Genomic DNA, 72,089 nt, shown 5'->3' on the forward strand with positions numbered 1-72,089 from the left:
ACCCCCCACCTCAGAGGACGATTGCACACAGCTGATGAAGGGCCCGCCTCCAAGGGAGAGGTAAGCAGAGGACGCAGCCAGCTGCCCAGCGGAGCCAGAGGCAGTGACGTGTGCTCGGCTGAGGGGCCGAGTCATCCGCTTCGCTCCTTCCTGCCCTCGCCTCCCCGCAGGCAGTCTCCCACCGGCATTCAGACCTTGCAGAGGGAACGCAGGGATGCAGGTGGCTGGCCAGGCATGATGATGACCTGCTATGCCAGCAGTGCCTTGTTGCTGCATCCTGAGGTCGCCTCCCTGACCTGCCCTGTCCCCCACAGGCCAGCCCCAGAGGCTATTCCTACTCCAGGCATTTCTCATGCTTCCACACCTCTCACCCACTCTTTCTCTAGCTCTGATGCTTCGCTTGGCCATCAAAGCCCTGTAAGTTCTGCAGTGAAAATCAATTTTATTCCTCCCGTGGGAACTAGTCCCCGTGTTCCCAAAACATATGGCAAAATTATAAAGGGGTGTGACAGTCCTCAGATGCTTTGGCACGACTTGAAGTTCTTTGCACGTGTCGTGCGTGTGTGTCTCACTCAGTAGCTCCACCTCTTTGAGAGCAGTGACCGTGAGTGACCGTGAGTGACCTTCACCTCCCCAGAGACCAGCACGGACCCATCAGTGAAGCTTGTCTCAACAAGTGCCTGTAAACGACTCACTCCCACTGGGGCCTGGAAGTGAGATGGATCCTGGGTTAAGCTGCTTAACGCCTCACGTGCCAAATTCTGCCTGTATTTTGGTGGTTCTTCCTTAGAACAAATCTGAAGATCAGAAGTAGGGCTGGTCAGAAGTAGGTTCAGATAGAACCACAGGCTTCTAGGACAAGTGTGTCCTTCCCATAATATCCCATAATGTAACCCAAAGTAAAGCTAGCATCAGACGAGACCTCACGGGCTCTAGGGGAAGATAACATGAGTCTCCGCCAGCAGCAGGTGATCTGGGAACCCCGTTCGCTCCTCCATCACGGCCTGCCAAAGATGCCGGTTCCCAAGCGCCCTTAACTTTCCTGATGGGAAATTTCTATTCCCTGCAAGATCCACTGCAGATATAGGCTCTTCTCTGCAGCCATCCCCAGCTTTCTCAGAAAGAGTTCATTGTTTCTTCCTTGGCGTTCCCGTAATACCTCCCTCTCGTCTCTATTAAGCTGCTTGGCACATTTATTAAAATGATCTCCTTGCCTATGTGGCTTTTTCCACTATGCCAGACACTCACGGTAGTTAATTCTGGGAGCAATGATTTAAAAGGAGACAGACTACAAAACATCCAGAAGAGAGTAGCCGGGGCGAGGAAGGATCTGGAAACCTGTGTTCCATGAGGTGACCGTACAGAGCAGTCAGCCTGGGACGCGCCTGGTTAAGCCTGATGTCTCTGTGTCATTATTACTGGCACCCACTCTCACCCCCAGAACCGTACTAGTGTGGTCCGTAAAATATATATTCACTCTATTTGAGGAAGAAGTAAAGAAACCACAGGTGTTCAATCTGAGGGAGACTTGGGGGAACGCACCGCTGTCCTCAGCTCTCTGAAGGGCCACCTTCGGGGTGGGCCAGGGTGTTCTGTGTGGCCCCAGGGGGAACCTGGGACCCATGGGCAGGGATGATGTCATGTCAGCCTTCCCACCATCTGTTTTGTTTACTGCTGGGCACTCAGGACTTGGCAATGCTCCTGGACTGTAGGAATCCCTTGATAAATATTTGTGGGAGACAGGGAGGAGAGGGAAATTTCCAGCAAGAGCGCTTACTGCGTTGAGGGCCGTGCACCTCCGTCAGTGGGAGTGACCATCAGAGGCTGAAAGGCCCTTTGTTAGGGTGGCGTGGAGGGTGTTATAGGCTGCATTTGCCTCCTCCCCGCAAAAAAGGGTCTGTTGAAGTTCTAACCCTCAGAGTGCGACCTTACTTGGAGTTGGGGTCATTGCAGATGTCACAAGTTAAGACAAGGTTATGCTGGAGTAGCTGGGCCCCAATCCAATAGGACTGGTGTCCTTCTAAGAAGACAGCCATGTGAAGACAGAGCCACACGAGAATGTCATGTGACGTCAAAGGCAAAGGTTGGATTATGTGGCTGCAAGCCAAGGAATCCCCAAAGTTGCCAGAAAAGCACCAGAAGCTAGAAGAGGCAAGAAGTCTTCTCCCCTACCGCTTTCAGAGGGAGCGAGACCCTGCCAACATCGTGATGTCAGACTTCTAGACTCCGGAACGGCAAAACTATCAATTGCTATCGTTTAAAGCCACCTGGTTTGTGGTACTTTGTGATGGCAGCCCTAGGAAACTAAGACAGAAGGAACTGTGCCTTGGGTGGGAAGATGAGTGTGCCCGATGGTCCCCAGGGTCTCCCTCAGAGCGGACTAGCTGCACTTCCTTCCATCTCTGAGCCAGGCTGGCAGTGATGGGTTTGCCTGATGCCACCCAGAGTCCCACAGTGCGTCCATCTGGTTCTGGACAGGTGGCCTGCGCTGGGGAGCAGGGTACAGGCTCCTCTGAGCTGACTGCAGCATCCGTGTCCTCACGCCTCCCCTCTCTGTCCAGCAGGCCACGGGCTCAGGGATCTTTGATCCCTAGAAGGTCAGAGCCTGAGGAAGTTCATAAAGGCAGTCAAGTTCACCCCCTCACGGGCAACCCAGGTTCCAGGCCCAGCAAGCGGTGGGGGCACCTGGACCCCTATTCCCTTCTCTCTGCTCACAGGCCAAGTTTAGTCCCACTAGAGTTTTGCACTTGAGTTCCTCCCAACCCGATGCCCCGCACTCCCATCTCGCACTTCCGTCCGGACTCTGCTCCGAGGCATGTAATCCTGTGTCATCGTATCTGAAACGGCCCCTGGCCACGCTCGATTCTTTGCCCTGTTCTCTCCTGTTCGTCTTAGCAGTTTTCAGTAACAGCAATTCTGTACACGTGTGCTTGTTTCTTCACTGTCTCCCCACTGGAATGTCACAGCACACTGTTTAGGGTGTAGGGAGCATTCAGTCAGCACTGAATGAATGAATGAAGTGACATTCCAGGTGAGTCAGCCAGATGGAGAGCGGTCCTGGCAGAGGGAAGAGCCTTGAAAATGCTCAGAGATAGGACTGCACAGCCAAGACAACGTTGGAGGGAAAAGGAGGGAAAGAGTGAGGAAGGGTCCTGGAGGGAAAAGCAGGGCTCCTGTAGGCCAGGCACAGCTTTATCCTCAGCCTGGGACGGTGGTGCCTGTTAAAGGAACGCCTTGTACTTCTATTTCCTGCATCTTCGGGATGACATACCCAACGTCCACTGACACTTGGAGATCAAGATTAAGGGGGACAAACTCCTTCTGCTTTGGGCTTACGGTTGCAATAGCTGCCTCAAATTATTCTTTGAATAAGACAGGTAAATATAAATGTATAATAATAAGCACACATCCGTGTAGGAATAATTGTACATCTTCGAGAAGGGGAAAAGAGATGTAAGTTTTATTTCAACAGCAAGGGCCAGCTTCTTTATAGCTGAGATAGCCTTTAATCCTCAGAACAATCTCTCTGATGCAAGGATTACTCGCTCCATTTTACAGATGGGAAAACCAAGGCCAGGAGGAGCCAAGTAACTCCCCCCAAGATCACCCAGTTAGTGACCCAGGATTCAAACTCAGGTCTTCTGACTCCAAAGCTTGTCTTCTTCCTACAAGAATACACTGCCCCCTCCCAGATTTCTGGCTCCGACGACGCCATGGGGATGGGGGACAAAAAGAGCAATGAACTTGAAGGAAATCTTCACTTTGGTGCTTGAGGGTGATCCTGGGCAAGTCAGGTAGCTTTTCTGAGTCTCACTTCTTTTATCTAAGATGGGACTGGTGATCCCAGCCCTGCCAACTTCACTGGGAGGAAAAATGCCTCTGAAAATCTTTGAAGACTAAGCGAATCCAGGATCTGACATCAAACTATGCCCCAAATAAAGATGGTGTTTATTCCCTGCACTTCTTTGTATGTTTTGAGATCCTGTGATGCAGGTGGCTCTAGGACCCTCCCTTCTGCCCCCATCCTATCCTATCCTTGGCTCCCTTCCAGCCCTAAAGGAAATCCCCTGAGGCAGGGCTGGAGGAACTCAGGGCTGCTTCTGAGAGAATGGGAAACCGCCAGCCGCACACAGCTTCCCTGGAGCAGAGAACAGAAGGCTCAGGGCCAGGAGGCAGCCCCTTTCTGGGCTTGAACTCCCTGTCCTGCCTGTAGAGGTTCTGCCTGCATCTGGACTGCTGTGGCAGCTCTAGAGAGTTCTAGAGTTCTCGGAGAGTGCCAGGACCTGCCTGAGAAGCTGATCTGGGTGTCACACTGTAGAACGGCTGACTCCACTCCACCCTGTTGTTCTCCTAGTGACTCAGTCATTTCTTCCACATGCATGTGCCAAGTTTCTTCGCTTTGCTAGACTGCATGATAGATGGAAAGCCCTTGAACGTGAACATTGAAGGCCCATATCTCTGGCTTGGCTCCACCTCTGACTTGGTAAAGTGGCTTAATCTAGTTGAGCCTCCATCTCCCCGTCTAGACAACCGGGATGACTTTAGCATCCTACCCCCTGCAGACATAACAAGTGTGTAATGTCTGCACAGTGCCTGGCCCCTAATAGGCAGTGAAAGACGGTCATTACCATTCATAGCTACCACCCCACTGGCCACACAGTAGACGCTCAATAAAAATGTAAGGAATGAAAAAGAGACACCCAAATACTCCCTTCAATTCCCATCTGAATTCCACCCAGAGCCAGGGGTGGGGAGAAATCCAACATATCTGGTGTTTAGAAACGTGACATCCAAAAAATGTCTGTTTGCAAGTCACATTTCTTTCTTTCCTGCAGCTGTCAGAGGCTAGAATTACTTAGGAACCATGGCCAGCTTTTGGGGAGGTGGGTCTGTCGGGGAGAGCTCTGCTCAGATGAAAAAGATAACACACCACACAAGTGGCCCCAGCCAGGGATTATGTCATCTGGCCCGGCAGCCTAAGTGAGGAGGAATTTCCCTTGTACCTGACAATAACATTTTTTTCAAAATAAAGTATGTTGAGGTTGAGAAGTTTATCTTGGCGGAGCATTGTACCATTAGCTCAAGATTAAATGCATCCTGTCCAAATTCTTTTGCTACTTGTAAGGGGCCTCAGACTCTCAGCCTCCAGATGTTGATTCCACGGAGGCCTCAGGAAAGGAAGCTAATTGTTCTTTGCATTAGATGTGTCCAAACTGGGCTGGTGTGGCTGTCCCCACATACTCCCCAGAACCCAAGCCCTCATCCCCCCAGCTACCGGCAGTGTTGCCTCTACTGATGGCTCCCAGCTGGGTCCCTCCTGGACGCTCCCCTTGGCTGAAGGCCATTGCCACTCGCAAAGTTATGGCCCCCTCCCACGAGGCAGCTCAGTCAGATTGGCTGATGGGACGGTGCAAACTGCCAGCCCCCTGCTTCAATGTGGGACAACCCTGAAGAGTCACCCCAGCTCCAGATCTCCCTGTGAGATTGGCTGAGGTTTGTTGCCAAGACACTAGAGTTCAACTCCTTCTTGTTCATTGTATTTCCCTCACTGCCCCACAGGGGTTGATTCAGAGAACAGCCACCAACATACTTACTGCACACAAGTCTCCCGCTCAGAGATGCTGGTACCAGGAATGGTTTGAGGAAACCAATTCTCCTTGGGATTTTGGAGTGTGATCACTCACCGGCCAGCTGGCCACGAGGACTCCATCACTTGCAGTGGAGCCCTGATTGCCTCAGGCATGCTGTGAACTTTGTTAAGAGTTCCATTATGAACTTGGATGGAATATCCATGGAGAGGAATGCACTGGGGCGGAATGTATCAGATATTTGAGAGGCTGGCAGGTGGGTAGAACAATGGAGTAGGGTGGCTGTTACTGAGAACTGCTGATGCGTTTGACAAGGACATTGGAAAGCGGAGGGTGATTGATCAATAAGGTCAAGTATGAAAGCCAGAGAACCTTTCTGGTAGCATATGCAGAGACAACCTGCAACCTGCAGGCAGAAGAGGCTGAGTATCAGGTCCGGAACTTAACTAGCAGAGTAGTGGAGCTCCAGAGATGGTTGAATTCTCAACCCTAGCGCTCCGCTACGCCAAGGTCAGATTGCGCAGAGTGACTTGAGGCTGCAACACAGTTTAATTCCTCCCTCTGCCCAGTCCCTCTGCTTTCACGTTTCGCACGAGCAGTTCTCAAGAGCCCTCCCCAATAATCTTCCTGGGCTTTAATCTCACTTTCAGAGTCAGCTTCCGAGGGAAGCCCACACCAGACAGGGCATATCAATAAGGAGTGTTCACTAGGGTCAAGACAGGAATAAAGACAAAGACGTAGAGAATGGACCTGAGGACACGGGGAGGAGAAGGGTAAGCTGGGACGAAGTGAGAGAGTGGCATGGACATATATACACTACCAAGTGTAAAATAGATAGCTAGTGGGAATCAGCCGCATAGCACAGGGAGATCAGCTTGGTGCTTTGTGACCACCTAGAGGGGTGGGATAGGGAGAGTGGGAGGGAGGGAGATGCAAGAGGGAGGAGATATGGGGATATATGTATACGTAGAGCTGATTCACTCTGTTATAAAGCAGAAACTAACACACCATTGTAAAGCAATTATACTCCAATAAAGATGTTTAAAAAAATAAATAGGGACTTCCCTGGTGGCACAGTGGTTAAGAATCCACCTGCGAAATGCAGGGGACACGGGTTCGAGCCCTGGTCCGGGAAGATCCAACATGCCACAGAGCAACTAAGCCCGTGTGCCACAACTACTGCTTGTGCTCTAGAGCCCGTGAGCCACAACTACTGAGCCCATGTGCTGCAACGACTGAAGCCTGCGTGCCTAGAGCCTGTGCTCTGCAACAAAAGAAGCCCGCACACCACAACGAAGAGTAGCCCCTGCTCGCCGCAACTAGAGAAAGCCCGCGCACAGCAGCAAAGACCCAATGCAGCCAAAAATAAATAAATAAACTTATTAATAAATAAATAAATTAATTAATTAATAAGGAGTGTTCAGATCCCCGCCAGTGGGGTTCGCCGTGGTATTTGGAGTTGATGACTGTTTTTCACTTTCATCTCATGGTCTTTGCCCTTCCTTTTCTCTGAACCTGAAACACTCTGCTCCTAGGTCTTTCCACAGCCTGTTATTCAGGGCTCGGCCCAAACACTGCTTCCTCAGAGGCCTTCCCTAACCACTTTGATGCACCCACACCTGCCGTCACCCAGTTACTATTACTTCACCATGTTTTATTTGTGTCACAGCCCTAACAAGTATCTGAAATGGCTCCATTCATTTATTTATTCCAGATCTCCCACTAGAGTGTAAGTTCCATGAAGACCCAGACCCGTGTGTAGTGTCATGCCTGGGTGCCGTATAAATATTTTTGGAAGGAAAAAAAAAAATGATGAAGGAAGGATGGAAAGGAGAAATGGGGCAAGAAAGAATGGAGGCGTCTGCATTCGAATTCTGACTTGGGTGAACTTGGAAAGATTCTTTGACTTCTCTCAGCTTTTGATTCCTTTCCTGTCAAAAGGGGATATGAATTATTTTTTGGAATTCAGTGAGATCATTTGTGCAAAGGACCCATTTTTGTAGCTTTTTCCCCTGGAAACTTTAGGAAGTTCTCTTTAGAATAGCAGTCAACTGCTTCTCACTTCCTTGCTCACTCACGTCCCACTCTAACCTCTCAGTTCCCTTCTAAAGGAGAGAGGTCTGGTCATTGAAGTTCCAAATGCGAGATGTTGTTGAAGTTAAGTTGCAGGTACGGGAAGGCAGCCCGTTAGTGATGGCAGGAATCTTATATCAACCTTTGATGGTGCGTGTGTGTGGTGTGTGGGGTGTGTGTGTGTGTGTGTGTGTGGTACATGTGTATGTGTTGGTGGTGGTGGTGTGTATGTGTGTATGTGTTGGTGGTGGTGTGTGTGTGTGCGTGGTGGAGTGTGTGAGCATCCGGCTCTCAGGAAGCCTGGCTTGCATCCTGGAATGATCCCATGGTGATTTCCCCGGGAAGGCTGCTCCTGGGCACTGCCAATCAGGAGTATTGCCAGCTGCTCTGATTCTGGGATTTTCCATCTCGGTTTCTACTTTCTTTTCAAAGTCTTTTCCTTTACCTATTGAGCATTGTAAACAGGATGGACTTTTTGTTCACTTGCATTTATTGACTCATTTGTTTTATTCTTTTATGACAGTAATGAATAGACTTGGAAAAACTCTGGGCAAGTACAAATAAGCAGGGAGAAATAGAGTCAAACCCACTGTGTTCACTGTTCTCATGTTCTCCCAGCGATCTTCCCATACGCTTTCTTGAATTTTATTTGGTCCCAGAGATATTTATATATAGCTTAAAAAGATAGAGAATATTGGGTTTTGGTGACAACCAGCAGTCTACTGCCTCAGTCTTCTTCCCTACGCTGATTCCCATTCCCTAGAGGCAATTATTTTTATTTTCCCCAGCTAGGTCTCTGCTATCTACCCCCATGTGTCTACATAATATGCTTATATTACTATTTCTTTTCTTTCCAGCTTTACTGAGATAGAATTCACATACAACATTGTGTAAGGTTAAGGTGTACAATGTGATGATTTCATCACGTATGTACTGCAAACGATTACCACAAAGATAGGCACCTTCATCATCTCACTGAGTTACATTCTTTGTTGGTGCTTCTAGATTTTTTGTCTTTTGACTTCTTGGTATGGGAGTTGGGATTCTAGCCCTCCTACTGTCTCCGCCACCACTCAGCTATACACCAATTCTTACCCCTCTGCCTCCACTTTTCCCAATATAGTATATGAATTTAGCTCAAGGAATAATCTTTACGTCCACGTTTATGCCACTGTAAATATGTTTGGGACACAGATATTTTTGTGTACTGTCAATACATTTCCTGTCTTGTATGACTTTTTCCCATTCTTTGGAATTCATAATTGCCCCATTTTGTGTACTTAGCTTTCTATGTATCTATCTCTAGCGCATTCCAAACTCTCCAATAGAACTGTATTTCCTTAGTATTTTAACTGATGCATTCAAACGCACAAAGTAAGCTAGGTCTTTCATTTTCGTTCCTTGGAAACATCCTTTCTGGAGCTTTCCTTCTTCCTGCTCCAAGCTGGACGGATAGTTCTTTCATGTTCAACTGTGGCCTAGGTCTTCTCTTACCAAATGCATGGTCATTCCCATCCCCTATCTCTTGTGTTGGATCCTTAAGTCCTGTATGTCTTTCTTTTAAAAAAATTTTAACAGCTTTATGAGGTGTAATTAACAAACAGTAAACTTCACATGTTAAAATGTACAATTTGATACATTTTTTCATATGCATGCATTTACGAAACCATCATCACCATCACGATAATGAACATATCACATCTCCATCACCCCCTAAAATGTCCTTGTGTCTCTTGGTAATCCTTCTCTTCTGTCCCTACGCCATCCCCAGGCAACCACTGATCTGCTTTCTGTCACTACAGGGTGGTTGGCATTTTCTAGAATTTTATATAGTTGGATTCATCTAGTATGTACTTGTTTTTATCTGGCTTCCTTGGCTCAGCATAATTATTTTGAGATTTACCTCTGCTGTTGTCTGTATCAATAGTTCATTACTTTTTTCTTTTTCTTTCTTCTCTTTTTTTTTTTTTTTGCTGAGTAGTATTCCATTATATAGATGTCCCCATATTGCTTATCCATTCTCCTGTCGAGGACATTTGGGTTGTTTTTGTTCTTCGGTTATTAAAAATAAAACTCTGTGAACATTCATGTACAAATCACTGTATGGATATGAGCTCTCTTTTCTCTTGGGTAAATAGCTAGGAGAGGAATGACTGGGTCCTAAGAGAGGAGTGTTTCTTGCTGTTATTGTTGCCAAACTATTTTCTAAAATGTTGGTACCACATTACCTTCCCATCAGCTGTGTATGAGCGTTCTGATTGCTCCACATTCTGGCCAGTACCTGGTAGAATCAGTCTTTTAAATTGTAGACATTCTAGTGGATGTTTAGTGGTATCTCATTGTGGTTTTAATTTCTTGTAGACAACCTATAAGTGGGTCTTTTTGTTTTTTTTAATTCACTCTGACAATCTCTGTCTTTAATTGGTACATTTAGACCATTGCTGTTCAAAGTGATTATTGATATAGTTGGATTAATACCTTGGATATACAAGATATAATACAGCTGGAGCCATATTTGCTACTATTTTCTATTTGTTACCCATCTTCTTTGTTCCTTTTTTTTGTCTTCCACTGTTTTTCTGTCTTTTGTGGTTTTAATCAAGCATTTTATATGATTGCATTTTCTCTCCTTTTATAGGATATCTGTTATACTTCTTTTTACTTTTTTAAGTCATTGCCCTAGAATTTTCAGTACACAGTTACAACTAATCCAAGTCTACTTTCAAATAACACTAGACTACTTCATAGGTAGTGTTATTATTTTATAATAATCAAATAATCTTAATTCCTCTCTCCAGTCCTTGTATCATTGCTGTCACTCATTCCATTTATATATAAGCATGCATAAGCATATGTATATACATAAGCAAACATAATCAAATACATTGTTGCTATTATTATTATGAATAAACTGTTATCTGCTATATCAATTAATAATAAGAAAAATAACATTTTTATTTTACCTTCACTTATTACTTCTTTGATAATACTCTTTCTTTCTTTTTGTAGATCTGGGTTTTGATCCTTTTCATTTCCATACCAATTTTAGAATCTGCACATCAATTTTTACATAAAAACCTTGCTGGGATTTTTATTGGAAGTGTGTTGAGTCTGGAGAGATTTAGTGAGGTTTAGTGACAAATTTAGTGGAGAGTCTTAAGAGGTCTCTCAGGAATATAGAGTCATTGGATCCATGAACCTATGTATCTCTCCACACATTTAGGTCTTTAATTTTTCTCAGCAGTGTTTTGTATTTTCAGTTTAAAGGTCTTGTACACCTTTTGTCAGGTTTGTCCCTAAGTAGTTAATATTTCCGATGCTACTGTAAATTTTATACACACACACACACACACACACACTTATTTATTTGTTTGTTTGTTTTTTTGTTTATTTTGGCCATGCTGCATGGCTTGTGGGGATCTTAGTTCCCCAACCAGGGATCAAACCCGTGCCCCTTGCAGTGGGAGCATGGAGTCTTAACCACTGGACTGCCAGGGAAGTCCCTGTAAATTATAATTTAAATTTCTGATTCTTTGTTGCTAGTCTATAGAAATACAATTGATTTTTGTATATTAATCTTGTGTCCTGCAACTTTGCTAGTCTCATTTAATAGTTGTAGTAACTTTTTTGTGTATTCGAAATAATTTTCTATGTAGAAAGAATTTTCATGTCATCCATAAATGGAGACAGTTTTACTTCTTCCTTTCAATCCACATGCCCTTTAATTCTTTTTCTTGCCTTTATGAAGTAGCTACCGCCTCCAGTGCAATGCTGTATAGAAATGGTGAGAGACTGCATCATTGCCTTGAACCTGATCTTAGGAAGGAAGCATTCAGGCACTGTACGATGTTACTTTTAGGAGTTTGTAGATGCCCCTTATCTGACTGAAGAAGTTCCCCTCTGTTGCTAGTTTGCTGAGAGTTCTTATCAGGAATAGATGTTGGGTTTTGTCAAATGCTTTTTTTTTTTTTTTTTTTTTTTTGCCATCTATTAGAGATGATCATATCCCTTTTTTGGTCTCATTTTGGATTTAGTCTGTTAATATGGTAAGTAATATTACTTGATTTTCCAGTGTAAAACCAACTTTGCATTTCTGGGATAAACTACACTGAGTCTTGATATATTATTCTTTTTTACACATTGTTGAATTCAATTTGCCAAAATTTTACTAACAATTGTTGCATTTATGCTAATGAGGGATATGGGTCTAGTTTTCTTGCAACACCTTTGGTTTAGATATCAGTATAATACTAGTCTCATAGACTCTGTTTAGAAATACTATTTCCTCTTCAGCATAGAATCAGAGTAGTTTCTTCCTTAAATGTGTATTAGAATTCATCATTAAAGCCATCTGGGCCCGGAATTTCCTTTGTGGGAAAGTTTGTCATTTATTTAAAAGACATAGGGTTATTCAGGTTATCTACTTCTTCTGGAGGAAACTCTGGTAGTTTGTCTTTCTAGGAATTTGTGCATTCATCAATTTGTCAAATTTATTGTCTAAGGTTGTTCATAATATTTATTGTCCCTCTCATAGCTAGAGAATCTGAAATGACTTTCTCACTACCTCACTCATTGCTGAAATTGGCTATTTCTGTTTTAGCTATTTTTTTCTGATCAGTCTGACTTGAAGTTTATCAATTTAATTGATCTTCTCAAAGAGTCAGCAATTGATTTCACTGATTTTTCCCTATTATTTATGTATTTTTCTCTTTTATTTATTTACTCTTTTATCTCCCTTTCTTCTACTTTCTTTGCTTTATTTTCTCTTTTCTTTTTAGCTTCTTAAGGTAGAAAATTATGTCCTTGAGACATTTCCTCTGTTTTCTAATATAATATTTTAGCACTGTAGATTTCCAAGTACTATCTTGGATGATATGTTGTGTTTTAATTTCCTTTTAGTGGAAAATATTTTTAGGCTTACCTTGAGACTTTTTCTTTGAACCACAGATTATTCAGACTTGTGTTATTTAGGATCCAAATATTTTGGACTTTCTAGATCTCTTTCTACTATTGATTTCTAATTTCATTTCACTGTGGTCAAAGAACATACTTTGTAAGACTTGAATCTTTTAAAATTTATAAAGACTTCCTTGTCTTATGGCCTAAGCTATAGTCTATCTTGGTAAATGTTTTGTGTGTCCTTGAGAAGAATGTATATGCTGCTGTTGGCAGTGTTCTATAAATGTCTATTAAGTTAAGTGGGTTGATAGTGTTATTCAAGTCTTCTGTATCCTTATTAGTTTTATGTTTTCTTGTTTTATAGTTATTGAGAGAGGGTTGTTGAAATCTCAGACTATAATTGTGGTTTTGTCTGTTTCTCCTTGCTGTTTCATTAATATTTGCTTCATTTATTTTAAAGCTCAGTTACTAAGCATATGGCGTTTAAGATGTTGTGGTGTTTTTTTTAATGCATTGATTTGCTTTATCCCTGATAATGTTCTTTGCCTGAAATAACATAGTCTGATATTATTAGAAAGCCATTCTAGCTTTCTTTTGATTATGTTAGCATAGCATATCTATTTCCCTCTTTTGCTTTTAACCTATTTGTATCATATATTTAAGGTAGGTTTCTTGTAGACAGCATATCATTTGGTCTTGCTTTTTTTCCCACTTTTTTAATTGTGGTAAAATATACATAGGATAAAAATTATCATTTTAGTCATTTTTTTCCATTATATAAGTAGTTTTTTCTTTCTTCCTTTCTTTTTTTGTTGAAGTTTAGTTGATTTACAATATTGTGTTAGTTTCAGTTGTACAGCAAACTGATTCAGTTTTACATATATATGTATATATCTATATTCTTTTTAAAATTCTTTTCCATTATAGTTTATTATAAGATATTGAATATAGTTTCCTGTGCTATATAGTAAATCCTGTTGTTTATCTTATCATTTTAGCCATTTCAAAGTGTACAGTTCAGGGCATCAAGTACATTTACAATGTTGTGCAATCATCACTGCTGTCCATTTCCGGAACTTTTTCATGATTCTAAACAGAAATTCTGTATCTGTTTAAACAATACCTCCCATCCCTAGCCCCCGGTAACCTCTATTCTACTTTCTGTTTGTATGAATCTGTGTACTTGAGGTAACTCATATAAGTGGAATCACACAGTTTTTGTCCTTTTGTGTCTGACTTATTTTATTTAGCATATCCTCAAGGTTTATCCATGCTGTAGCAGGTACCAGAATTTCATTCCTTTTTAAGGCTGAATAATATTTCACTGTGTGTATATACCTAATTTTGTTAATCCATTCATCAATCAATGAACATTTGGGTTGTTTCCACCTTTGGGTATTGTGAATAATGCTGCTATGAACATTTGTGTATAAGAATCTGAGTCCCTGCTCTCAGTTCTCTCAGGTATATACCTAGGAGTGGGATTATTGGATCACACAGTAATTCTACTTTTATCTTTTTGAGGAAGCACCATACTGTTTTCACAGCAGCTATACCATTTTATATTCCCACCAGCAATGCACTAGAGTTCCAATGTCTCTCTATCTTTGCCAACACTTGTTATTTTCTGTTTGCTATTGTTGTTGTTTTTAAAATATTAGCCATCCTAATGGGTGTGAAGTGGTGGGTCTTGCTTTTTTATCCAACCTGACAAAATCTGTTTTTTAATTAAAATCTATATTAGTTATCTACCACTGTGTAACAAATTATCCCCAAACTCAACAGTTTAAAGCACCAAACATTTTCTATCTCATGAGTTTCTGAGGGTCAGAAATCCTGCAGTAGCTCAGCTGAGCAGTTCTGGCTCAGCATCTCTCAGGAGGCAGCAGTCAAGGCTTCCGTCTCTGAAGATTGAGACTAAAGACTCCACTTTCGAGCTCACTCAGGAGGCTGATTGCAGGAGGCTGCAGTTCGTCAGCATGTGGGCTCCACCACAGGACTGCTCACATCATGGCTTTCCTCATAGCAGCTGCTCCTGTAGAGAGAGAGAGACAGAGAGAGAGAGAGAATGCAATGCCAGCCAGCCTTTTATACACGTCTCCAATCATACACCAAGATATAAACCTTACCTTGTCTTGAGTAAGTCACTAAGCCCAGCCCATTCAGTGGGAAAGGCTTTTGATGATATGAATACCAGAAAGTATGTCTCAATGGTGGCCATCTTGGAGATTGTCTAAATGTCCCAAGGTATTTAGACCATTTATATTTAATGTGGTTATGATGTGTTTGGATTCAAATCTATCATCTTACTATTTACTTTCTATTTCTGCCATGTGTTCTTTGTTCTACATTTCCCCCTTTTCCACATTCTTCTGAATTCATGAGGTATTTTTTTATGATTCCATTTTAATCCCTTTGTTGGTTCATTAGGTATAATTCTTGTTGTGTTATTTTAGCAGTTGCTTTATAATCTATGTGTACCTCTTTAACTTTCTATGGCTACCTCCAAGTGATATACTACTCCATGTATAAGAATCTTAGAACAATATATATCTATGTCTTCCCTCTAAGCCTTTGTGATATTATTCTCATGCATTTTACTTCTATATATGTTATCAACTTCACAACACATTGTTAATATTTTTACTGTAATTGGTTTTATTATTTAAAGAAATTTCCCTGATAATAATTATAATAGTCTGTATATTTATCCATGAATTTTATTTATGTTAGGTGCTGGATAGTTTTCCATTCCTAAAAATATTCTTGAATTTTATTCTGGGTTGAGGTTAAATTACATGGAAATAATCTTTTTGGTTTTTGTTTTTAATCTTTGGTGGACTGGAACAAAGCAATGGTTAGTCTAAGGCTAATTTTTCCCCCAAATCTGAGACAAAACCCTTTTTCGTATTTAGCTGATGCTTCTTGAATTATGAGATTTTGCAGTTTGACTGTTGGGAACAGGCAGTAGTCCCAGCAGTGTTTCCTCTTATCCTTTTAATGGTTCTTTCTCTGACTGTGGGTACTTTTCTCACCCACGTGAACTGATAGGTACTCAGTTGAATACTTGAGGCATCAATCCTTTTCAGGTCTCTGAGGTTCTCTTTCTGTGTAGCTCTCTTTACTCAAGTATCCCATCCTATAGATGCCAGCTGCCCTGGCTTCCCCAAACATCCCACTCCATCTCCTCAAGGAAACCTCTGGGTTCTGTCTTATTGACCTTCCCTGCACTATAGGGCTCACTTTATCTCCCATCCCTCAGAGCTTACTGGCCTTTGTTCCCTGGTGTCCAATGACTTGAGAGCCATTGTTTCATATATTTTGTCTGGTTCTTTACCTGTTTCAGGTGTGAGGGTAAAACTGGTCCCCATGATTCCATCTTTGCCATGTTCCACATCTCTTACTTTCTTAACTCTCTCATTTTGGTGGAGTATATTCTGCAGTAATTTCCCAAGGAAGCATTTGTGGGAGATAAGTTTTTGAGATCTTTCAAGTCTGAATTGTTAAGTCTCAACTTACATTTGATTGATATTTTGGATGAGTATAATGTTTTATATTTGGAAAATATTTTCCCTCAGAATTTTTAAGACACTGCTTTCATGTGTTTTTATTTTCTGGTTTTCTGGTTGGTTTTTTTCCCCAAAACTTTTAGGATATCCCTTTTATACCTACTATTATTAAATTTCATTGCTTTTTTTTTATGTTTGGAGGATACTTTCTATTAAAATATATATATATATATAAATCCCTTAGCTCTGGGAAATTTTCCTGTGTAGTTTCTCTGAAAATTTACTTTGGATTTTCTAAAATTGAGATAAGGGTCTTCTGATTGGTTTGGGTTCCCCTTTAGAAATTGTTTTGACTTTTCCATCATACTAGAGGCTTTTTAAAAAAAATTGGGTGACCTTTGGCTGTATAACCATATTTTAAAACAAGGCCCTTAATAGCTTTGTGTGCATGTATGGAGGTTGCTGACTGGTAGGCTTTGTTATAATATGATCAGGTGGGGACCTGACTGGCTCTTTGGGTGAACTTTCAAATGTCAGTATTCACAGATTTTTTTTTTTTTTCTTGTTTTGGACAATCAATTTCTGCAATGAGAATTTCTCCATTTTCTCACCAAAATGTGCCTGGGGTGATTGTAAGCTGAGTGTCACATTTGGAGAGTCAGGCAGAGAAAGAACCCCAGGAGCAGGGATGGTGCCACTCTGCATTTGTGCTTACTTTTAAGTTGTCCTCTTGCTTTCAAGACCAAACATCATCCTGTCCTCAGCTGTGCCTAGTGTCTCTGAGATGATATCCTCTGCAATTTAATTAGTTTAGGGAGTAAACTTTCCACATTCTACCAAAGTGGGGGCATGGGGTATGGGAGGGCATCTGGAGGTTTAACTGCTCCTTATGAAGACTTTTAGCTAATTCTCCAGTTTTTAGCCCTATTCTGAATCCTCACCTCCAGAGAAATCTGGGTCTCCCAGATGGGGCTTTTTCATAGTTCTAGAGCTCGTATCCACTTATTTCTAGTCAGTCTACTGAAAAAAGTTAGATTCCCTTCTCCTCCCCCTTTTCAGTCAGATGCCATTAATGCATCTGTTTTTATGCTTTTAAAACTCCGTCGACAGCTCTTGTTTGCTACTGGCTCCTCTCTAGTTTACTCAACCTACTGAAGAAAGTTAGATGATTCTTCTCTCTGCCAAGTTAGTTACCACAAATCCATCTGTTTTCCAGCTTCTGAATTTTGTGGCTAACTCTGTTTGCTGCCGTCTCCTCCTCCCTCCCCTTTGTCCTTGCGGCTCATGCCTTTTGCATTCCTTTACTATCATTTTAGTGGGATTCCAGGAGGGAGTGGAGATAACGTGTGTGTCCACGGGGCATTCACTCGAGAAAGAGAAGGCATGGGTCCAGGCAATCAAACAGCAGGCTGTGGAAACCAGTGGTGATTGGGCAGATCAGAATCCACTCCCTGCTCGCCAGGGCTTGCTGACCTCCATGGACCAGTCAGGACTCGTTCCAGGAGAAGCAAGGTAGGGACCGCAAATGTACCACTGAAACAGCTGGATCATACGTCATCTAGACATAGCTGTAGAGATTCATTCAGTTTATTCCAAATGCCTGCATTGGCAGCTCCTTCATGCAAGTCCAGGCCAGCTGACTCCAGAGCCCCTGCTCTAGACCCCCTTGATTTGCTCTAGACCAAGGCAGAGATCAGAGAAGCAACTTAACCTGATACCTATCCCTCTTTTGAGATGTCGCAGTAGCTTCTCTCCTTGAGCAGCTTGAAGCCCAGTGGCCAAAGCCTCTGCGTCCCGTCCATGTTAGTAGAGGTTTGATATTAAGACCAATGGTGGTGGAAGTACTCGCTAATCTGGGTTTTCTGGTGGTGACTCTAGGTGAACAATGTCCCTTTGATCTTCGGAAGCAGGCCACAGACTCCTGCCTGCTCGGAGCTTGGAGCAGGCTGTGGAGGTCAGTTGGAGGCCCTGTAGAATCCAGTTTCCCTGGCTGCAGGTTGGAGTGATTTGCATTTCAAAGGCTCCAGATAAAGTGCAAAAGAGCACATCAGGGAGAGATTACTTCTAATTCCTAAAGACAGAAGAAAGGCTTGGTCATCGCTGACCACCCAGCTGAAGGCTGTTCAAGAGTGAGTTTTTTAGTGAAAGAAAGATGAAACACAGCCAAGACCAGGGAAGATGTCAGAGACATGGGAGAAGTGGAAATGAGGGGGAAGAAAAGCACTGAGACCTACAAGTAGTTAGAAGAAACTTGTTAATATTTTACCTGCATTTCCATCTGCTTTCTTTCATTTCCTATGTAAGAACAGGAAGGGCCTTTCATAATTATCTGGCTGACGCCCTCAGTTTCACGAATGGAGGGATTTAGGTCCAGAAGGTCAGATATCTTGTTTACGGACAAAATGGGTGAGGGCTGAGTCAGGATTAGAAGCCTCAAGTCTGATCTCCCAGTCCTGTGTCCTTCCCGCTACAGTGGAATGGTCTCACTGCAGATGATTCAAACAGGCTTGGCCTGTGTTCTTCTGGAACCCATCACTGTGAGACACAGAGGAAGTGGATTATGGGGAAGAAATCGAGAACTATAAGACTGTGCCTTCAATTTCTCTTGCTTTGTGTTTATTCTGGAAGGTTTAGGATTTTCACAGCGACTGTGATCAGAGTATATATCAAAGAGCCTTAAAACTGTATATCCTTTAACCGAACAAATGCATTTCCAGAAATTTCGTCTCCAGAAATAATTTCGATATGCACCAAGTTTTGGCCAAAGGAATGATGATCTCAATCCTTTTTGATTTCATAAAGCAAAAAATTGGAAAGAAACATCCCACAGTAGGGGCACAGTTAAGTAAATGTTTACACATTAATATGAAGGACTACCCTATAGCTATGAAAGTGGTTTTATAGACGGTATTTGATGAAACAGAAAAAAGCTTTGGCGTATAAATGGACAAAAAGTGTTATAGAAGAAAATATAGCATGACTACTCTTTTGGGGTAAATAACATATACATGAATAGAAAATAACTAGAAGTATATATCAAATTTTAGCAGTAGGTCTGTTGGGAATGGAATTATTGTCTTTTTGTATTGTTTTATATTTTTTACATTTTCCAGAATGTATTAGTTTTGTTTAACATTTGTTGAAATTAATGTATTCGTTTTCAATGAAATTTTTTAAAAATTTAAAGCTTTTTCAGAGTGACAATAAATTACCAAAGAGTAGAACAAGACAATTTTTAACTTACTCTGCTTGGGTAAAAGTGTGGTTCTTCTAAGGATCAACTCATAAATACCCCATAATAATTACTCCTTTTACCCATCCTGCCAGGTCAGCCATTTTGCATTTGGCCCTATACTTAGAATTTTTTTTTTTTAATTACTGAACTGAATTGTTAAGGGTTTTTTTTAATCACAGAATAATCCCTATCAGACAATAGATAAAAGGGCTTTTTAAAGCTTTGAAGCAGAAACAAACAAATCATTAGGTATCTTGGCTTGCAAATTTTAAGCAAAGATGCTTATAACTGTCCCCATTGAGTGACTTCAGAACAAAGCCTGCCATATCAGTCCTGACAATCTTCGGATGATTTTACCTTGTAGGTTTCAAACCAAACAGTAACAAGAATTTACAAGAGGCAGCTCTGACTGTGAGGTTGTCTGAAGTCAACTGTTGTCAAAACAAAACCTGGTTAGTGCGTTTGTAGGATGAGCGTATCATCCAACCCAGGACACTTTTGAAAGTTTAAGGGGTATGGGACATCCCTGGTGGTCCAGTGGTTAAGACTCCATGCTTCCAATGCAGGGTGCGTGGGTTCGATCCCTGGTCAGGGAATTAAGATCCCACATGCCATGTGGCCAAAAACTTTAAAAAAATAAAAAAGTTTAAGGGGTGCAACTGTCATTACATGGGGCAACAGGCAGAAACTGGGACGGTTTGGGGCAAAATGGGACTTATGGTTAGCCTACGAATTTAGCTTCTTTTTAGACTGTTCTCTTTGAGGGTCTATTCGGGGTGGAGAGATTGGAATGTGGGACTTGGATGTGCCCTTGGAAGCCAGCCACCAGATTGTCTGATGGGGAAGCCGAGGTACAGAATGAGGAGGAACTAACCCCAGGCCAGAGGCAGCTCCTAACTAACAATCCAAGGCTAAATGCCTTTTGCTGATAGCTTTCTCTATCTTTTATTTTTTTATAAATTTAACCATTTTATTTATTTATTTATTTTTGGCTACTTTGGGTCTTCGTTGCTACATGCGGGCTTCTCATCGCGGTGGCTTCTCTTGTTGCGGAGCATGGGCTCTAGGCGCGCGGGCTTCAGTAGTTGTGGCTCACAAGCTCAGTAGTTGTGGCTGGCGGGCTCCAGAGCGCAGGCTCAGTAGTTGTGGCGCACGGGCTTCGTTGCTCCGTGGCATGTGGGATCTTCCCAGACCAGGGCTCAAACCCGTGTCCCCTGCATTGGCAGGCGGATTCTTAACCACTGTGCCACCAGGGAAGTCCCAATAGTTTTTTTTGTTTTGTTTTTGTTTTTGTTTTAGAGTTTAGGACTTTTAATTTGTCCCAACAAAATCCTTTTATTTAAGGCCATGCAGAGGGCGCTAAGGCATTCATAGGTTAGAAGGCAGCACACAGAAATAAAGACCTGCCAGAAAGATCTGGCTTTAAATCCCACCTTTATTTCTGGCTTTACGACTTTGGGGGCACTCACAGAAGTACTCTGAACCTCAGTTTCTTCATCTATAAAATTGGAAGGATAATAACTACTTCATATGCTTGTACTGAGTACCTATTAGCTCTTCAAAAAATGTTAACCATCATTATTATTCAGGTTGTACATTGACTTTGTTTTTTAAATGTGGTAAAGTATATATAACATGAAACGTAAATGTAACTTACGATTTTAACCATTTTTAAGTGTACAGTTCAGTGGCCTTAAATGCATTCATATTCTTGTGCCACCATCACCACCATCCATCTCCAGAACAGAAAGTTCATACCCATGAAACATTAATTCCCCATTTCTACCCCCTACCCCCGGCCCCCTGTCCCTGGCAACAACCATCCTACTTTCTGTCACTATGAATTTGACTACTTTAGGTACCTGAAGTAAGTGCAATCATACAATATGAATCCTTTAGCGTCTGGCTTATTTCACTTAGCAGGATGCCTTCAAGTTTTATCCAAGTTGTAGCATGTGTGAGAATTTCTTCCCTTTCTTCAGGCTGAACGATATGAGATACACGTACATACCACATTTTGTTTATCCATTCATCCCTCTATAGCTATTTAGGTTGTTTCCACCTTTTGGGTGTTATGAATGATGCTGTTATGAACAGTGGTATTCAAGTCCCTGCTTTAAATTCTTCTGCGGGTATACCCCAAAGTGGATTTACTGGATCCTATGGTTGTACATCACTATTAAGTGATACTTGTATATATAACCTTGGAATGAAAAAAAGGTTCCTGAACCTTTTTGAACCTCACTGGAAATAATAACTCTCTCAGGCCCTGCCATAAATGTAAGTTACCACAGGCATAGTGACAATACATAATAATGTAGGTTAAAAAAATTTAGTTGGTTGCTCCGGGGCTCTGAACAGGTTGGGGTGACCCAGAGCGTTCGTTCTCATCAGGAGGCCTCACGGAGTGCCTCTTGCTCTTGCAAATTCCTCCAGTTCCAGAGATTTCACTTCCCAGCCCGAACTGCCCCTCACTTCCCTTCAGCAGATTGTAATCCTGGAAAGTTGTGTTTAGTAATATTTTAAACGCTCATTATCCAAGGAACCCTGCGGTGGTTCCTTCTGGAAAAGCCAGCCTTTGTTGGTGGAGGAAATAACAAGCTCTAAATTACTTGTAATAAATTAGAGCTTTGATGTAAAAAGTTCTGACCTGCATGGAGGACCTCACAGTTTACAGGAGGCTCTCACCTCTGCTAGTCCAAGTCATCTGGTGTTTATGGGGTGGAGCCATGTAGGGAAGCTTTTACACCGAGGAAGGTGGGCTGGGTATATTGCAGCAGAACACAGGACTTTGGAGGACCACAGTCCTGCCTTCAAATTCCTTCTCTGCTACTAACTCTGCAACCCGAGCTAAGTTACTTCTCTCTGGACCTCAGTTTTCCTGGCTGGAGAATGGAGATGGTACTCATCTCATGGGACTGTTGAAAAGATTAAATAAGATAATGGGCTTAGCACCCGGTAGGGGCTCCAAGGAGCCCATCTCTGCTAAAGCATGAGCACTCCACTCATATGAAATCTCAGAAATCATGTTCTAGAAACTTGTGGTTGTCAGGGGGGTGGGGTGGGGGAGGGATGGATGGGGAGTTTGGGATTAGGAGATGCAAACTATTACATAGAGAGTGGATAAACAGCAAGGTTCTACTGTGTAGCACGGGGAACTCTATTCAATATCCTGGGATAAACCATCATGGAAAAGAATAGGAAAAAGAATGTATATATATATATATATATATATATATGTGTGTGTGTATGTATAACGGAATCACTTTGCTGTACAGCAGAAATTAACATAACATTGTAAATCAACTATACTTCAATTAAAAAACCCACTAGTTTCGGGTTTCCCTGGTGGCACAGTGGTTGAGAGTCCACCTGCCGATGCAGGGGACACGGGTTCGTGCCCCGGTCTGGGAAGATCCCATACGTCTTGGAGCGTCTGGGCCCGTGAGCCATGGCCGCTAAGCCTGCGCATCCGGAGCCTGTGCTCCGCAGCGGGAGAGGCCACAACAGTGAGAGGCCCACGTACCGCAAAAAAAAAAAAAAAAAAAAAACCCACTAGTTTCAAAAATAAGAAAAAAAGAAATCAAGTTCTACAAGTGATCGTTTTTGTGAGAGTTTCAGCAGATAAAGTTGGTTTTCCTGCAGAAACATCAGTAATAAAGGTCTTTTCACAATCCTACATTTATAGCCTTCAAACCACCTCCCTAAAGCAATCCCTGTGTCCAATTACATTCGGCTCTCACCAGCCAGAGACTTCATTTTACTGTCACCTCAGAGTGCCCTTATGCCTTTATCACCTGCTCTTTATAACAAGAAAGTCAAGCAACAAGATTTTAAAAAAGGGAAACTGTGATCAGCATCATGCAATCTGTGTTTCGTAAGCAAAGGCTTAATAAATGACCCCCAAGATAAAAACCGGAGGTGGTTTTCTATAACAGGGGGCTGTACCTGCTCCAATCAGGGCAAAGGCAACCTCGCTGCCGTCTGTTTAACGCTTATGCAACCTTTACATTCTTCACATTCTCCCAGCCCTCCAGATAGGCAGTGTCCTACCATTGTCCCCATTTAGTCCAAAAAACTGAGTTCCAGAGAGGTGAGGTCAGTGGCCCCAGGAGACTCAGCTGGTAGGTGGATGAGACGGTGACTCCTCTCTCCACAGCGCGTCTGTAGGCCCCAGAGCTGGGGGTGTTCCTACCAGGCGGCCCCTCTTTCCTGCCCCTCTGTCCAGGGCCACTCTAGCAGCTTCCAGTGGGGGACCAGGCGGTGACAGGCTGAGGGTGGAGGGACCCCTCCCGGGGGCTGGAGGCTAAGGGCTGGGCCGGGAGGGCTCCTCCAGGAAGAGACCCCTATTTGTGGAACCAAGCAGATCCTGAGTTCGTCAGCAAGTCATAACCGTCCTTCTGGATGTTCCAGGGGGCCGATTGTGCAGCACCTGAGGAGATAGCCAGCCTGCCTACAGGCCTGAATGGAATTCCTCGGTGTGGGAAATAGCCTGGAGATCAAAGCACCCTTATCTCTGGCGAGACAGCTGAGATTTCCAGGGTTCCTGCCCCTTTCCTCTGGGCTTGGCTTGCCCTACCCTCTGCTCCCCCCGGACCACCATCTGGGCGCAGAAGCCTGGAGGGGGCGGGGCTCATAGACCAGCTGGTCCTCCACCCCGGCACATACTTGGTATCCCCTCCACACTTGCTGAATAAAGGACGGGTAGCCCTCTGAGCCTCAGCGTTCCCATCTGTGAAACGGGGATAATAATAGTACTTAATTCAGTTCCACTCTGTGTATCGAGTGGGCGAAATCAGCAAGCAGCCTGGGAATACGGAGACCATCCAGCGGGTTAGTAGCTATGATTATTTTGGGGCTGTGGTTAGTGAAGCAGAGAGACCTCTGTCTTCAGGCAGTACCGGGAAGGCCTCCTGTCTCAGTGAGCCGGGGACTGGGCCTCCGAGGAAGATGGCCTGGGACCATCGAGAAGAGGAAACAGACGGCAGCCCAGGTGGCGGAACCACGCGGGCAGAGGTGTCCGCGTGCGCTGAGCTCGTCCCGGCTCCGCAGGCAGATCAGGCGGGCTCAGCCCACGCCCGCCCCCCACCCCCCGGCCCCTGGGCCGCACCTCCTGGCGCTCGGTTTGCGTCACGGGAGTGAAAGTGTACACACTCGTCTGGTCCTCCTCAAACTTCCTGTGACAGAGAGGCCAGGACAGGAGGAGAGCCGCGCTGCCGGTGCTTACCGTGCCTGTGAATCTTCCCGGGCTCTGGTGAAGACGCACATCTGACGCTGCAGGTCTGGGGTGGGCCTGAGACTCTGCAGGTCTCACAGCTGCCACGGGTGCCGAGGCCTCTGGCCCTGGTTCACGGACCACACTTTGAGTAGCTGGGCTGGGGAGGCCCCTAGTAAGATTCCTGGAGCTCCTGGCTCCCGGGAGGACCCACGGCTGGGGGGAAAGTGACTCTTGGCTCCCTCGTGTCTGTAAGCACAGCTGTGTGTGTGTGTGTGTGTGTGTGTGTGTGTGTGTGTGTGCTGTCTATTCCCCATCTATCTCTCTGAGCCCACTCCTGTGTGTCTGGGTGTCTGTCTCTCTGGCTCCAGCTATGTGGGTCTCTCACCGGGGTCTCCACCTGATTGCAGGGTGCTCAAGCCTCAAATGCTGTCTGTCCGTGAATCTGCCCGTCACAGAGCTCTTCTGGGTTCTCGCTGATGATGGGGGTGTCACGTGGTGGGAGAGGAGCCGAGTGCTAACAACTGGCTGACAGCTGGTCACAGCTGGTGACAGCTTGGGCAGGCCCCGGCGTGGGAAAACACAATGCAGGCGGCAGCAGCTGGGAAGAGACCACACTCAGAAGACGGGCCCACGGAGTGCCACACAGCGTGCCAAGGGCAGAGCCCAAGCCCTCACGCCTGCCAGCCAGTGTCCCAAGGAATGAGGCCACCACACAGGAGGGCCCTGGGGCTGCCCCGCTCCCGCCGTTCCCGCAGCCCTGCTCAGGGGGGCTGCTGTCCTGTCCTGGGCCTCACGCAGATGCTCCGGCTCCAGTTCAAGCCGAATGTGGATTTCGTTGGGTGGGTTCATGAAGGGTAAGGAGGAGACATCTGTGTATCTCCACGAGGATGCTGTCTTGGAAGCTCTGTGTGTGTGTTTGAGCGTGCAGGCTCTGGGGGTGGGGCGTGCTGAGGAGAGGGGTGATTATGTCAGAGAGCTGACATTTCTAGAAAGCTAAGGGTCTATCATGACAATCAAATGGGTGAATACAGAGTTGGTAAACAAGAGATAGCGTGAAATATAAACGCTGGTTATTGTCATCATTATCATTATTGCCTCTTTAAACATTAAAATTTTATTCTTTCCAGGGAATTCCCTGGTGGATCAGTGGTTAGGACTCGTCGCTTTCACTGCCGTGGCCCCAGCTTCAATTCCTGGTTGGGGAACTAAGATCCTACAAGCTGCGAGGCCAAAGAAAATGTTTTTATCCTATTCATTTTGAACGGAGACGATTCTAAAATATGCTACAAATGCCCTGCTTTCTTTTTATTTATTTATTCGTTTGTTTATTTGTTTGTTTGTTTTGGCTGCGTTAGGTCTTCATTGCTGCACGCAGGCTTTCTCCACCTGTGGCGAGTCGGGGCTACTTGTTGCAGTGCACGGGCTTCAGTAGTTGTGGCTTGTGGGCTCAGCAGTTGTGGCTCACAGGCTCTAGAGCGCAGGCTCAGTAGTTGCGGTGCACGGGCTTAGTTGCTCTGCAGCATGTGGGATCCTCCCAGACCAGGCCTCGAACCCGTGTCCCCTGCATTGGCAGGTGGACTCCCAACCACTGCACCACCAGGGAAGCCCCTGCGCTGCTGTCTTAATCCAGCGACACTGAGCTAATTAAACCAAGAGCAGGCGCTGCTGCTGGAAGAAGCAAGGCACAGAGGGATCTGGGCTGCTGGCACCCACCACCCTGCCTTGAAGTTCCCAGGGTCCCTCCCTTACTCCAGACTGTCTGCCAAGATTGGCTGTGACCTCCCCCAGTCACCCCCGCTTAGTTTGCTACTGCTCACAGCTCAGCTAGAGAGAACCAGGGCTGCCAGACCTGGATGCAAAGTGAGAGGTAGTGGGCATCCAGGCCTAGGAGGCTTTTGGAGCAATAAAGGATATGGCAACTGGGTGTCCACTTGGTGACCATGACTTTGATTGTTCAGAAGCTCCTTATTTCTTATTTACCTACTTTTGGCTGATAGTGTGTGTGTGTGTGTATGTGTGTGTGTGTGTGAGAGAGAGAGAGAGAGAAGGACAGAGACAGACAGAGACAGAAAGACAGAGAGAGGGTCACAGGGCCACTCCCAGTAACTGAGAACATCATGATACCCTATACCAGCAACCCAGCCTGATGTTGGAGTTTATTTCCCAGCCAAAGGCTGTCCTGTGTGAGATCTGACTTAACATCGTCAGAGATTTATCGTCCAACTCCTGCCAAGGACCTGAGTGATGTACGTGCTCACACCATCCCTCCCTCATGCTCTGGTCTCTCGGACACAGCTGGTGCTGGAAACTGAGACCAAGGAGGTATTAGGCAAACTCTTGAGAATTATCCTAATGTGCTTAAGCCCCGCAGTGGCTCCCCACAGCCTTTAGAGGAAAATCCAAACAGCCTTCCGTGCCCAGCCCCTTCTCGCCTCTCCAGCTCCCAGCCCTGCCCTGGGGAACCAGACCCCTCCACCCTGGTCGTCTTCCATTTCCCCAACATTCCAAGCTCTTGCCACTCACAAGGTCTTTGCCTTTGAGGTCCCACGACCTGGAATGTTCTTCACGCCCAGCCCCACCCTTCCCAAGGCTCACCTATCTCTGTGTTGCTCCCTCAGAGAGGCCTTTGCTGACCATCCTATTCAAGCAGGTCTCCCAGTGCTATTCACCACCTTCCCTCTATGTATTTCCTGCTGTAGTGTTTATCACAGTGTGGAATAACTTTGTGTCCCTTTTTATTTGTAACCTACTCCCATTCACTCTCAACTGAACTGTAAGCCCCATGAGGGCAGTGCTGAGTCTGATTGGCTGACTATCTCATCTGCAGCCTCTCTGACCCATTAGGCATTTAATAAATATTTGTTGACTGAACGAATGATTTAAAAACATTGCACATCTAGGAGTCCTGGCCTCAAAGTCCACCTACTTACATAACAGGCCCTGGGTGGATACTTTACATGTATTATCTCACTTAATGAGGTAACGTTAGGTTAGTATTTCACAGCTTACGAATCATTTTCACACATGATATTGTAAAATCCTCATTACAAACCTCCCAGCCAGGAAGTCTCAGCTTTACCCATGAGAAAACCGAGCAAGCAAGGGGGCGCTGCCTTCGTTCCCAAAGCCTAGAAACAGTGGAACCTGCCCCAGGCACAGAGGATTCTGTGCTGTGGCCCCCCAGCCCCTCGGCAGATCTGATGACAGACAGGCTCACATAGGATTTCACATCCTTTAGACCAGGGGAGCGGAGCTGACAATTTAATATCATTTTGCACTTTGCAGCTGGTGTGAAAACAGACTTTCTGCTCTGGTAGGTTTCTGTGATCTCCTCTCGCAATCACCCTGTGGTCCCCCAGGTGGCTTCTCCTGTACCTGTGGGTAGTGCAGCCATTCCAGATCAATCCCCAAATCAAATCACGATGAAGTCCCATCCAGCTGGAGAGCCAGCCTGTCGTTCTCACACAGTGTGGTTTCCAGAAGGCACACGCAGTGCTCTGGGGCTCTCGTGAACGCATTGGAGTCAGCACAACTCTCTGGTCAAGTGAAAAGAGTGAGGACACGTCCTTTCCCCTGCGTGGACTTCAGTTTTGTGCTCTGTGGAACGAGAGCAATACTAGCTGCCCTGCCTGCCCCCTTGTTATTGGGAGAGTAAGAGCTGTGCACATCACCTGGTGCTGGCTGATGCGGGAACCCACCAGGAAAACCCACTCTTCTCTTGGGCTTCAAGTTTTGAATGTGTCTCTATTGGAAAATCCACGCCTATGACTTTGGGTAAAGCTAGGTCCTGTAACAAATAAACCAAACCATGTACAATGGCTCATATCAGGTAGGAGTGTTTTAGAGACCTTGCTCATCCCTGGACAGGAAGTACTGGACAATCCCTCTCTACCTCCATTTGCAAATGGAGGGGGATCACGTGGAAATGCTCTACCCAACCTTGGTCCCCCAGTGGAATAAATCTATCTTCGGGGTGATTTAGCTTTGAATTCTGGGCTCCAGCTGCATAATTTCACATCACGTGGCTACACGCTAATTTATTGAACCATCTCTGTAGGTTGATTCTGGTTTTGTTGTCATTGACATCATTTTAAACAAGTTATGTTGTGAATATGGCTTTAAAATGCATTTTATGTTATTTTAGTGGAGTCTTGAGATGGAGAGGATTTAAACACGTGTGACTCATCTGAGTTTTGACCCAGAACTCTGCAGGTTTCTATATATACCTTTTGCTATAGAAAACTTCAAACGCTGCCATCCCACCATCCGTAATCTAGCGTCAATATTATCAGCATTTTTCTAATCTTCTCTCATCTGTCTAGACTTTTTAAAAAAATTTATTGAAGTATAGTTGATTGACAATGTTGTATTAATTTCTGCTCTACAGCAAAGTGACTCAGTTATACATATATATTCTTTTTCATTTTTTTCCCTTATGGTTTATTACAGGATATTGAGTATAGTTCCCTGTGCTACACAGTAGGACCTTGTTATTTATCCATTCTATATATAATAGTGTGCATCTGCCGTCTAGACTTTTATTTTTTAACTTGCTAGAGTGTTTTGAAGTTCTAAGCATCATATACTTTGACATGAATAAGGTAATATTAAAAATGTGTAAGTTTAGAATTAGATACTCTATTCCCATGACTTAAAGTGCAAATTTTTCACCTACCTACTTCTTTTCTCAGAGGCAACCAATGTTATCTGGCTCTTGTACATCCCATCCAGGTATATTATGCATTTTCTTACTTTTTTACCCAAATGGCAGCATGTTATAAACACTGTTCTGAACCTCTTTTTTCCCACCAGCGATTTTCCCATATTTGTTCATAAAAAGCTTCCTCATTCTTTTTAAATGACTGCACACTATTTCATTAAAAGTGTATATTGTAATTTATTTAATCAGTTTCTTCTTAGGTCATTTTTCCTTTCTTGCTGTTACAAACAACACCACAGTATATAGTGTTGTCCATATCACACCCGTATCATTATTTTTGAAGTCCCCTGCATGTTCATCCTACAATCTCATCCCTTTTCTTTCCAGAGTTTTCTACCACCCTACATTTCAGTTTCATTATTTTCTTGCTTTTCTTTAGAGCTTTGCCACATGTATTTGTATCCTTACATAATACGTTATTTAGATTTGCATGATTTTGAACTTTATGTAAACAGAACCACAGTCTATGCATTCCTCTGCAATTTGCTTCATTTCTTCGATATTAAGTTCTTGAAATTTATTTGGGGTGGGAGCAGAGGGATAAATTGGGAATTTGGGATTAACAGATATATGCTACTATACATAAAATAGATAAACAGCAAGGGACCTACTGTATAGCATAGGGAACTATAGTCAATATCTTGTAATAACCTGTAATAGAAAGGAATCTGAAAAAAATATATATATATAAAATTGAATCACTTTTCTGTACACCAGAATCATTGTAAATCAACTATACTTCAATTTTTTTGATTTTTATTTATTTATTTATTTATTACATCCTTATTGGAGTATAATTGCTTTACAATGTTGTGTTAATTTCTGCTGTACAACAGAGTGAATCAGCTATATGTAGACATATATCCCCATATCCCCTCCCTCTTGAGTCTCCCTCCCACCCTCCCTATCCCACCCCTCTAAGTTATCACAAAGCGTCGAGCTGATCTCCCTGAGCTATGCAGCAGCTTCCCACTAGCCATCCATTTTACATTTGGTAGTGTATATATGTCAATGCTACTCTCCCACTTCGTCCCAGCTTCTCCTCCCCCCACTGTGTCCTCAAGTCCGTTCTCTACATCTGCATCTTTATTCCTGCCCTGCCACTAGGTTCATCAGTACCATTTTTTAGATTCCATGTATAGGCATTAGCATACGGTATTTGTTTTTCTCTTTCTGACTTACTTCACTCTGTATGACAGACTCTAGGTCCACCCACCCCATTACAAATAACTCAGTTTTGTTCCTTTTTATGGCTGAGTAATATTCCATTGTATATATGTACCACATCTTCTTTATCCATTCATCTGTTGATGGACATTTAGGTTGCTTCCATGTCCTGGCTATTGTAAATGACTATACTTCAATTTTCTAAAAAAAAGAAATTTATCCATGATCTTTCATGCAGCTGCAATGCATTCATTTTCCTTTCTGTATGATATTCTGTTATACTAGTATATCATACATTTAATTATTCATTATTGGTGAACTTTTGGACCGTTTCCAGTTTTGCTATTATAAACAGTGCTACCCTGAACATTTTTTAAGCATCTTTTCATAAGCACAGGTGGAAAAGTTTTTCTAGGGTATTCACTACAGAGTACAATTGTCAGAATCCATACAGATATTTATCATAGGATGCCAAATTATTTTCCAAAGGGATTATATCAATTCATACTCCCACCATCAGTGTATAAATATTCTGGCTCCTCCAACCTCACCAAAAGTTGATATTTTCAGACTTTTTCATTGTCACCCCTCTGGCAGATGTAAAATATATTTCATTACGACTTAAAATTGCATTTTCCTAATTAGTAATTAAGTTGAGCACCTTAATTAGCATAAGGTGCTTTTCATGTCTTTATTTACTTTTTTAATCTTAAAAAAGTATTTATTTATTTATTTGGCTGTGCTGGGTCTTCATTGCGGCATGCGGCATCTTTAGTTGTGGCATGTGGGATCTAGTTCCCTGACCAGGGATCGAACCCAGGCCCCCTGCATTGGGAGCGCAGAGTCTTTTTTTTTTTTTTTTTTTTTTTTTGCGGTACGCAGGCCTCTCACTGTTGTGGCTTCTCCCGCTGCGGAGCACAGGCTCCGGACGCGCAGGCTCAGCGGACATGGCTCACGGGCCCAGCCGCTCCGCGGCATGTGGGATCTTCCCGGACCGGGGCACAAACCCGTGTCCCCTGCATCGGCAGGCAGACTCTCAACCACTGTGCCACCAGGGAAGCCCCTGGAGCGCAGAGTCTTAACCACTGACCACTAGGGAAGTCCCATGTCTTTATTGATTATAAAAGATTCTTGCTAGGTAAAGTGTTTCTTCAAGGCTTTTGCCAAATTTTCCATGAGGTTTGTTTTATTATGTGAGTAATACTTAATGCTTTGTCCATTACATGTATCAGAAGTAAATTCTCCAAGTTTTGGGGCATTTTTATCCCCAGTCTGTGAAAGTCTTTGCATTCTCTTTATAGTGTCTTTCAAATAGGTGTTTTACATTTTAATGTAGTCAACTTTCTTTACCTTTTTCTCTATGATTTGGGCATTTTGTTATTTGTACCTCTGTGACCTAAGTTTAAGAAATTCTTTCCTTTCCTGAAATCAAAAACACATTTTCATATATTTCATTCTAAGTATTTTATAGTTTGATCACTTGTGTTTACATCTTTAATTCACTTGGAGTTGATTTTCATGTATGGTGTGAGGTAGGAATCGAATACCATGTTTGCCATATGGATAACCAATAGTGCCAACACCATTTATTAAAATCCCATCCTTTTTCCTCTGATTTGCAATGCCTGCTCAGTCATAAATCCAGGTCCACGTGTATGGGGGTCTGGTCCTGGCTCACCAGTCTGCCCTTGTTTATCTGCTCAGTAGTTAATCTGACTGTCTCTCAACTGATACTACACCGTCTTCAACGTCTTGGCTTTGTAACACTTCTTGATGATGTCTGATTAAGATTTGCCAAGTCCATCACTTTGTTCAACATCTTCCTAACACTACAGGCTATTCTTGGCCTGTGCTTTTGCACATACATTTTAGAATCAAATACTATTCTAAAAAGAGGGTAGTTTCTACTTCTCAGGATATTGTGAAGATTTAATCAAATAATACGTGCAGAGTGTCTACTATAATTAATAGGTCCTAGGTAAGTGATGGGGGAAATAAGCTGGCAGAGTCACCTTGGGAAAGTATTCTTGCTGTCGGGGTCTGCTGTCTGTCATGACGTCAGTGATAGGTGATGCAGTGTGACAGTCTCACTCTGCCCAGCACACCATAGAGCTATTGTGGGAGCAGGAGTGAGAGAAGAGATGTGAGAACACTCTGCCAACGGCTAGTTGGCTGAAACTTTGTATCCCTTCCACGGGGATTATCAACTGGTTATTGACAAGACTACAGTGTCCTTGGATGAGCAATAACTGATGCTGAAGTCGTCACCAAATACTGGGCAAACTTATGGATTTTAACAATCTCATTCCTTTTAAGAAGCATTGTATTGTTTCACTGATACCATGAAGGTCTTTACATGGATGTGTTTTTTTGTTCTGATGGCACACACGTGCTTAGCTCAGTAAAGGGGTTTTGCCAGGGGTTTTTCCTGGGCACTCAGCTGTGAGAAAAGAAACTTTGGTACCAGAAAAATGAGATATTATGGTACGGTTGACTTTGCTTCTGCAGGCGAGCAAAACTTCCCTTCTAGTCTCTTAGGTTCTGTGACTGGGTCTAAGAATGAAATGGACATTAGACAGCTTAGCAGGAGAAAAGTATACAAATTTTACTTCATATTTATATAGTTACACAGGAGTCTTCAAAAGGAAAATGAAGACCTGAAGAAGGTGTTAGGCCCAAAAGCTTATATACTTTTTACACAAGGGACAATAAATTGTGGGAATGTGACAGGACAAAAGGGCTCGGGCTGGAGGCAGTAAATTTTGTGACAGTGACCAGGAAATATACGCGGGAAACCAGTAGACCCAATGGGCTATTTCAGAAGGTTTGTTTGTACAGGTCCATTCGGGCATCAACTACGGTCTCCAGTGATAAGAAAGTTCTTCTTTTCCTGGTACCTTTCTCACGGGAAATTGTAGACCCTGCTTTTAGGTAGAGAAAACCTGCTGCTTCTCAAGTGCCTTCAGGTCAACATAATCTTCTGCCAAAGCCACATATTCGGGGTGGCACGTTTGTGTCCCTTCACTCCCAACTCCCAGTTGCCCTTAAAGTGCTTCCAAGCTTGAGCAGCAGCCTGTGGTCCCATCGCTTGCCATGGGGCACCTGCCCAGCGCCTGGACTGTCCCCTGTGCTGGGCAGCAGCCTGGCCTTTGCTCCTGGCCTGCAGAGCCCATTGAGGACATGGCCGGGCTCACGTCTCCCACAGCAGCCCAGCTAGGCTTGGGGCAACCCTGAAGGAAGAATGCTGGGCTGAGAACTTGGATTCACAACCTGACTCAGACCCTCCTGGGCTCTGTGACCAGACGCCTACAATTCCTACGTCCTGCAATTTCCCTAATGAAATGTGGGCATCACGTTACTTGCCTTCTGGGAGGATGAGTGCCGGGCACTGAACACAGAGCCTGGTAGGCACTAGGTGGTCGTTTTGGCCACACACACTCAGTAAATGGTGATTGGGGAGCTGGTGGAGGGGAAAGTGTAGGGTGTGTCCGCGGTGGTTAGTTGTCTGGGTGGTATGAACTTTGGGAAAGTCATGTGTAAGGGGCGATGGAAGAGGAAGCAGGAAGGGTATTAGCATCAAATCTGGGGAGCTTTAAAGGTCAGGTTTACAGATTTGAACTTTATTCTCGTGGTGTTGGACTCAATTTAATTCCCTTTACTAACACTTTCCTTCCTAGCCAAGACCCTCCGCTACAGGTGCCTACAGCCTGGTCCAAGGGTCTCAGGAGTTTCCTCCAGCTCTGTCTGCCACTCCTGGCCCTTCCAGCTTCTCCTGGAGTTTTACCAGTTCCTATCTTACTGCTTTCTACCTAGAGGATCCTTCAAGTAAACTCCCCACTGCTCGTTCTGCCTGGCTTTCCATTTTCATCACCCTTGAGTTATTCTCTCAGTTCTTATCACTGAAGCCACAGGCATGTTGTGCTCTGTCCAAATGCACTCTGTCTCCTAGGACCCAGCCACCCTACAGCCGGGGATCTTTCCGGTCTGGGAGGGGAGGTGGGGCGTTGGCACTGGGGAGCTGGTGAAGAATTCTCAAAGAAGTAAATGACCCAGTCAGACCTGGGCCATTGCCTGGGGGAAGTCAGAGGAGTGACTAGTCTATCTGGTCCCTAGGAAGAAATCAATCAGCTGTATTGATTGGAACAGGGGTGGGGAGGGGGCTCTGAGGAAGGTCCATTGTGTGTGTGACACGTGCAGTACGTATAGGCTGAAACACCGCAGCCGTCGAGCACGGTGGGAGAGGAATGGCTTGTCTAGCCTGGCCCTCTGGTTACTAGAATCGTAACTGCTGGTATTCAGGGGTGCACCTGGCCCAGATATCTTAACATCTGGAGACAGAGGCCTTGGAGGGCGTGTGACGAGGGCAAGGCCCTGAACTTGCGCTTCATGGAATGTCTGTACCTAAAGAGGTTCTTCAACTCAGAAGTTTGTAAATGTGACCAAGAAGGTCTTAGCTATGCTCTTGTATGAAATCAGTCTGGAGAGACTGATACCTGGATGAAAGGCATTGGGCAGGAGGCTCGGAAGAGTGAGAGGTAAAACAGCATTAGCATTAATGGAGAGGGCTCTGGAGGGGCTAATATATTATTCATTAACTAGCCAGTTACCACAGAGACTCTGTAGCATGGAGGTTAAGAGGTTTTGGTGTGAGACTGTCCTGTATGAATCTGTGAGGAACTAGCTCTTTGACCCGGAGAAAGCTGCTTAAACTTTTTCTCAGTTTTGTTTAAGCTGTGGAATATAACAAACACAAATAGAAAAGAAAAAAAAAAGAAGTCTTTCGATGTATAGGGAAATAAACATGTTTCGAGTGAACGCCTGTGTACCCATCACCCAGGTCAGGAACTAGAACGCCGGCATCACCCCAGCTCCGTCCTCCCACGCCCCACACCACATGTTCCCTCCCAGCTCACGCTCCCTTCCCTAAGCCCCTGAAAATAACAGCTTTTCTGAATTTTATGGTAAACACTTCCCTGTTTCTTCCGTTTTACCACCTATATATGTAACTCTAAACAATGTGGTTTAGCTCTGCCTGGTTTTGAATATTCTATTAACGGACTCATCCTCTCCATGCACTTTCTTCTTTTACTCAATGTGCTCTTAAGATGGACCTGTGCTCTTGCATTTAGCAAGATTTCGTTAATTTTCCTTGTGACATAGTAGTGCATTAGATGAATGATCTACACATTATTTATCCATTCTACTATTTATGGATATTATACTGTTCCCAATTTTTTTTTTTTTTTTTTTTTTTTACTACAAACAGTGCAGCAATGAACATTCTTACCCTGAGTCTTGTGTATACCTATAAGAAGTTTTTTTAAAGCCTATATCCAGGAATGGAATTGCAGGGTTATACATAGTGTATGGGTTTCAACTGTCATTGATCACACCAGATTGTTTTCCCAAGTGGTTATATGTATTAACATTCCCATCAGCCATGTATGAGGGTTCTTCTTGCTACATGTCCTCACTAAGATCTGTTATTGTCAGAACTTTTTTTTTTTTCCAATTTGATGAGAAAGTAATATCATGATTTCACTTTCTTGATGATGAGTGAGACTGAAATCTCTTTCTGCATTTGTGTTTCTCCCTCTGTGAACTATGTTGTAGTCTTTTGGCCATTTTTCTACTGTGTTGACTATCTCTTTCTTATTGATGTGCTAGAGTTCTTTTTTTAAAAAATATTTTGGATAAAAGCCCTTTATTGGTTATATATGTTGCCAATCTTCCTTCATTCTTTGGCTTATGTTTTGCAAATTCTTAATAATGCCTTTGACCCAAATTGTTTTAACTTGAACACAATCATATTTATATGTGTATATATTTTTCTTTACAGATGATTTTTTGAATCTACTTGAGAGATAGTTCCCTATCCAGAAGCCATAAAAATATTCACTTATATAATTTTAATTTGGGATTGTAAGCTTCTTAGCACATTTTATTATTTATCTTAGCACAATTTTATTCCTCTGTCCTTTGTTTGGCTTTTATTATTGTTGGAATCGTACAGTATGTGGCCTTTTCAGACTGGCTTCTTTCACTTGAAAGTGTGCATTTAAGTTTACTCTATGTCTCTTCATGGCTTGATAACTCATTTCTTTTTATTGCTGAGTAATATTCCACTGTATATTTATTTATATCACAGTTTATTGATTAATTTGCCTATTGAAGGACATCTTGGTTGCTTCCAAGTTTTGGCAGTTATGAATACAGTTGCTATAAACATTTGTGTGTGGATTTTTGTGTGGCCAAACTTTTCAGTTCATGTGGGTTACTTTTTTATATTTAAAGAGCCATTCATCACTTTATTTCTCTGCTCTCTGATTTTATAAGAAGCAACTTGGAGGAGCCAGACAGCACCACTGCGCCTGGAAATTTCCTTAATTAGATTGTCAGTTCCTTAGGTACAGCTTCTCACTTACATGTTACCATGGGTGATAATACTGTTAAATTTTATCTTCCTTCATGCAAGTTCTTCTGGCCTCTGATAACACCTCTCTCACATTCACGTCTTCACCAACAGCCTCCTTGAAGCCCTTTGGTTCCTACCATGTCTGGTCCCAAAGCTAAGGCTACATCTTTCAGGTTTTCGTTACAGCGACACCAGACTCCTGGTACCAAAACCTATCCCAACTATCTACAGTTTTATTTTAAAAAAACTACCTCACACTTAGCAGCTTGAAACAACAGCAGTGATTTATGTTGCTTGTGAATCTGCAATCTGAGCGAGGCTTAGTGACGCAAGCTCATCCCTGCTCCTTGTGGCTTCAGCTGGGGGATGTCTCACTCACTCCTTTCCTAACAGAGCTCCAATTTCAATACGTTAGTACTTCTCGCTCTATCTCGCCCTATCCTTCCTGTCAACCTTCCTTTCTTCGTTTCTGTGCTGCATTCTGGATCATCTCTTTACGTCCCAATTTACCAAATTTCCCTGTCGGTTCTAATACCTATTTGAACCCATCTATTAAATTTTAAACTTCAATCTGAACTCCTTTCGTTTAGAAATGGGTCTCAACTTTATTAAAGTGAAATTTGCAAACAGTACAATGCACGGATTTTAAGTAAACAGTTTGCTGAGTTTTGATAAATGTATACACCTTTGTAGCTATCACCCCAATGAAAACATAGAGTATATCCATCACCCCGAAAAGTTCCTTTATTGCCTTCGGAGCCTCAATACTCCCCTCGGTCCCTTCCCAGGCCACCACTGATCTGGTTTCTAGCCCTCTAGATGAGATTTGCCTACTCTAGAACTTTATATAAATGGTACCATGCAGTCTGGACTCTTGTGTCTGGCTTCTTTCCTCTTCAGCATAATGATTCTCCCATGTTTGTTGTGAGTATCTGTAGGTGTTCTTTTTCATTTTATGAGTATACCAGTTTGTTTATCCATCCATCGACCTATTGATCCATATTTGTGGGGGGGTAGGTGGTGGTCTTGGTGGTCTCCCATTTTTTATAATTGTCTATAAAGCTACTATAAACCTTACTCACAAGTCTTTTCTGTGGACGGATGTTTTCATTCCTCTTGGGTAATCACCAAGGTGTAGAATTGTTGGGCCATAGCGTAAGTTTATTTTAATTTTACAGGAAAAAGCCGAAGGATTTTCCAAAGTGCTTGTCCCATTTTACATTCTCACCGGCAATAATGAAATTTCCATGCCCCACACCCTTGCCAATGCTTGGTATTGTAAGTCTTTAAAAAAACGTTTCCTCATCTTGGTTTGTAGTAGTATCTCATTGTCTTTCTAATTTACATTTTTCCATGACTAAAGATATTGAACATCTCTTCATGGGCCTATTGGCCACTTCTATACCTTCTTTTTGAGATATCTGTTAAGTCTTCAACCTGTTTTAAAATTGGGCTGTCTCATTATTGAGTTGACAAGTTTCTTTTAGGTTCTAGATATAAGTCCTTTGTTAGCTACATCTGTTGCAAATATTTTCTCCATGTCCTTTTATTTAAAAAAAAAAACCATGCTTTTAAAAACGTCTGTCACTGTCACTTCACCCTGCTGTTTTTCTTTACAGCCCTTCCTCATCTGACACATTAAAATATATTTGTTGCTTATTTCTCTCTTCCTTCCTAGAATGTAAATTTCATGAATGCCAGGTCTTTGCCTCTTTGTTCAGAGCTGAATCTTCAGCACCTAGAACACTGTCTGGCACCTAATAAGCTCTGAATAACTATTTCTTAAATGAAGGGTTAAAGTCCAATCCTATTTTTCTCAGTGGAATAACAATGACTAACCTGAACATTTATTTTGAATAAATGTACCTTTACTTTGTCAGTTGATATCCCAACTAAAATGTTGGAATACCTAGCTAGTTAAAAAGGACTTGAAAGAATTACCTGGGCAGAAGTAACATTGGATTCTTACAGGGTTAAAGAAGATGCTTCTGGAAAATCATGCCCCTTTAGAAAGAACTGAAAAGCTATTGCTATTGTCTTCAATCATTTTTTTTCTAGCCTGTTGAGCTTTTTAAAAGAGAAGTTGAGACCGGTTCCTCGCCAGGAGTTATACAATGAATGAACAGCCATTATCTGTGCATGCAGAGTCTGAAAATTGCAGCCTTGGATAATGACATTCATTGAGAGAAGTTTCTGAGAGTCAGAGAGAGGCTGCCATAACAAAATATATTTATAGAGTTCTCTTGTCTTGACTTAGAATAATTTGATATCAGAATAAGACTCTTAGGCATTAACCCTTTGGTCATAACTTTATGCTTTTTCTTTTTTTTTTCTTTTTTTTTGAAGCTACTGGACAAAGTGCCAAATATTCTAATATACAATCTCTTAATATATAAAGTCTCAGTGTCTATGAATTGCATGGCAGGATATTGTAATTATTTTTCCAACAGTCTTACAGGGTAGACTTGGCTAACACACGCATGGTTTCACTAACTCATTGAGACCTTGGTAATTGACTTACCCAACCAGGAAATCCACCTATCATGTCTCTCCAGTTCAGGTTTCTGTCCTTGATGATATCTGTAGGGCTTGTTTATCTTGGTACTCAAGATCTAGATTTAGTCTACAGATCAAGTTATGTACAAATTTGCTAAATTTATTAATATATCTGTATATTTACATACACATGTAAAATATGCTAACTTAAAATAACATATGTGTATAATTGTGAAATGGTTCTGGTGTTTATTAAATACTGATCCCCAAAAGTAGGGCCTGGGTAAAGTCCTTACTCAGAACCCGAATCACTGCCTGTACAAGATTGCTGTCTACATAATGGCGCCCCCTGGAGTCTATAACGTGAATGGTGAGCAATCAAGTTGTGCAACTTGGGCCCTGGGGTTCATCTCTCTCTCCTGGGACACCATTTTTTCATCATTTTTGACAAACAGCTTTCCACTGTCAGTGCTTACAAGCTCCCTGTGGAATGCTCTCAGACTCTCTCCATTTGCATGCTCAAAGATCAATCTTTAAAAAACAGATGTGTTCTACCCAAACAACAGAGAATAGCACCTCTTTTTATCTCTTTTTAGCAACTCTTTGACTGTGGATATTCTAAGTACCCCAAGATCTGTGCGGTCTGTGAAACTCCAGTTGACTCTTCCATCATTGCTTCTAGACAAGCTATTATACAGTTACCTGTGGTTCCAAGTAAAAAGAATCTTCTAGACTTCATCATACCTGGAAGACATTTTTCCAGTTTTTACTTACCATTACTTATTAGTTATTTCCAATATTTTACTATGGAAATAAGGCTTCTGGCCACTGGCATAGGTTTTTTTTTAAGCTTCTACAGCTACTTGGTAGGTGAGTTATATTTACAAACCAAGCTAATTTATAAACCAGGTGTGCTTCTCCCACTATTGTACCCTTAGTACCCAGCTCAATGCTTGGCACAAGCTCAGTTAATATCATTTCAACCGCATTAAAATTGTAATTTTGTAAGCTAGGCAATTAAATGGGTCATGGCTTATTTGAATTGGTTTTTCTCTAGAAACAATAGATGGATATGCATTGAATCATAAGGCTGGATAATTTATCTGCTCTGAGTTGATATAAAAAATGAAACAAACACAATCTATGAGTTTGTATTTAGTAGAAATCTCTAGGAAATTGATTAAAGTCTTATCTTTATTTTCTTTCTGACCAATAGGGCTGACAGATATTAGAAGAGTTCCCTGAATTGCAGAAATCAACTTTGGATAACTTTCAGAACAGAAGAGGCAATTAATGTTCTTAGAGTAATTGGGGTGTTATCTTAAATGGTACTGATGACATTTTAAATTAATAACTAATAAGATAACTTAATAATTGATTTGAATGGCACTTTGCAGTTTAACATGTTATCATATAAAGTATATCATTTGAGCTACACATCAGTCTCAAAACTGTGTGAGTTATTTTTATTCCCATTTTGGGTTTTTGTTTCTGTTTTTGTTTTGGTTGTGCTGCGTGGCTTGCGGGATCTTAGTTCTCTGACCAGGGATTGAACCTGAGCCCCGGCAGTGAAAGTGCTGAGGCCTAACCACTGGACTGCCAGGGAATTCCCTTTTTATTCCCATTTTGAAGACTAGAAAAACTGAGGCTCAAAAGGACAAAGTAATTGGTCCAGATTGACCCAGCTTGCAAGTGTTCTAATTCTAAAGCAATATTCTTTCCACAACACCCCAACACCCATTTTAATGCCATGCAATGATTCACATTAACAGTCTGTTAATTAATATTTCAGGTGTTGTACTAGATGTTTAAGGACGAGGGGGTACGAAGTAGAATAAAATCACCCTCAAGGAACTGCAGTCTCCCTAAGGGATACTGGTGGTAGAAAGCCAGTTTCTGTGCCCTGTGACGAATGCCTTGGTGGAAGGAAGCCCAGGTGCTGTGTGAACAGGGACAAGGAACTTCTCAAGGGCAGGACCAAGTCACATTCCACTTCTGATCTCCTTAGAGCCTTAGGCACATACTGGGTGCTCAGAAAATATTTATCAGATGGATTGATGGCTGCGATTGATGGCTGATGGTTGTAAAAAAAGAATGAGTGAGTTGACTTCTGGATCCCAAAATAGGTAGAAAATTTCCAGGACATTCTAAGTTAAGGAAGTAGTGAAGGCCCTGTGTTTTAGAGGACACCTATTTTAAAGAACAGTCCCATGGGTTGAAGAGGTGTCTTTGTTTACTGAGGCAACACAAGGTTGTTTCTTTGTACGACCTTCTGCAGTTAAGTGGAGCCCGACACATTACACATGTTCTGCACCCTTGTCTCTTTGACTGTGGAGGCGCGGCTAACGCGGGCAGTGAGAACTCCACTTCCATGAGCAAAAAACACTGGAGGTTATTATTTTCTTTCCTTTTTTTCCCCATTGCCTCAAAATTGCTCTACCTTTCTGTTCATATCAAGTGCCACTCTTGAGAGAACGATCTCTGTTTCCGAGTGATTCGTTGAGAACATCTGAGTGCCAGACCACATGCTAATTAAGGCTTGTCACATGCCATTATGGCACCTTAGTAATACACCAATTAACAGTTGCTCTTAATTACACCACTTACATGAAATTAAAGAGTCGAGCTGATGAGAAATAAGAACCTGTACATTAGAGCAACACAAAACGTTCATCAAGTTTCAGATGAAATAGCCTTTGAGAAACCTCTTCCTCCCCATTGCCGAGTTAAAGAAATATTTTCAGAGGGTAGGGGAATGGCCTTTTGTGAAATGAACTGGCAAGAAATGGAGAAAAAATACTCATGCTTGCTGCTAGAAGGGCTGAGTGCTCAGGCTTTAAGGTCTGAGAGACTGGGTTTAAATACTACATATCTGCCCTTTCTAACTCTGCTCTCAGTAAACGAGGGATAGAAGCGAACTTCCTCACGGAACACCTACATTTTACTTAATGGTTAAAGACTTGATGCTTTCCCCCTAAAATCAGAAATAGGACAAGGATGCAGCCTCTCACCACTTCAGTGCAGTATTGCACATTGTAGTTTATAGCTGATGCAATGAGGCAGAGAAAGAAGGCATCCCATTAAAAAGGAAGCAAAACTTTATTTGCAGATGACATGATCACCTGTACAGAAAAGCCAATGGAATCTACAAAAAAGTCACTAGAATTAATCAGTGAGTTTTACAAGGTTTCAGGATATGAGATCAATATACAAAAATCTGTTGTATTGCTACATATCTGAGCAACTTTTTTGCCTCTCTGGGTAAGTTTTCTTGTCTGTGAAATGGCAACAAATGTATATACTTTATAGAATTGCTTTGAGGTTCCTGGAACAAGGTTCAATAAATGTTGGTTTATTCCCATTTTTATAGCATAGTAAATGGAGCCTTCAGTGGGCCTAGCATGGTAGCTTACCCTCCCAGACTAGCATGAAAGAAAAAATGATGCATTAGGGGAAAGTCACTCCATGCTGGGGTAACATCCAGGGGAAGTTTTAAAGCTGGAAATCATTCAGTTGGAGCAAATATTAAGAGAAGTTCCAATCTTGCAGCCCAAGCCACCCAAATCTGCTGTGTCTCATCCATACCCCCTCCGCTACTCACCCATTCCCATTTTCTTAGTTCATGACTGAACTTTTATAACGACCTCCTAAACACTTTTTCTACTTTTGATCTCCCCCAACTTAAATCCGGTTTTTTCACGGCAGCCAGAGTGATCTCTCTAAAATGCAAATCTGATCACCTCATTGTGTTATTTAAACCCTCTTGTGTTTCCCTATTGAACTCAGAGTTAAGCCCGAGCTTCTTCGTAGCCTGGCTTCTGCAAACACACTAGACATTTTTTGGACTGAACCACTTACACTTTCACCAAAACACCAAGCATTTTCTTGCTTCTCAGCCTTTCTCAATTCGTTTCTGCTTCAAAAAATGTCTCCACCTTTCCTCTCCACACGTGTTAAGCCCATCCCAACCACTACCCAAGAATCTACTGGGCATCCTTCCAGTCCATCCGGCGCAAGGTCGTCTTCCCTGTGAAGTCCATCTCGATTGCTCTAGGCAAAATTAATTATCACCTCCCAGACATCCTTCTCTCCGAGGCATTTAGCACACTCTACTGTAATCTTCTCTTTACCTGTCTATGAGCTTTTTAAGGACAGGACCACACACTCTATTTGTCCCTGTGTCTCCTGGACCCATCAGAAGGCTCTGTCAATATTTGCTGAAGATATTTCGGATCCTTCTCTGCTTCCTGACATATTCCTTTTGCTCCACCCAGGCCTGACAAATCCTGCCTGCCAGGATGGCTCTCATTCCTTCCATTTGATCCTATCTTCAAGATCTCTGACCCAGCTGGAATTCAGGCCCTTGCAGGAGCCCTTCCCAGGGTTTCTTCTCCCCTGGGTTCTTGGTGCCAATTCTGGCTGGTCCAGAATAATGTCCTGGTTTTAGTCTTTGCTCTGCCTTCTTCTCCTAGCTCTGTGTTTTCTAGCCTTGTCTGATGTGAAGAAGCTCCCAGGTACACAGATTCCTGGGCCCCTCCCTGGGTGGGTTGGTTCCCCAGGTCTGGGTTGGACCCAGGAATGGAGATAAGCCCTGGGTGATTCCTGCCATCAGTCAGGCTTGGGAAATGCCACCACCCTCTGACCAGGGCAGGTGTACTCAGTCCTGAAAGGTGGGGTGTTGTTCAGGTTCTCCTCCCTTTCCTCCAACACATGCCCTGGCTGCGTTGTTCACACCTTGGGGACTCAGATTTCTCTATTTCTAGAATGAGCAGGGGTTCAGTGCTCAGAGCCTCAGTGCTTCTTCTCTTTCTGGCTGGCTCCAGGGGTGTCAGAAATATAGTGGGGGAGGAACTGACTCGACCTTGGGAGACAGGGGCTCAAAGGGAAGCCCCTCTCATGTCAGATGCTACCTGGAAGACAAACAGAAGTGAGTAGTTAGGGGAAAACAAAAACTCACACACACCAAAAAGAGAGAGAGAGAGAGAGAGAAATGAGGAAAAACTAGCCCCACCTCTTTTCAAAACATCATGCTAGAAGGTAAGGGACTAGCATAAATAGGTCTGGATCAATGAAACAGATTCTAACTCTAGAATCCATCCAAACTGAACCTGTGCTGAGGTCAGCCTCAAAACAGGGTAAGATCATTCAGGAGATTGTACAGGCACGATGTGAAAGCTGTTTTTTAAATACAAAAAGAAAACAAACCCAAATCCCAAAGCTTTAGCTTCTCATTTTATATTATACTCCAACACAAATTTCAGATGGACTAAAGAATTAAATACAAAAACATAAAGCCATAAGATGTCTAGAACATAGAAATAACTTACATTCTGAAGAAGGAGAACCACCGAAATGTAGTGGGAGAGATTGCAAAGAGGAAGATCAGTAGATTTGAATAGGTAAAGTGGGCATTAAAAGGTGACGCATATTAAAAGTTAAAAAATGGATGGAAAAAAACCTGTAGCCAGTATAACAAGAGGTTAACATCTAATGTTTAAAAGAGACGCAAATGCATAAGAAAAACACTTGATTTTTTAAAAACCAAAATGGACTTCATTAGACAGAGAGCCAATAAATAGCTAAAAACACTTTATAATGTTCAATCCCCTAGAAATTAAAGGCCAAGTAAAACCATGACATGATTTTTACCAATCAAATTCTCAAAGATTTTAAAAGGTCATAATATTCAGGACTGGTGAAGATGTTGCAAGACAGACTATCTCATGTACAGTTTGTGGTGGAAATGTAGTTTTATGGAAAGCAGTTGTAAGTGCTGGGAACCTGAAAAAATAATTGCAAGAAAGTAGGCTAAAATGGTATGGGACATCTCTGACTGTCATAACATTTTTTAAAATATTTATCCTTTCCTTTATTTTGCAAATTATCTGTATGTGTTAATTTTATAATTAGTAAAAATTTTGTTTTGTTAGAAGCCATATGTGTGTGTATGTGTGTGTGTGTATATATATATATATATGTATTTTTTTAACCTAATAATTTCACTTCAAGAAATCTAAAGGAAATAATACAAAATAAGAAAGCAAGATTGATGGGAAAATCTGACCAATATAATGCCATTTACGACAGTTAAAAGATATCCCAAATAGGGCAAATTAGCCTATATCTGCTTAGAGAAGTAGTATATGTAATTAAAATTATGTTTGGGAAGAGTTTACAATAACACCAGAAGATGCTTATACCATTCTTTGTCGTTAGTTTGCTGTTACTTTACTAGGGTGACTGTAACAAAGTATCACAAACTTGGTGGCTTAAATAACACAAGTGTGTTGTCTCACTTCTGGAGGCTGGTTGTCTGAGGTCAAGGTGTCTGCAGGTCGGTTCCTGCTGAGGCTCCAAGGGAGACTCTGTTGCAGGCCTCTCTCCTCGCTGCAGGTGGCTTCTGGCAATTCTTGGTGTTCATTGGTTTGTAGCAACACAATTTCAGCCTCCACGTGGAATTCTCCCTGTGTGGGTGTCTGTGTCCAAATTTTCTCCTTTTGTAATGATACCAGTCACATTGGATTAGGGGCCCACCCTGCTCCAGTATGACTTCATCCTAACTTGATCGTCTACAAAGACCCAATTTTCATATCACATTACATTCATGGGTTCTGAGGGTGAGGACGTCAACACTTTTGTGGGGACACATCAACCCATAACACACTGTGATGTGATACAGAACCAAAAATTAGGATGTGAAATTATATATGTAAGATCATAACCATGTTTTGAAAAACAACTGGAAAGCAATACACCAAAATGTGAGCAGCGGTCATTTGGGGGAGCAGAATTATGAATGATTTTCTTTCTTGTTTCCCGCCCTGTTTTCCACATTTCCTATACTGAGACCCATTAACAATCCTCGTCCCAACATAAGCCTTGCCTGCCCTCCCACACACAAAGAAGGCTCGTGCTCCTGTGCTAAAAGCTAGAATCTCAATTACCGTATTTTCTCTCAGCTCCAAATCTACTTCTAGAATCAGCTCCACGGTCCTGGGGATGGGACTCTGCATGGCCAGCAGCCTCTCTCTTGGGCTCTGCCAATAGGGGATGATGGGGGAGCCCAGAAGGCTGAAGGGACTTGCTCTTCCTCTGAGTGTCACCCCAACTATGCTCCTTCACCCCAGCATCAGCAGCTGGATCCAGTTTCCCTTTTCTTGTTCCCCTTATAGACCAGCTTCATTTGCCCTCCTCTCCAGAGACCCCAGCACCAGACAAGCAGAGCCTCAGAGGTCTGGGTCCCAACTCCCCAGGACCCCTCCTCCAGCTCAGAGACCCCAGGACCAGCCAAACAGCACCCCTACCAGATGCCTGGGGCTCAACTCTGTGGGTCCCACCCTCAAAACTTCCAAGTTTTAGACCTCCTGAACACTTCCTTTGGTTCTTGCAGTCCTAGGGGTGGCAAACTGCTCCGTGTATTGTTCTCTCCAGGATATTTCAGAGTTCTCCTTTTATTTTTCCAGTCACCTAGTTAATAGCTTTATACCTCAGGATTCTTTATGTTAAATTCTCTGTGTGCAACTGATCGCGGTGGTTTGTGTCTTGATTGGACCCTGACTGTTGCAACTTGTCTCAACCCAGCCAGAAACGCCCCCGCCCAGCTGCTAGGAACGTCCTGAGGGCTGAGACCAGCCTCCTCCCCTCCCTCCTGTAACTTCAGGAGTTTGTAGTTAAACCTCTTTTCAGGGCAGGAAGTGTCTTATTCTTCCTGCACCCACACTTCCCTCTCTCCCTCTGCCTCCATCCCTCCATCCCTCCCTGCCTTCCTCCATCCCTTCCTCCTTTCCTCTCCCTCTCCTTCTCTCTCATTCCTGTCCTACTCATCCAATCAGAGAAAGGATAAGACACCTTTGAAAAGCTTGGGGACTTCCCCCTAACTTCACAAGGAGTGCTGCGCTAGGATGTTTCTCCTTCTAGCGGGAAATAATGAAAACAAAAGGGCAGAGACTGTTTCTGGCATCAGGCCTCAGGCCACAACCACATCTGATAGAGCCTGCTGAGCTCTTCTGGGGCCCATGGGCACTGGGTGCCCTGCTGTTCCTGACGGAGAAAACCCTCCACTCTCAGACCCCCCGTTGCTTCCCTGGTAGAGGAGGATGCCCAGGGATCCCTTCAAGGACTGGGCTGAGTGTGGCCTTTCAGGCTCCCGGGGAGCTGCTCTCCCATGTATCGGTAGGAGGGGCCAACCCAAGTGGACCCTGGTCTGTGGCCTTTGCGTGAATTTGGCATTAACAGATTCGAGAATTGTTTCTTGCTCTCTTTGGGTCAAACCTAATCTCCTCAGGTTGGGCTTCAAGCTTTGGAAGCCATCTTTAGAAAACAAAGTGATTTTCATGAAAAGGCATTTTTATGGTATACTTAAAACCCTTCTGAGGCTTCCCAAGGCCAATCCCTCAGGGCTCTGGCAGCCTGGACTCTGCTCTCTCTCCAGAGCGCCTCTCATTCCACTTCTACAGAGGCCCTTCCCCTCCATGACCTCAAACACACTGTTCCCTCTCCCTTTAACACCCTTCCCTGTACTTGTGAACTCCTACTCTACCTTTGGGGCCTCTGAGAAACTGTCCTTAGTAGTTAAAGTAACTGGGGTTGGTGCCCTCTACTGTGCTCCTGTGGGTGGCAGGGACCCCAAGTTACCTCCGTCAGTGCCTTTTTTACTCCTTGTTGCTATTCAGCCTTCTCTCCCACCGGACAGTGGTCATTTCCAGGACAAGGGCTAGAGACCCAGAACAGGGTCAAGCACAGTGGACACTGCTTGGACCAATAGTAGCCTTTGCCATAGATTGATTAGTGCTGGCTGCATACAACACTGTCCTCAGTCTTGAAAAGCTTTCAGTCCCTGGGGAGGCAGGACACTCCGGGTGACCCATGACACCAGCAGCTAGGCAGCTGGGTGGGGATGCCCTGCCTGTGGGCGCAGGGGAGAGGGGCCTGGCTCCACGGCCAGGCCGATCAACCCCTGGTGAGGTCTGTGCCCTCCACTGTGAGATGGCGCCCAAGGCTCCCAGACACGCTGTTTTGTTGTAAACGCCTCCAGATCCAGAGCGTTTTCTAGCAGGACAACTGGTAGATAATTATCGTCCAGGCTGCGCTGGAGGAGCTCGCTGTGCGCGGATCTGGTGTGCTTCTCCTGCCCGGGCTGGCAGGCTGCCACCACGTCATTGTCTGTCCCACTTGCTTAGCTTGGGTGAAAAACAACAGCAAATGTTTTCTTGCTGGGAACGCTCATCTCTGCACGCCGTCTCTCCCCTCTTCCTTCCCGAGCCTCTGGTTTCCCAGAAGAGAGAACTTCTCCAGGGGAAAGTGCAAATGTGCATGAGCTGCTTTGCTGCACTGGTGCCCCCTTACCTGCCTGACAACATCCTGATTGCCCTTCAAAGCCAGCTAGCGCTTCTTTGTCTCCTGGACACTACCATTCCATGGATTATCCGCCTCCCAGCAGGATTAGGGTCTCCATCCTGTGTGTTCCATGGCATTTGTACAAACCTCTCTGAGCCCTGGGCTCACCGTCCTGCAGTCATTGGTTGGCCTGTTCACACCCCGACTGGACTGTGAGCATCTTCCATGTGTCTCTGCATCCCTGGCATGAGGCACACGCTCTCTACATGAAAGATGCCTACAAGGGCTAGTGACTCCTGTGTGAGGTCTGGAAAGCACCGTTGCAGGACAGGCTCCCAGAGCCAACTCTGGGGCAGAGATTAACATGCAGGAGACTTACTGGGGAGCGAAGGAAGCAGGACCGGGCAAGGGAGAGTCAAGCTGGGATGCGGTGATGACAGAACCTTGGAGCTGAGCTGGTCCCGCAGAGCTGCTCTGGTCTGGGGCCAGGGGCTAGGCCTTGGCCCCCACTCCTCCTCGACCAGTCACTGGATGATGGCCATGCTGGGGAGAAGACGTGACCCTGGCAGTGGACGTGGTTAGGGTGACCACAGAGAGCTGTCCCTCAACACTCCCGGAGCTGAAAAGGGTCTGGGGGCCCTGCCAGCCTTCAGTGCCCACTCAGGGCCTGGGCTCATCATCCAGGCTGTGTCTCCCACAGGGTGGGCTGCAGACTCCTGCATTACCCACCCCCTGCCAGGGCCCAGGAATTGTCACCAGTGACCGGGGTGATTGCGATGGACCTGAAAGTTTAAGCGAAACTGAGGCTACAAAGGGGGCGTGGCTTATCTGAAGTTCACAGCATATTAGCGGAAGGGTCCAGATGAACCCTTGCCTGGGTGTCCTATAGTGCAGGCAAGGGTGCTGGGACGAAGACCCGAAGAGCATAGGCAGAGGAGGGTGGGGGGTGTGCACAGGCAGCCGTGGTCCAGCCTCATCCAGAGCAGAGGGCAGCAGGCTCCTGAGGAACTGGCTCCCAGGGCCCGGGACCCACACAGCGAGCGACACTTGTAATAAACACAGGTCAGAGGCATCCCGTCCCATCCTGCCCCACGGACCCCAAGCGATCACCCAGCAGGGAAGAAGAGCCCTGGTTTCTGTGTGAGACTCTCCTAGGATCCTCCTAGGAGTTGTTTCAGGCCAGGGGGTCCCGTGTGTCTCTAGCCAACCGTGTGGGGGGTCTTTCCATGAACAAGAGTCAGGGGCAGGGGATGGGACCTCCATCCCAAAGAACAAACGGACACCATCACACGCTCACAGCATGGAGTCACTATCCCAAGCACCCTACTTGTGTTAACTCAAACCTCCCAGCAACCCAGGGAGGGAAGAACTATGTTACCCGCCCTTTACGGTGAGAAAACACAGGCACAGAGAAGCTACGAAACTGTCCCTCCGCTGGTAGGTAGCACAGCCTTTAATCCTACCGCCCAGGTATGTATTTTACATGTATTTTTTCAGTAGGCGTGATCACGCCACTTTACAAAGGAGGAGACTGAGGCTCAGAAATAATTAGTAGTGTCTTGAGACAAATAAAAATGAAGAGACGGATATACATACAGATATTCTGGGGGGCAGGGGGATGGCACGCCACACCTACAAATGCAGGGGGCTTGGGGGAACACCGTGTATTCAAAGATCATCTCGTGGTGCTGAGTGAAGTGGTGGGGGGAGCCGGGTGCAAGGATAGGAGGAAGGCATGAGACCCAGCTAGAGACCTAGCGCTCAGCCTGGAGCCCTAGAGCGCCCGAGAGGTACCGGAGCAAGGCCTCTGCTCTCTGAGAAGCAGAGGCCGAAGCAGGGGGGATGGGGTGGGACCAGCCCGCTGTGGTTACACCTGTGACTCTTCCCCGGGAAACATGGAGGCTGCTTCCTGCAGATTTAATTCAAGGTCAGCTGCAAAGCTCTATTGACTAAATTGGCCATCAACCCGCTTGTCTGTTCCACATAATGGGGTCCTGCACAAAACGAGGTTTTCCCTGTGTTAAAAAGTGTCGTGTTTGGGGCTTCCCTGGTGGCGCAGTGGTTGAGAGTCCGCCTGCCGATGCAGGGGACACGGGTTCGTGCCCCGGTCCGGGAAGATCCCACATGCCGCGGAGCGGCCGGGCCCGTGAGCCACGGCCGCTGAGCCTGCGCGTCCGGAGCCTGTGCTCCACAACGGGAGAGGCCACAACAGTGAGAGGCCCATGTACCGCAAAAAAAAAAAAAAAAAAGAAAGAAAAAAAAAGTGTCGTGTTTGAATCAAAACTTATTCCAATGTTCGGGCTAATGAAAGCCTCAGGTGAGAGTTGATCCATTGGGCTTGAGCTGTTTCCACGGAAACAAGAGGAGGGAGGCAGGTCTGATGCGAAGCCAGGTGCACCAAGGTGATGCTCTGGGGTGCTCACTGGGGGGACCCTCACTCAGCTCCAGCCGGGGACAGAGACCGAGAGCCAGACCCAGTCCAGGGTGGGCGCGGAGAGGGGGCCTGCCCGGGAGCTGGAGCCTCTGGGTCCGAGTTTAGCACGCTTGCTGCGGCAGCCAAACCTGTTTTTAAGGATTTATTTTTGTGTTTTTTCCAGGCCTTTGAGACGTCAGCAAGAAGGCTCCCCCAAACTAGCGTCTCATATGCCCTGGTCCTGCTGCTGCAGCCCTGGCCAACTCTGGGCACAGTGGGTGCCTTAACAGGGCTGCCCAAAGTGCACCCTGGGGGAGCCACTTCCCCTCTCTGGCCACTGATTCCTTATCTCTAAAATAATGACTAGCACAAAAAGCTGCAATAGTGGGGGCCGGGAGATGTGAATTTCAGGCCCCCCTCTTCTCCGATGTGGGCAGGTCCCTTAACCTATCTGAGGGGTAGTTTCTCCATCCATAAATCCGGGAGTGGTGTCTCGGGTCCCTCTAGGAAGATGTCATAGTAGCTGGTATCTGACAGGCCACCGGCCAACCCCACAGACAGCTAGATGTCAGGCTGATGCCCACTGGACTGGCAAACAGGAGCAACCATGTGGCCAGTGCTTCTGCCTGGGGCCTCAGGTCCCTCCTGCAGACGGACTGAGGGCCCCCGTTCACCTCAGAGAAGCCGCAGACCCACACGAAGCCCTTTTGGGTATATTCCTCACCTCGTGTCATCCTTACAGCAGCCCTGGTGGGATCACTGTCCTATCACACGTGAGGCCACGCACCAGGGAGGTTGAGTGGTCTTCCACAGTCCCACTGCTGTTACGTGACATGGCTGGGACCAGAGCCACCACTGTTACTGGGTGTGTCGACGGCCACCCAGGCCTCCTGCCTCTCTCTCTGCCCTTGATCCCTTGGCTCACCTAACCCACGAGGGCTGTCAGCCGGGCATCTGTCCCTCAGCTCGGGCTTGGCACCACGGACCCTGGAGACGGCCCTTCTTCTGAGTTGGCCTGTGCGGGCTGCTGCGAGGCTGGCCACTGGCCACACGTCCAGCCAATTTCCCCATGCTGCCATATGGCCGAGGGGTCTGTTTTGCTAGGGGATGGCAGGGCCAGTGAATGGCCCATTCTGTGCCAGGGACCAGGGCCTGATTCAATTTAAACTGCCTGTCCAGGGACCTGCCTGAGGGAATAAAGGCTGTTCTCTCTGGGAGATGCAGGCAGGCTGCAGCCAGAGACCCTGTAATCAGGTTTGCTGGGGCCGGCCTCAGCCTCGGCCCGGCCACTCGCCCCATTATCAGCATCCTCTGAGGGGTCAGTGTGGTGGCGCGCCTGCCCTGTGGCTTCACAAGGCCCCTTAATCGAATCAGGCTCCAGCCTGGCATTCCCCCGGCCTGAGTCATCTCCGTGGGGAGGGGAGCCGGGCATGAAGCATGAAGAGCTTGGGGCAGAGATGGCCGGGCCAGAAGGGACCCAAGAAGGCACTCGGAGCTCACCCACCGTAGACTCAGGGGTTGAAGCCAGAGAGGGGAAGGCTCGTCCTTACAGTGACCGTGGCGCGGTGGGCAGGGGGTGCCCCCGGCAGAGCAGGGAGCAGAAGGCCCAGCCCCAGGACCCACATAGGGAAGGGATTCTTTTCCCCCTTCTGCTACCAAACATCTGAAGGCTGAAGTGAGAAGGCACCGATCACTCCTACCCACCCCTTCGATGGCCTTCACAACACAGATGAACCGCGACAAAACAAACACAGATGAAGCTCAATAAAATAAGGAGAGAGAAAGCAGATGCAGAAGAGTACGTGCTACATGGCTCCATCCATAGGAGGGTCAGGAGTGAGCACACACGCTGCTTCTAGAAGGCAGATGTGAGAGAGGGCAGATGGGGCTCGCTGGGTGCTGGGAGGTCAATCTCTGAGCTGGTGACACAAGTGTGTTCACGTGTGAAAACCGATGGAGCCATGCACTTGGGGTTTGTCCATCTTTCTGCGTGTGTGAGACTCTAATAAAAAGCCTTTAGGGGGGCCTCCCTGGTGGCGCAGTGGTTGAGAGTCCGCCTGCCGATGCAGGGGATACGGGTTCGTGCCCCGGTCCGGGAGGATCCCATGTGCCGCGGAGCGGCTGGGCCCGTGAGCCATGGCTGCTGAGCCTGCGCATCCGGAGCCTGTGCTCCGCAACGGGAGAGGCCACAACAGTGAGAGGCCCGCGTACCGCAAAAAAAAAAAAAAAAAAGCCTTTAGGGCTTCCCTGGTGGCGCAGTGGCTGAGAGTCCGCCTGCCGACGCCGGGGACATGGGTTCGTGCCCCGGTCCGGGAGGATCCCACATGCCGCGGAGCGGCTGGGCCCGTGAGCCATGGCCACTGAGCCTCCGCGTCCGGAGCCTGTGCTCCGCAACGGGAGAGGCCACAACAGTGAGAGGCCCGCGTACCACAAAAAAAAAAAAAAAAAAAAAAAAAGAAAAAAAGCTGAAAGCAAAGAGACACTGTAGTTTTAAGAAACAGTTCCTGAATGCCTGCCCTGGCCCTTTGCTGGGGGCCCAGGGACAAAGGACACATTCCTTAACCGGAAGGATCTGAGGTCATGGTCAAAATCTGGACAGTGCAGTGTCCTCCGTGTTCTGCCGGAGGGACATGCGCGTGGCTGAGGGCACAGGGCTGGACCAGCCCTCGAGGGTAGGAGGCTCTGGCAGAGAGCGTGGTCTGTGTCTCCATGTCTTGATGTGCTCGTAAGAGTAAAGGGGTGGGGTGAGGCCTGCACGCCTCGGGAGCAGCCCGTCCCAGCACCAGAGGCACAGGCCGTGGAGGCCAGTGATGCCTAAACCTGGGTATGCTCTGGGGTCACCCAGAGAGTGTCCTGGGCTCTAGAACTCAGGATCCAAATCTCTGAGGCTGTTGGAACAGAAGCAAAAGCCACCCCAGAAAAATCATTGATGAAGTTTTCACAGGAGAGTCATTTGAAGACGATAAGCTTTTTAGAGAGATGGTCTCATCCTTGTTTCAGTTAGGGGAGCATGGGAGCCCCCATCCAGGTGAGAGGTTCCGGTGGCCTGACCTGACGCAGTGGTGGCTGGGATGGAGAGAAGTGGTGAGTGAGGTTCTAGAGATACAACGACGGAAGACTTGAATGGACTTTTTGACCAGCAGGAGGATGGCAAGGATAATGCACAGGTTTGGCAAGCTGGGGAGATGGAGGTACCCCAGGGGAGACAGGGGCCCTAGGGGAGCAGATGTGAAAGGATGGCTTGGAGATCCTGTGGAGGAAACATCAACGATGGTGGGCACTGGGCAGCAGGATGTATGACCACACAGCGTGGAGAGAGTGGTTTGGGAGTCACACGAGTGTAGACGGTAGATGACGCCTCCCGGGTGACAGCGCCTGTTAGGGAGAGTGCGTGGTGCAAGACACGTGTGACCTCCCCAGAGCATGTGGGTTTGGATTAGAACTTAGAGTACCTGTTGGGAGAGTGGTCAGCCAGTCCCATGAGGGTTGCTTATCTCCCTGGGAGAGAAGAATTTAAATAACTCATGGAAAATTTACCGGCACTGAGTCCATGGCAACTCTCACCATCGCCCTGATCTTTGCTCAGCAGCAGTACGTCCCTTTATTATTTGTCCACATGACAGAGGCATCTCTTGGCTTTTCCAGGCAGATACAGACTTTGACCATCACCCTAGAAATCTTCGAACTGCCCAGGGTGTTCTTTCTTAGGAAGAAGCTTGAAGCTGGAGACCAATCTGCCTGCTGGGGCCCATCACCACCTTCAGTACCAGAAGGTACTTCAGTACCAGCTCTCGGTCTATTCCACTCGACTCCGTTAGGACTGGAAATCCGTGAGCGCTGACTCACCTCTGTCCTCCAACCTCTACTACACATCTGAGATTGATCGAATAAATGCCACATGCCAACTCTACGGTTGGCACTCTGGGCAGGGTGACCAGATGGTGCTCAAAACCCAGGGTGTGGAAGGGTAGACAGTGAGATCCTATTCAATTCAATTCAGCACAGGACCCTTGAGTGCCAGGTGCCCGCAGGGTGCCGACTGGGGAATGGGAGCTGAGGACGACCCTGCCCTCAGGTCCCCTAGCCTCGTGCACGTGTGTGGTAGGGGTCCGAGGTGTTGGTAATAACATCATGAGGCTGGATGGCAGCAGACAAGTAGGAGAAATCCTTCCTTTCCTAGTCCATGGGTGTATTAGTGTTTATTAGGGATGCAGCCCATCTAAATGATTCTAACACTGAAAAGGGTAACGGTGCTTGTTAGCCAACAGCCAGTGTATCTTTGTGGCAGGACCTCGAGCTGGTCTCGGCAGCAGAGGCCATGGGGAGTGGAGGATGGGGCGTGGCCAGCTTGTTTCAGGGCAGTGAGACCAGGTGCCAGTGAGGACAAGATGGGTCGGAGGTTAGAGCTGTCACACAGAATCGCTCTGCACTGCAATGCTTGATGTCCCTTTGCGTTGAGGAGGTGTCTCTGTGTAACAGGACACTGCTGGTGCCCCTCGGGTTCAACCTCAGGCAGAAAGGGACACTTCTTGGCAGGCGAGGTCCTCCAGCCCTCCCTTCTTATCCCCATCCCCATTACGTTCTTCATGATCACACTGCTCCAGCCTTACTGGACTGTATCCAACCTGGCGTGTGTATCCTCCCATCCCTTAGGAATCCTTCTTACCCATCCTCACATCAGCACCGGCATGCCCTTGTTTCTCCAAAACTGCCTAATGAAATCCACATACCCTTCAAGACCCAGCTGAATCCCGCTCCCTCCCAGAAGCCCCTCCAGATCTATCCCATCGGCATTCATCTCTCTGCCGCTCAGGCTCCCACAGACTGAGCAGAAATCTGCCCTGTGCCAGGGCTTTTTTTTTTTTTAATTGAGGTAAACACACATAACATACGATTTACCATTTTAACACTTTTAAGTGCAAATTTAGTAACATTAAGTACATTTGTGGGCAACCATCACCACTATTCATTTCCAGGAGTTTCTCAGCATTCCAAACGGAAACTCTGTACCCATTAACCAATAACTCCCCGTGCCTCCTCTCCCCAGCCCCTGGTAACTTGCATTCTACCTTCTGTCTCTGTGAATTTACCTACTCTAGGTACCTACTCTAGAAGTGGAATCATTCAATAATTGTCCTTTTGTGTCTGGCTTATTTTCCCTAGCATAGTGTTTTCAAGGTTCATCGGTGATATAGCTTGTGTCAGAATTTCATCTCTTTTTATGGTTGAATAATACTCCACAGTACGCATACGCCACATTTTGTTTATCTGTTCATCTGTTTATGAACATTTGGGTTGTTTCCACCTTTTGGCTGTTGTGAATAATGCTGCTGTGAACGTGGTTGTACAAGGATCTGTTTAAGTCCTTGCTTTCAATTCTTTCGGGTATTTACCTAGTCCTGGAATCGCTGGGTCATACAGTAATTCTGTTTAACTTTTTGAGGAACTGTGTCCAGACATTTTATGCCCACCTGTGCAATAACCCAGGAGCATGGAGATGGCAGAGCCCATGCTGCATTCATTTGCACGTGGCAAACTCTAAAGGGGTCTTTGGGGCCAGACAATCCTAGGTTCAACTCCCAGCTCTACTTCTCAATAGCTGAGCCTCCATTTTCTTGTTTTTGAAACAGGGTTGCTGTAAACATGAAATGTACTCAGAATGTGAAACACCTGGCGCTCTGCAGGTGTTCAATAAATATTCATCCTGACTTCCCTTACCCACTTCTGTTTCCTCATCTGTAAAAAAGCATCTTATTTACTAAATGCCTTGTAAACCCCAAATGCTTTCAGGACAACTGGGTGGAAATATTCGGAGGTAACTTTCTTTAGAAAACATGCCCCCCTTTCAAATAGAAGCCCATAATTCCTCCACATGCTTCCCCATCTGTTCCCCCAAATGTGACAATTAGGAAATGATGCTGTCACTTTCCAATGTGAGAAATCGGTCCCTCCCATCTCATCTCTTAGTGACATAGCAGAAGGATAAGCAGATAGCTCTTAAAACTCACAAGCAGCCCCAACCCCAGTCCCCATGGTTTTGATGTGGTTCAAAAACCAGGTCAGTCTCCCCAGGAGGCAACCCAACGTGTGGCAATAAGATACTAATCTCAGGAGATGCGAGTGGAATGGACTTAGAGACCACCTCACCATGTTTGGTTCTTCTTTCATGAGTCTTTACCACTGTCTAGAGTAGTGAGATGCACTAGTCACATTTAAGATTAGTGAATGAAGCCCAGGGAGACAAGTGAACGTCTGAACACAGCAGGTTGGTAGGAGAGCTGAGGCACACATCCGGATCTCCTCCCACCCTGCTGCTGGTGATGGAGGCAACATGGCATCCAGCCCTTTGAGTAGACTACGAGGACTCATCTAGTCTTCCCGAGACAGCACATGAATCTGGAACTCCAGGCTGTCTGCCAATGGTCCTTAAAACGTTCATGTCATGGACCTAGAGATTGTCATACTGAGTGAAGTACGTCAGACTCAGAAAGATAAATATCATAGGATATCGCTTCTATGTGGAACCTAAAACAAAAGGGTACAAGTGAACTCATTTACAAAACAGGGGAGAGTCACAGATGTAGAAAACAAACTTATGGTTACCAGGGGATGGGGGATGAGGGATAAATTGGGAGACTGGGATTGACAGACACACACTATTACATATAAAATAGATAACTAATAAGGACCTATTGTATAACACAGGGAACTTACTCAATAGTCTGTAATGACCTATATGGGAAAGAATCTTTAAAAAAAATGGAGTGGGTCTATGTATATGTATAACTGATTCGCTTTGCTGTATACCTGAAACTAACATAACTTTGTAAATCAACCATACTCCAATAAAAGGAAAAATGTTCTTGGAAAAACAAAAAACTTTCATGTCAACCAGTTCTGTCCCCCATTACCCTTGTGGAGCATTCACTTTCTAGCTTCTAAACCTTTTTCCATGAAGTCCCTTGTCTTAGACCTAATTCCCTCCAAAGCAGAGCCTGAGACAAGGATTCGGGTGCAGGTTGTTCATTTGAGAAATGATCCTGGAAAGCTGGAGTGAAGAGGACATGGGATTGCAGGGAAAGTCAGGAAGGGGTGCATTGTGGAGCTGGTTTTCACTTTGGTAACTGTGACCCAGTCCCACCGGGAATCCTCTGAATCATGGTGTAGAACTGTTCCTCCAAAGATGGGAGGTTGGAGGCATAATTCCTGTCCCCTGCTAGTTAAGAACTGTCTTCATTATCTATCGCTGAGCAACAATTTGGTGGCCCAGAATTTACAGGCTTAAAACAACACACATTTATTGCCTCACAGTTTCTCTGGGTGAGGAATCTAGGAGAGACTTAGCTGGTGGGTTCTGGCTCAGGGTCTCTCATGAGGCCACGGTCAGACTGTCTGCGGGGGCTGCCACCTCTGAAGGCTTAACTGGGGTGGAAGGATCCACTCCTAAGATGGCCACTTGCACGGGTGTCAGCAGGAAGCCTCAGTTCCCAGGCTTGTGGGCCTCTCCACAGGACGTCTCACAACATAGCTCCATCCAGAGTGAGTGACCTGAGAGTGAGGAAGAGAGAAAGAGCACCTAGGATGGAAGCTGAAGGCTTGTCATCTAATCTCAGGAGTGACACGTTGTTGCTTCTGTTGTATACTGTTGGCCATATGATCAACTCTGGTACACAGTGGGGTAGAGGGCAAGGAGGCGGGGTTCCCCCAGAGGCTGGCTAGCTCAAGGCTTGATCTTGGAAGCGTTAACCCTCCCCACTAAACACACACACACTTCCAGGCTGCACCTACTCCTTGGATGAATGGGCTCATATTTAGGGAGCTGAGACGCAATGGGAAGCTGTCCGCAGGCATGGGGATACCCCCATCATGCTGAGTGGACTCGCCGGTGGGCAGGGGGACCAGGCACAAGGCACTGATAGCACCTCCTACATCCCTTGCAGCCGCATCCTCTCTCCCTGGCCTTCCCCCTGCCTCGCTCCTGGCCCCAATCATGTGCATCCTTTGAAGCCATCCTCTAGCCCTGAAGCCCTCCTTGACTGCCTGGCTCCCAGCCCTTCACCTGGGTTCACTTTGTGGGTTCACCCACTTCACCTGGGTATTTGCACAAACACTGTCAGGAACAGCCAAGGGACAAGAAGTGTTCCTCACTGGGTCCACTGCAGGCCAGGAGGCCTTGGAAAAGTACCAAGGTAGGGTGTGTCTAGGATTGGTTAATGGAGTGACTAAAAGTGTCACCAGTGTCCAGGTTTGCTCCATCTCTCCACTCTGCCCCTCTGGGTGTCAGCTTTGGCCGTGGCTAGTCCTCCCTGTGCTCCAGACATGGCAGCTGCGCTTCCAGCTGAGACACCCCGACAGACACAGCAAGGCCCCTAGACAGAAGAGAAGCATGTACTCCTCGTGTCTCCTTAAAGAAAAGACATCTTTCTCGGAAGCCCCCAGTGGACTTCCCTTCACATCTGATCGAGAAGATCTTGGTCCCCTGCCAAGCCCTAAACTACTCTCTGGCAAAGGGAAAAGGATTGTCATGACCAGCGTAGATGGATCAGTGGCCACTCGAGAGCAGAGAATGGATCACTTTCCCTGAGCATGTGACCTCAGGAGCAGTGGATATTTCCAGACTTGAAATCAAGCAGAGCAGGGTTCAAATCCCCACTCCACTGTTTACTGTCTCTGAGCCCCAGGTACTTCCCTTATGAGGACAGTGAGACCTACATTGTTTTTATATTTTTTTTTAATTTACTTTTTTATTGAAGTATAGTTGACTTGCAATGTTGTGTTAATTTCTGCTGTACAGCAAAGTGACTCCGTTATACACATATATACATTCTTTCTTATATTCTTTTCCATTATGATTTATCCCAGGATATTGAATATAGTTCCCTGTGCCATACAGTAGGACCTTCTTGTCCATCCATTCTATATGTAATAGTTTGCATCTACTAACCCCAAACTCCCTGTCCATTCCTGTCCCACACTCCCTCCCCCTTGGTAACCACAAGTCTGTTCTCTGTGTCTGTGAGTCTGTTTCTGTTTCAGAGGTAAGTTCACTTGTGCCATATTTTAGATTCCACATATAAGTGATATCATATGGCATTTGTCTTTCTCTGTCTGACTTATTTCACTTAGTATGATAATCTCTAGATCCATCCATGTTGCTGCAAATGGCATTATTTCGTTCTTTTTGTGGCTGAGTCGTATTCCATTGTGTGTGTATATATATATATATATATATATATATATATATATATATATACACACACACATACACTACATCTTCTTTATCCATTCCTCTGTTGATGGACATTTAGGTTGTTTCCATGGTGAGGCCTACTTTGAATGGTTAAAATCAGGTTCTAACACCTAAACATCTCTCTAATTAATTACTCCATGCCTCACCATCCCCATTGCTACCTATTTTTTCCAGTCCATCCATCTCTCTCTCTCTCTCTCTCTCTCTCTCTCTCACACACACACACACACAATTTTAAGATTTTTAACTGACATATATCTAACAAACATAAGGTATACGAATCTTAAATGCACACCTCCGTAAGTTTTTACATATGTATACCTCCCATGTAGCCACCAGCTGAACCAAGATTTAGAACATTTCCAGTACCCCCAGAAGGCTCCCTTGTACCTCTTCCCAGTTAATACCTTCCCCAAATGGTACCTCTATCTGACCCCTAGTATAATATGCCTGTTTTTGAACTTTGTAGAAATGGAACAATACAGTATGGCTTCTTTGTTCAATATAGTGTCTGGAAAATTAATCCATGTTGTTGCATGTAGGTTTTTTCCCGTTATATAGTATACTATTGTATGAATACCCTGCAATTTATTTACCCAATCTACCGTTGATAGACATTTGAGTTGTTTCCAGTTTTTACTATTATGAATAATGCTGTTATGAATCTTTGTGTGCAAGTCCTTTGGTGAACAAAAGCACTCATTTTTATTGACTATACAACCTGGAGAGGAATTGCTGGTTATAGGGTGTATGTACGTTTAGCTTTGGTAGTTACTACTAAATGCTTTCCAAAGGAGGTCTACTGATTTACAATCCCACCAAAAATGTGTAACCTCCATAAATGGGTCTTGCCTGGACTATTGCAACATGCTGGTCATTCTTCTCCTCAAAATTATCCAAGCCCCACCCCCTTCCATGCCTGGGATTCTGGAAGCTGGCAATGCCATCTGGGCAGGGCACCCCAAGTCCAGACTGGGACCTGTGTGGGCCCTAGGGCTCATTTCTCCCCTTTGGGGTACTCTCTGACTCTCTAGCCCCTCTTCCCCCTGCCCACATCTGGTTGACCAGATGCCTGAAGGAGCTCTAGGCTTTACATCTATGGGGTTGTCCTGGATTCCAATGGTTGGGTGCCAGTCCCAGAAGAGCAGCCTGATGTCCAGATCACTTCTGCTGCCAACATGATACTTCTTTTCCAGGACTAAATAAAAATGGGCTGCCAGAATGGAGGTGACATGTTGGTTTGGAGAGACTCGGATTCACAATGGATATAGGACAACTTCAGGATTCTGGGTTACCCTTGTCGACTGATCCTTCGGCTTGAACCCCATGCACCAGCTCTTGTCCACCTGTGTTCTACCACAGTGCCTCCTGAAATCTACCCTACCCAAGGGAGGAGTGGGGGAGGGCAGCAATCTGTGTCCTGTGTACCCCTACTGTTGGCACCAGGATAACACCCCACACCTTCCACAGGCTCCACACCATTTGCCAAACCCTTCTCATGTCTTCTCCTGGGGCTCCTGAGACAGTTGCTACACAAAGCCAACGGGCCCTTCCAGTCAATGTCCCCTCTTGCCTTCAATCGACAAGGGGATGCATTGCTCTCCCCAGGCCTTCTTCAGCTGTGAAATATGAGGACAGACGTTTCTTATGCAAATGAGCTCTTCTCCTGTGCCCACAGGTCCTCTGCCCATCCTGCCTATTGGTCGCAGTGTGTGAATCAAGTCAAGGTCAACATTGGAAGAGATCACATTCTAAAAATACAATGGTTATGGCCTAAAGCGCTCAAGATGTGTCGTTCTACATTTATGTTATAAAATTCCCAGCAGTAAATTTAACATGATCAGAAAATGAGTGACCAGTCACGTTTTCCTGCCTGCTCTGGGTGAGACTTGCCTTGGTGGTCACATAACCAGCCTTCAATAAATGGTGTTGGAAAACCGCAGAGGCAGGTCGTTCTGTATTGTTTCAACACAAGGAGATGTGGAAGAGCCACGGCATGATTTCTCAAACTGGGAGATAGGAAATTAACCAGGACTAAAGCATTTGACAGTAAAGATCCTGATGACATGGTTCCGGATCTGAACAGTCAGAGACGGTGCCTGGACACTGAGGAATCTTCACAAGCACTAATCAGACAATAAACAAACATACCATTCTTCCTACCATCATTCTAAATCTTCATCAGGAAACTACCATACTGGGACTTCCCTGGCGGTCCAGTGGTTAGGACTCCGAGCTTCCACTGCAGGGGGCACAGGTGCGCTCCCTGGTTGGGGAACTAGGATCCCGCATGCTACACAGCAAGGCCAAAAAAAAAAAAAGAAACCACCATTCAGCTGATCCTCATTATTTACATATTCTGTCTTTGCAAATTTGTGGCTTTACCGAAATGTAGTTTACCCCCCAAATTAATATTCACGGTGCTTTCACAGTCATTCATAGACATGTGCAGAGCGTTGAAAAGTTTGAGTTGTCCAAAGTGCACGTTCCCAGCTAAGGTAGAATCAGATGATGCTCTACTTTTTGTCTCACTTCTCAGAGATGTAAACTTCTTGTGCTGTCTTTTTTTTTTTTTTTTTTTTTTGCATTTTAGTGCTTTTATTTTATTTTGGTGATTTCACTGTTTAAAATGTGGCACCCAAGCATAGAGCTGAAGTGCTGTCTAGCGTTCCTAAGTGTGAGGCTGTGATGTGCCTTACAGAGATAAGCTTTGTTCAGGCATGAGTTACAGTGCTGTTGACCCTGAGGTCAATGTTAATGAATCAAAATATATATTAAGTAAGGTGTGTTTAAATAGAAACACATAGAACAAGATTATGTGTTGATCAGTTGACAAAAATGTGACCAGAATCTCATAGGAACCTAACCTGTATTTCCCCCAGGAGCAATGGTTCAGTATTCACTAAATCAGTGGTCACAGTGATGTTATAAAATATAACTACCATGAATAATGAGAATCAACTGTGCCTCACATGGGCCCATGAATTTCATAATTCATCTTTCATTTAAATTGTTTATATAGACAAGGCCTTGGCAAAAAAATTATTTGCCCAGGGTCCTGCACACCCTGCTCTCAGGCGGGCAGTCGCGTGCTCTAAGGAGGGTAAGTCTTTGGCATTTTTGAGCCACCCAAAGCCTGCCCACCTCCATCACCCAGCTGCCAGGGGAAGAGGGATGCAAAGGTGACCATGGTGGGACTGGAACCCTGTATTATTTATCTAGGGCTGCTGTAACAAATACCATAGACAGTGGCTTCAACAACAGAAATGTCTTCTCTCACAGCTCTGGAGGCCGGAAGTTCAAGATCAAGGCGTCAGCAGGGTCATTATCTCTGGAGGCCTCTCTCCTTGCTTTACAGATGGCTGTCTTCTTCTTGTGACCTCACACGGCCTTTTCTCTGTGCAACCACATCCCTGATGTCTCTTCCTCTTTTTATAAGGACACCAGCCATACTGGATTAGGGCCTCACCCTTATGACCTCCTTTAACCTTAATACATCTTTAAAGGGCCTGTCTCCAAATATAGTCACACTGGGGGTTAGGGCTTCAACATATGAATTGGATTGGGGGCTGGGGGACACAGTTCAGTCTATAACAGATCCCTTCAGGAAGAGCTCATGATCTAGTCATCAGTTTCCAAAAAAGCAACCACAGAGACTGAGGGTGTGATGCAAGGGACCTAAACGGGCAGATGACACCTGAGACCTTCCCTCTGCTCTTGCCTTCCTCTCCTGGTCTTTTCTCACCGATAGCCCTCCTGTGTTGGTAGAGCAGTTGACAATCGCTGGATTCTGAGACTCAAAAGAGCTGGGTCTGAGTCCATGAGAAGCCTTAAGGAAGTCAGTGTGGGCCTCAGTTTACTCAGCTGTAAAGTGGGATTTCAACCACTGCCTTGCCTCAGCCTCAAAGCTGTTGTAAGAGTCACATGGAAAAACGGATATGGCAGTGTTTTGCAAACTGCAATGCCCTAAAACCTGAGAAGGAAAAGGTGAATACAGGTGGCACACTTACCCACAAAAATCAAATTTATCTGGTCAAGGGCACATACAAGAACATCCCCTGGCACAGACTTCACATGACTCAGAGCCCGACTCTCCCGGGGCTCTGTAAGTCGGCGCTCCTTGCAAGAGAAAGTCTGGACCACTGGTTGCAAGAGAAAGGCTGGACCACTTAGTCCACCAAACGCTGGGCCAAGTCGCGCTGACCTGGATCATCACATTATTTTAAAGTTAAAATTCTCAACCACAGAGCCTGACAAACTTTTAGACTGTTGAAGGAAATATACATATGCATGCGTTTGTCATTTACATACGGCCACCAGCCTCAAAGCAATTTATTGAATGTTTTAAAAAGGAAGCAATTTTTTTTTTTTTGCGGTACGCGGGCCTCTCACTGTTGTGGCCTCTCCCATTGCGGAGCACAGGCTCCGGACGCACAGGCCCAGCGGCCATGGCTCACGGGCCCAGCCGCTCCACGGCACGTGGGATCTTCCCGGACCGGGGCACGAACCCGCGTCCCCTGCATCAGCAGGCGGACTCTCAACCACTGCGCCACCAGGGAAGCCCTGGAAGCAATTTAAATAAGAAAACTTAAGCACTACAATCAGCCAACATTGTTAAGAAACCCAAAAAGGAATTCTGGTTTAAAATAATAATGGAAGAAGTATTTTAATATTTTATGTATATATATATATATATATATATATATATATATATATATATACAACACAGTAAAGATAAAACTAATTCTGAATCTTTTAGTGAATTTTGTCAAAGTGCCAGTTTGATGGAGTCTGGATTTAAAACACTTTATGAAATGGGAAGGAAAAAAAAATGTGAATACTTAAGAAAACCTATGAAAATGGCTGACACTAGAATTAACTGGAAGAACCAAGGGGAAAACCCTCCTCCAGTTCTTCCTTCACTAGGACTGCCCTAATCTGGCTGGTTGTTCTTTCCTTTGGCTCCTGCCTCATACTTGTCCCCAATAGCCAGTACCAGGAGAAGTCAAATCCACCATAAATAACCCACAATTGACCAATAAGGTTCAGCTGCAAAGCTGGAATGACTCAGTTGAAATTTTAAATGTTCCAGCTCAGCTTAAGAAACGAATTAGTCCAGAAAGCCCCGTTTCATGTAATCAGGCAAATTTACCATCATTAGTAGGAATTAAGATAAAGTGTTAATGACTCTGTTTACCTTGGTGGGAAAGCACGCAGGGTGCATGCGCTGGGGGCAAGGTGAGCAGCCCGATGCAGGGCTTTGCCTGGGAGGACGTTCCTGGGGCTTGGAGGATGCTGTCTCTCCCCCTAGAACACTGGATGAGTCAGGTCCCCTTAGGGAGCAGCATTTTACAGGTGCGGAAACTAAGGCTGAAAGCATGGCCTTACCTGCCCACGGACCCTGCTCTGAAACTCTTCCCACTTCACGTAGCTGCCTCACGGGCATAAAGGGTTATTGCCGACTGAGGGGCTGGAGAAGCAGGAGGGAAAGAGGGCTGTTTGGAGCCACACCTGGGTGCCAGGCACCTAGTTAATTATACGTGCATGTCACATAATTGACTATCTTAACCCTAACAAACACGACCCTTCTGGAGAAACCTCATTAGCTCCATTTCATAGATGAGAAAACTATAGGCTGGGGAAAGTGAGAGCAGTTGTACACTGTTAGGCAGCCCTCAGTTCCAGCTCCAGATCTCCGGTTTGGTCCATTTCACCCTACAGCCTTTCGGAGGTCATCTAGTTCAACCCCTTGTCCTCACTCAGGCCTACACAGCAGGCTTGCCCCAAGCCCCTGGAGGGGGTCTGGAGTGGGAGGACGGGGATCAAAGCGTGCTCTGGGTCTGATGGGGCCTGCCCGCCTCTCCTTGGGCTGCCTGCCGCTGTGGGACACGTCCCACCAAGGTGGCTTCCGGGCTGGGAAAAGAGCAAGGGCTGTGGCATTCCTGAGCTCAGGGCTGGGAGGTAGCGGGCCGATGATTAAGGAGCAGGGGGCAGTAGGGAACTGAAGCCATTACCCAGCTAACTGAGGCCCAGTGGCCCACTTTCCCCGAACATCTGGGGGCCAGGCTCGGGAGGCTGACGGCCCAAAGCTTCAGGTAATGGTGTCTGAACAGTCCCGGGAAGCGGAGGGGCCTTGGGAACCCCAAAGTCTTGCTTCAGGCTGTGTCTCCAGCCTTGTCTTCTGCACGGTGAAGGCGGGTTGCCTGTCAAGTTGCTGCCCATGGAATTTACTGATCCAGAGGTTGCTTTCCTCCACTGTATATTGGATTAAATCATTTCTGATCACTGTGGCATCCTGTGGAGTCATCACACTGGCCCCATTTTACACATGGAGAAACTGAGACCTAGACGGTGAAAGCGAGTTGCTCAGAGTCACGTCCCCAAAGAGGAATGAACTGGAAAAGCCGGCATCTCTCGATCGCTGGCCCCATTATTTTCTGCCTGCACCGCCAGCTCTTGCCTGGAGGAGGAGTCTGGACACGTGTCTCCCACCCCACCCTTCCCACCTCCACCCCCACCCATGGAGACCAACCTATTTGCCATCCCCGGAACGAATATTGAGGTCACCGCTTCAGGAGCCCGAATTCTCCTCGCTTGCCGAGAGCCCAGCTTTTGTGTTTGTTGTGTACACAAAGGCAGCCTAAGTTAGCACATGTGTTCCAGCGGCTTCCACCCCCGGCCCCTCTCCAGGGACCCATGGGGAATTCTGCTAAGATAATTATCTCCAACTGGGGTTTTGTTCAGTCCTCTGGTAAGACAAGCTCCCGTTTAGAATAATAAAGGCTCTGCTATTGAAGGCTAGCTGGGAAATATTTTTCAAACAAGCAATTCACGTATGTGTTTCACATATGCCGCTCATTAAGGTTTATAAGACCTTTTGGTCTTCACAATAAAGCTTGTTTTTTTAAAGGTTAAAGTTAGCAAGCCCCGGTTACTGCCAGCACCCTGCTTCCCTCTTCAGAGGGGACAGAAATCCTGGGAAGTGTTGAAAGGGAATCAAAGAGGCTGATGGCTCCCGACCCAGCCGAGGAAGGGATGGTGACCCCGAGAAGTCTCCGTTCCCCGCGCGGCAGGACCTGGAGGGGAGCCCTCCTGCCTGACTCCCTCACGTGTGCAGGCCTCGACGATTTGGAAAAGGAGGCCGCATCTTTATCTCGGGGACTCGAAACCTGGCAGCCCCTGAGACTCACCAGGGACATTTAAGAGACACACATGCCTGGGTTCCAACCCCCCAAATCCTGATTAGGTTGATCAGAGGTGGGTCCCTGGATTGGGTTGTTTTTAAAGCTCCTTGGGTGATTGTAGGGTGCAGCCAAGGTCAAGACCATCAACTAACTCCTGGGCCCTCCAAGCTGCCCTGCCGGTAGGCGGGCCAGGAATCATTCTCCCCATCCTAGAGATGAGCAGAGTGAGGCCCAGGGCACAGAGGCGGCAGAGTTGGGACTTGACTCTGGCTCTCCTGACTCCCTCTTCCAAGCTCTCCCCCTTGCCATCCATGTGACAGTGATAGTGACAGCTTACCATTTACTGAGCCCCAGATCTTTGCATGTGCTCTCATTCAAGCCTAGCAAAGCACTGAAGTCAGTATTAGGGCAGCCACTTTGCAGATGAGGAAACTGAGGCTCAGAGAGGTTGAATGACATGCTTCATGTCACACCAAGTACAGAGGACCTGATTGCAAAAGTCCTGCAGGAGACAGGTACCACGGGCCATAGGAATTTAGCCATTAGGTTCCCACCTCTGAGAGCCTCTCACTCTAAGGAGTCCTTGAGGTCCTGGAAGGACGTGATGCAGTAAGAGAAAGCAAACGTTCATTTATCATCCACCTTCTCTGTGTTACACACTATGCTGGCTGTTTTACCTACCTTTTAAAATTGTAATCCATCAGGCAGGTGTTGCCCTCCCCATTTCAAAGGAGAGAGCAAGCTGAGACATGGTGCTGCAGTATGACTTGCTCCAGGTCAAGAGCGTGGAAGAGTCAGACTGTGGAAGCTCCACAGTCCACGGGTTCCCAGCGCCCCACACCTCCTCCCCACGCTTGTCAAAATGGCAGGTGTGACCTGCCCAGACACAGAGAAGAGTTTAAGGCAAAGTTGAAAACAACAAAGATAATTTAAAAAGGGGGGAGGGACAGTGTTACTGTGGCCTTGGTTGGATTTCATCGTTTTTGAAGTCACCGTTAACTTGGTACCACGGCATTTTAATCAATTAGGTTGAAGCTGGCTATTTATGAACCCACCAAGAGTGTGCGTTTGCTTTTGTTATTAATTAAGAATATCATTGTTTTTAAACATTCTTTGATAAAACCATTCTTTGCCTCCTAGTGTCTTTGAAACATGGCCATGGGGGAAAGTAGAAAACCATAACCAGGGGAGGGCACAGGGCCAAGAATCAGGAAAGCTGCGTCTGTCCCAGCCCCGCCCTGACCCTAAACATGATCTTGGACAAGTCACTTGACTTCCATGAGCCTCAGTTTCTTCCCCAAATGGGAGATTATGATCTCTACCACCCTAGCTCCCTTTCAGGGACGCCATGAGAATGAAAATGAGAGAATCGAGATAAAACATTAAAAACTACAAAGGATTATGCAAATCCGGTTTGTTGCTAAGGAAAGTATTACTATTAATATACAAAAACGGTTGGCTAACGTTGGTGTGAAATATGCACTGTTATTCCCAGTTAGAAAAAAGTTATCGACAGCAATTGAGGGCAACATGAATTTACTCATTGTCCTTTGAGGTTCAGGGAGCCAACAGCTGTAGACTAAGAATCAGTCAGTCACTTATCCATTCAACCCGTGACTGGGGACTTATCACGAGCCAGCCCTGGCCTAGGGGAGGTGCCGAGATGAAGCAGGCACGGAGCCTGCTCAGGTCAGCGAAGGAAGACCAGCCTTCGTGCACTTAACCAGTGAAGCAGAGGAAGATGAGGATACAGTGGAAGGAAAGAATTTCCGTGGAAACCCAGAGAGGTGAGGGTTGGGTGGGCTGGGGTGGGTACACTCTCTGGGTGGCAATGGGATTTGGTCAGGTTTGTGCTTTCCTCCCGTGAGCCCTTACTCTCAGCCTTCACCCTCCACCAGGGTCTCCCCCAGCATCTCCCCTGGGAACCCTCAGAGAGGACTCTGGCTGAGCTTCAGGGGAACTATAGGACTTGCATACGACAGGGTCCTTTGGAGGCCCATAGGACTGGGCTTGCTGGTCTACCTCTGGCTGCCCTACGCATGGGCCTCAGGATCTCCTCAGAGAAAATACTCCCAAGGGAACCTGTCAGGTCACTGTCTCAGGCACGTCGCATCTATTCACTCATTCGTTGATCCATCCAACCAGCCGTTTCTTCACTCACCAGCTCCCACTGACCCACATACGTGCGACCCGTTGACATCCATCAGTAAACAGTCCTCAACAGAACCTACGCCTGGAACTCACTTTCATTCATTCAACAAACGTTTCTTGGGAGACCGGTATTGACCAGGCATTGTTCTGTGTCACCAGGCCTTTTCGACAGACTTCTTCAAAAGCCTGTGTAAATTCAACTCAACATTACAAGGAGGTCCTTTCCTCCTTTGACATCACTAAACAGAGGAGATATAATTTATTCTCCTGGCCAATATCAATGACTCATTAAATAATACTCCATACTGCCTAACCTTTGCATATAATATGAAATCCAGATTCACTTAACTTTTAGGGCTAGAGGGACTATAGAGATCTGTCCCATTTTACAGATGAGATAACTAAGGCCTAGAGAGCGGGGAGTAAAGTGCTCAAGGTCATACAGTAGGTTAGTGGCAGAGCTAAGGCTCTTACCTCCCTATCCCAGGCCAGTCTTCAATCCTGTATTATAATATGTTCTAATATCATATGATGGTCTAGAATATGCCAAATGAGCTTGGACAAATCTCTTTTGGATTCAGTTTTCTTACCTATGAAAAAAGTTTGCTATTGATTTCTAATCAACCTTCCAGCTCTATTTTCTAGATCTCCACAAAAAGACATGCACTGGCATGCAATCATTAAAGTTGCAGGAAACGTGGCCTGCTTTTCACCTAGAACAGAATGAATCTGCCAGTGGATTCTGCTAAACTATAGGACGGTTGTCCATTATCATTATTAGCCCATTCAGAGCCTTGGGTGGGCTGGCCTGGGGATCCTTGGGCCAGGCTGAAAGCGAGATCTTCTCCTGTCTGCAGCTCTGGCCCATGCCCACTTTAGAGGCTTGGCACGTTTGAGTTTGAGCCATAGGTATCAGGGAAGTTGGTAGAATTAGCTTGCTCTGATCCCTGGTCCTAAAAGCATGAGTGTCACACTCACAGCGCTCGGTGCCATTCCCAGCCCCAGGCTCCTCTGTCTTAGGCAGTGGGATGCTGGTGGAGCTTGAAGCATCACAACCTCCCCCCATTCATCGAGCCAACTATCCATTCATCCAACCGGAAGACGTCAGCCATTGGGCCTTGTCTAGTCCAGTGAGAGTTGCTTTCAGAGACTCACAGGAATTCTGTCAAATGAACCATCAGATAACCAGATAACGAGCGCATGGAGGGCAGGGGCTACCACATCATTCATTTTGCATCTCCAGTACCAAACACGGTAGGTGTTCTGTAAGTGATGGTTAGTTCAATGGATTATCTGCTGGAGAACTCCATACTGGCTTCAAGATAGTGGGCAAAATCACCTAACCTCTCTAACCCCTCTTTTCTCGTGTCTAAAATGAGAAAACCGATAACACTGACCTGAAATGACTCTTGGGAGGCTTTGACAAGAAAAGCTATACAGTATTTAGAACCTACAAGGTAAGTCATACACAAGAGATATCTGGTTGTTCATTTGCTTGTTTGCTTTTCAATAGGAAAAAAAAATGATGGACAAATGAAAGATATGGTGGCCATTCACCATCTAAACAAGAATTTTGACAGCAAGTGAGCTTTTCTGCTTGTGGTTTTGGTGTGGATATCGAACCAGGTTACTGAGATGTAACTCACCTCTATGGAGTCCTTGCTATGCACAGGGCACTGTCCGTACCTTATCCCATTTAATTAGGAATTTGAGGGAGATTCAAAACTGCTGTCCCATAGTTATTTGGGTTCTGGAATCCAGGGATCTGGGAGGGCTCAGGTCAAAGGTTTTCCCATTATTAAAGTGTCCAGAATGACAGAAAGATCCAACGCCCGCCGCCTGACCTCCACCTCCACCTCCGTCCCTCCCCTCCGGCCGCCCAGCCGCGGTCTTATTCAAATAAACAGTTTCAGGTCCCAAGCGGAGTTCCCTCGAAGCCAGAGCAGCAATCCTAATTGTGGTTTAATGAGGCCCGGGTTTGCTCTGACTGGGCTGTTTACTGAAGCAATTTCGGTTTGCTCCTTCTGGCCAGAGATGGCAGCCACAGGCTAGCCTGTTCAGGATAAATGTCACTGTGGCACCAGGGGAGGTTGGACCACCTCCCCTCGTCCCTCTGCGCCCTTACTCAGCAAAAGGACCCCAGGAATAAAGAGAAGGAAGAGGCAGACCTTGCCTCTAAGGTCCAGTGAGGCAGCAATTAAAGGAGGAACAGAACTCTGAGACGGGGAACATGGGTGCTCCGGGGTCCCGAGCCCAGCTTCCTCTGAGTCAAAGGAAAAGCTGGTATGGGAAGGCTTCCTGGAGGAAGCGTCACATGGCAGCTGTTCAGGGCCTAGCTCCATTCTAGAGCCCAGAGTGCCCTGCCCTTTCCCACAGCTCGTGGCCACCCCAGCAGGCTGCAAAGGGCTTCCCCGCCCTCTTCTGCACCATGCCTG

Source organism: Hyperoodon ampullatus (assembly GCF_949752795.1).
Source record: "Hyperoodon ampullatus genome assembly, chromosome: 15".
Lineage (NCBI taxonomy): Eukaryota > Metazoa > Chordata > Mammalia > Artiodactyla > Ziphiidae > Hyperoodon > Hyperoodon ampullatus.